At 36.1% G+C, this 72,089-nt stretch overlaps 2 protein-coding genes across 2 annotated transcripts; one reads left to right on the forward strand and one right to left on the reverse strand.

Moving 5' to 3' along the window:
* The first annotated feature begins 12,916 nt into the window (after positions 1 to 12,916).
* Positions 12,917 to 28,071, forward strand: LOC117982919 (uncharacterized). The gene is made up of 10 exons (XM_034969364.2): positions 12,917 to 13,050; positions 14,624 to 14,835; positions 16,358 to 16,549; positions 17,572 to 17,639; positions 18,529 to 18,706; positions 19,905 to 20,082; positions 20,338 to 20,533; positions 24,409 to 24,544; positions 25,333 to 25,513; positions 26,603 to 28,071. The coding sequence occupies exons 1-10, from the start codon at positions 12,917 to 12,919 to the stop codon at positions 26,706 to 26,708; spliced, it is 1,581 nt and encodes a 526-aa protein (XP_034825255.1). The 3' UTR covers positions 26,709 to 28,071.
* Positions 28,072 to 28,266: 195 nt separating this feature from the next.
* Positions 28,267 to 41,609, reverse strand: Cyp4g15 (Cytochrome P450 4g15). The gene is made up of 9 exons (XM_034969354.2): positions 41,470 to 41,609; positions 36,783 to 37,008; positions 35,509 to 35,712; positions 34,966 to 35,145; positions 30,662 to 30,858; positions 30,085 to 30,369; positions 29,764 to 30,001; positions 29,493 to 29,678; positions 28,267 to 29,269 (listed from the first exon to the last, which is right to left on the reverse strand). Exons 2-9 carry the CDS (start codon positions 36,991 to 36,993, stop codon positions 29,091 to 29,093), a joined length of 1,680 nt encoding a protein of 559 aa, XP_034825245.1. The 5' UTR covers positions 36,994 to 37,008; positions 41,470 to 41,609; the 3' UTR covers positions 28,267 to 29,090.
* Between the last annotated feature and the right edge of the window lie 30,480 nt (positions 41,610 to 72,089).

Here is a 72,089-nt window from a genome sequence, read left to right on the forward strand (position 1 = left end):
GATAGCTTAATGTAATTAATCTTAGTTTAGGTTTACGGCAAAGCATGACTACGTAATTCTACCTTATGCGTGTTCTCTGGTGTTTTCACACGCACTTGGTCAGTTATTAGCTCTACGTGGGTTTCAGTAAAACACCAATTACTTTATTAATTACTAGATGATGCCCCCGACTTCGTCCGCGTGAATTTAGGTTTTTAAAAATCCGGTGGGAACTCTTTAATTTTCCGGCATCAAAAGTAGCCTATGTCCTTCTCCGGGATGCAAGCTATCTCTATACCAAATTTCATCAAAATCGGTTAAACGGATGGGCCGTGAAAAGCTAGCAGACAGACAGACTGACAGACGGGCAGACAGACAGCCAGACACACTTTCGCATTTATAATATTATTGTGACGTTGTAAATTTTGAACTACTAACTAGCGTTTCGCTTTTAATAAAAATCAATTTTGTTCAAAGTATGTTGGTGCCACCTAGCATCAAGGTGCAGAACTACGCGTGGGTCGATGTTCAGAGTTCATTCGAGCCACAATAGATGGCGTTTGCTTCGTTGTCAATTGTCGTAAAAATAAAACAAAATAATTAAATAAAACCATAATATCATTTGTTTATTGTTAAGTCATTAACAAAACGGTTCTTATAATATATCCTTAGGTTCCGCAAATATTCAAAAATGAATTGGCTTCATGATCAAACTAAATGAGAGCGGCCACACTCGGGTTGCGTCTGGCAACACCGATTGGTGAGATTTAGAATTTTTCTGGAGTCAACATGTGAAGACGAATTTTTTCGTTCCAGGAAAATCTCACTCTTTTTCGCCCATGGCTTCGCCTGGGAAAATACAATTGTTATAAATTTAGTCATCCTAACGTATTTCAATGTTTCATCAATTATGGTGAGTGAAAAATCAAGTAATGTGGATTCGACAAAATGGCGGTTTGGTTAGAGAAAATCCTAATTTCATGATTTCCCTTTCAGTTCCAGTTATTTTACCTTCCCAAATAAATGAGGATAATGGGTTGTGGGTGGACTCCTGAAAACCATTGGTGGCCAGGAGTTCAATAGGTGAGTTGTGTTTGATCGGGAAAATTCCACGTGTCGAAATTTTCACACAGCACAAATTATAATCTTGTTTTTCTTTGTTACAGGGTTTCCGTTTGCGTTTCCGTTTGCGTTTCCGTTTGCGTTTCCGTTTTTAGTTTTCGGTTTTCCGTTTTTCGCTTTCGTTTTCCGTATTTATTTCTTTTGCACATTCACGTTGGCAACTTAATTCTATGGATAAGACTTGGTGAAAATCTTTGTAATGAAACATTTCGGTTGTGAAGAATCAAGTTAAATCGAGTTTTGGGAGCTTGGCCGATGCCGTCCAGCTACCTTGCAGTCTTCGCACCTACAAGTAAGCAAATGTTTGTATCCTGGAACAGTTTAGTGAACCTTCTTAGTGTATGTGTACAGTAAGAACCCTGTCTTTACTACTGAGCTTTTATTTTGAAACAATTTTATGAATTTTACTGTGTCATTGTCTATTCCATGCCAATGGCATCTTAAATTTAAAACATAGATTTTATGTACTATCTACCTAAGGCATTCTAATGTATCTAAATTAAGTCTTGGCATTAAGCTAGAATAACTAAGCATTATTAGCCATCACTATGTATTAAGCGACCCCGGTAAAAGTTACATTAAAAACAATTTTGCCTAACATCTAGCAAATTTCATTTATAACACCTCATATACATTACAAGGGAGTCGACGGCTAGCTTCTATTCTTTACTAGGTAGATAGATCAAGTAAGTAAAATTATTTTTTTCCTCTAATCTTTGTAAGGTGGTAGATTATTCCGTATCCGGGTATATTTCTATTCCGCCCAATTTACCACCCTTACATTATGGAAATGGAAATGGAAAAGTATGGATTACACATCCACCCATGTTACCTATACCCGTCATGGATTTCATTAAATTAATCTGGTAATCAACTGTCGAATTCTTCCTGTCCCAAACCTGAAATGAAATATTGGAAGAATCATAAATAATAATTATTTAGGTTTGAAAGCAAATAAAAATATACATTAAAAGCATAGCATTGGCGGAAAATAACGTGCGTGCTTTTTAGCTTCACATAACAACGTTTAATCTCACGAACTAATCTTCTAGCACAAAGTATTATTTTATGTCAAAAATTATAGATTATTTTACTCAATATAGTTAACTTACGTCTGCTGTGTGTGCCTTTTATTCAAATGTAGTGCGATAATTTTACCTTTAAGTACCTAAATATTTACATTCGAAGTTTTTTTCAAAGTTAAAAATATTACAATAAAACTAAAAGCTAGCCTTATATAATTACTATACAAATCATAATAAATATAGAATACAAATATCTAAGTTGACAGACAAAATAGGTACCTAATTGCCGTCAGTTTTAGAGGTTCAATTAAATAATAAACGTAGGTATAATTACTATACCTACGTTTTATCGTTTCAGCATGAAATACAAAATTTCTGTTATGCAATATTATAACTAAGTAATATTGGTAGGTACCTATTCTGAGCTTTAATGGTAAAATATTTAATATGGAAGGCCTTGGAAGGCCACTCGATTATTTATCCTATAGGAAAGCCTTTAGTATTATATAATTAATAGATTTTGCGATGTTCAGTACCTATGAAGATAGTATGCCTATCAATGAAGAGTTTGTGTACCTACTATTACGCATAGAGGGCTTTATTTAGTTCCCATTTAGATTACCTTCACCAAGGTATGGTAATCTTTCTCAAAATTTTAACGGATGGGCTGCGAAAAGCTAGCAGACAGACAGACACAATTTCGCAACGCTAATAACATTATCTTGTGTGTTATATAAATCCACGAGAAGATAAAGCCTATGTCGTGGTCTTTATTTCAAATTAATGTTCCTGAAAATACGCTCGTCTTAGCGCTCGTGCTCTTAAAAGGAACTTCGCTGAAATGGTTTAATTAAAATGTGCTATAACAGTTTCTCAAAGAAAATGGACCCGTTCAAAGTTATTTTAATACGTCGCCGTCTGGTGCAACATTAGGTGCAACAGTTTCTTAGTACTTACGAGAAAATGATGCAAGTGTATTTTTATAAAAATATATTGAAGTAGGTAGGTACTAAGTATTACTGTGGTTCGGTGCAGACATGTTTATTTCAGATCTATTCTCTATAACTAAGTAATAGGTAATAATATTATTTATAACGAAATCCTATATAATCATTAATTTGTATTGTGACCATTTTAGGTTCAAACTATGAACTCGTACGTATATTGCAATACCTATCTATACCTAACTATAATGCTTGAAGGTTCATATTAAAAAAGCGGCCAAGTGCGAGTCAGGCTCGCGCAATGAGGGTTCCGTGCTACAGTCGTATTTTTTCGACATTTTGCAGGATAATTCAAAAACAATGATACATAAAAATAAATAAAAATCTGTTTTAGAATGCACAGGTAAAGACCTTTCATATGATACCCCATTTGATATAGTATCTTACTTCGAAAATTGAAAATACTAATTATTAGTTCATGACCACAATTTAATTTTTTTTATGTGATCTAACCCTAAATTTATAGTTTTCAGATTTTTCCCCAAATGTCAGCTATAAGATCTACCTACCTGCCAAATTTCATGATTCTGGGTCAACGGGAAGTAGTACCTGTACCTGTAGGTTTCTTGACAGACAGACAGACAGACAGACAGACAGGGTTCCATTTTTCCTTTTGAGGTACGGAACCCTAAAAATGGCAAAAGATGACCTCAGTTTCATCCATAATATTATGCCTATGACCTGTCGGCTCACGGCTATCACAGCTGCTTAAACGCGACGAATTTATCTAATCTAAATTACATTTTTTTTGTACCAAGCACCTAGATAGATATCAAGAACCTTGCAACGGAATTTCAATTACTGAATTAAATGAATTTTCACACGGTTTCCATAAAAACATTATATTATGAAGTTGGGGTTACAAACATATTATGTTAATAATACTATCTTCAATTCTGATGCTGAAGGAGATGAATCTATCACTTATAGGAAGGAATTGGTATCGTTGGACATGAAACAGTAAAACTAAAAAGAGTTTATCTTAAAAACGTTAGATTCTATCAACCTATGTCTTCTGTGCAAAAGAAAATCGCTTATAATATTGACCGAAATATCCAGGATACTTATTAATTTGTGTTTTCTTCTGTCTATATGGTCAGAGAATACCTAATCTTTATCGGCTGTTTATCCAACGTAATCTACAGAGCACGCACAAGTTTACTTAGTTAGGTCCGTGGTGTGGCGTGCATGCAATATTCTTTTGGATTGTGTTGTACAGACTAGGAAAACACGCTATATTATATATTTTTGTACCAGCTTATGCTCGCGACTTAGCCCACGTGGACTACACAAATTTCAAACCCCTATTTTACCCCCTTAGGGGTTGAATTTTCAAAAACCTTTTCTTAGCGGATGCCCACGGTCCCTGCATGCCAAATTTAGCTGTGCGTTGATATATCAGTCAGTCAGTCAGCTTTTCCTTTTATATACCTATACAGATTAGAGCTTAGAGAATAAAAATCATCTGCCGCCTATTTTGATTTTGTGTAACGACTAAAAATATAAATTATCGAAAAAAATGGTCCAAAACTGACCCCTTCCCTTATTTTTTTACGAAAAAAAATTAATTAAGACTACTTTACTCATTGGGTACCCCACATGCTAGGGTAAGAAAAAATTTTTTTGGGTCAACCTTCTACACCAAATACCACAATTTTCAGGTCTGTAACCCATTTCGTCTACGAGCTAGAGACCTTGTAACTAAACTGACGAGGTCTAAAAAAACTCTACCCTATTTTTCCTTCGAATCTTTCCAAAGGTTACGGTTTAAATTAATTCCCTTAAAGTGGCACGTGTATCGTATAGCAGTAAGACCCCTTGAAATGTTGTGTCCATAATAAACCAAGAACTTTTAGAGTATCGGAAATAATGAGTTCATCAGGCCTAAACGACTTTACGGAGTTCGCGAATTTGAAGACTTCTTGCTCCAAACTGCTAACCCCTTTGGGATAGAAGCTTGGAAGGATGGCATCATTTACTTGGGGAATTAAAAAAGTAAATGATGGTACATAGCCCCTCCGCGCCATGTACGGTGAGCTTCTGCCTTCCCTTAGTATCCTATGACACTAAGTACATAAAATACCAACGAACAGTAGCCCCCCCCCCCACAACGTCATCATTTGATAAACGGCGCAACGTATGCAAGCATACTTTAGAAAGAGGTGCGTGCCTCTCATGATCCCACGATGCAGCCATAGCTGATACAGCATTTTTAGAGTGGTGCTCTCCCACTACAGACCTGTTAATAGGTTTCAAGGAGAGTCAGACTCACTGCGGGAATATCCACAGGCCTTAACCCAACCTTCAATATTTATGTATTGGTATAATAATGTTGCATTTATATTGTGCGTGTATTCAGTAAACACCACAAGGTGGTTAAGCATTCCAACGAATGTCAGAGTACAAATAATACAGCAGCATTACCTGCCCACTGTGATTGGTAGCTATTAAAGCATGCTAGAATCAACTCAGCAAAGGATTCACAAAGCCCGAGATACTAGGTTCTTCTTCATATAAGAATCACAAAGCATCAAAGGCACTGGGTCTCCTTCGCATAAGCGTCTTCCAAAGCGCTCCAACGCATACCAGCAAATAATTCAAAAGTAAACACAGGATACCAGAACAAGACAAAACCAGAAATAGCCGTATGATCTGCCATCGCTAGCCAATCCTATTCTAGTTTCCAATGTAATTAAATCCTAAAGACGAGCCAGGCTCACTGCAGATTTAGTACATGGGCCTACAACTCAATTTAACATCCACTATACTTGAATGCAACCCCATTAACATACGTTCGCACTATGTGTGAACGCACGCCGATGTAATCACAAATTCAAACATAGCAAACTATTGTCAAGAATGAACAAGGCTCACCATGGCATCTACAGGCCTAATCCCTATCTAACATCTAACTGATAGTCAGACGCCAAACAGAGCCAGGCGCACTGCGATACAAACGCCGAAGCGAGGGAGACTATATCCACAGGCCTAATCCCATCTTCAGCATTTATGTACCTTGTAAGTATTTGCAATCACCACGGAATGATAGAAGTCTTCAGAAGAATGTCAGATAGTTCACTAATAACACTGAAAGCCATCTCAAGCAAAGATTCACCAAACACATCCCGAGGGACGCGCGGTTTTCTCCGCCTAAGCAGCCAAATTGTCAGTTCAACCATAAATCGCTCTCAGACTTTAGAAAGTATCGCCTTATAATATAAGAAATGTATCCTTGTACTCAAAGTGGTCCCATTCTCAAATTAGTATTCTTTATTGTAAACCTCATGTGTCGCCCCAGCACATAAGTTACAATATGTAAATTATATTTTGTATCTCCACATCGCCGTTTGAATAGAGCACGCTATGAGCGCCACTACGCAACGACGAGCGCGCACACTCACCGTCTCGACCGACGCGCGCGATGCCGCACGCAACGCTAGTTCAGCAATGAACGCTCCGAGCGCTATTACGCTTTAACCAGCGCGGCGCGCACACAACGCCTCGACGCGGCCCCGCGCATCGCTGTCTGTCTTCGCTCCCGATAACCCGTGCGGCGTATATCCTCGATTCCCAATGTTTGCCAACGTTATGCGTTAGGAGTTAAAATTGAAACTCTTAAAAGTGAACCTTTATATTCTTATGTGGAATACTTTACTGCTGATATGTACTAACCTAATTTCGATAAATTTATAGCAAAAATTTTGTACTATTTTGCATATTAAAATTTTATAATATTTTAGTATGCCAGTTGAGTATCGTTACAACCTGTGATATACGGGCAGACGGACAGACAGACAGCAGAGTGACATTAATAGGCCCCCGTTTTTACTCTTCGGGTATGGAACCTTCTTTCTGGAAATTAAATAGATATTATGGAAATATACCTAAGCATATGTGTGCAGTGCTCAGACAAGCCGCCAAGCGCTTACGAGCACGAAGAAACCAATATTGTACCTAAGTGTTTTTTCTGTTTGTGTGGAAATAAATAAATAAAAAAAAAAATTGTAGAAACTGTCTAGACAGCCAGAAGTGCAGTCGTTCAAGTTTTAATGGAAGTGTACAGTTAAGTTTTAATGGAAATAGTACTTACTTATATTTTCAGTTGCCAGCATACCTCATTAACTAAATAGCCCGACCCAAAATCCGATCTCGCCGATTCCACGCAGCCTTGTTAGTCCTTTTTGTAATGAAGCCACAAGTCCATTCAGCACCACCTATCCCAATTCCCACCTTCGTTTTGCTACGAATGTCACCGACACGTATCCCTCACCACCTTCCCCGGGTTCCCCCCTACACTCATGACTCAGCTCGTTTTGCCTTTGGCGTAGTCTATTTAAAAATAGTCACTTATTAAGTTATTAGTTCATAATATCAGGGGGCACGGTAGTGCCCCCGCCAAGACGAGCCTAATACCTCTCTACCTCTAGCGGTATAAAAGACTTAGGCCGAGGACTGATGTAGCATTGGGTAAGTCTCATTTTTGAGTGAAGAAGCTGCCTCGCGCGCAAAATACGTATAGTTCTAGCGGCCCCGGCGAACTTCGTACCGCCTAACAGTCGATTCTTTTTCAGGATTTTTTTTAAATTTTTCTCTTCGTAAGAACCATCCCCGTACTTCAAGTAATATTATGAAAAAAAAAAATAGCGAAATCGGTTCAGCTGTTCTTGAGATTTGCGATGAGTAACACAATTAGTGATTCATTTTTGTCAACATGTAATCTGAAAATCACTAAAACGTAGTTCTGTAGTGCAGTTCGGCTAATATAAACGTGCCTTGCCTTGAGGCAAGCAATTCTACGTAAGTAAGTAAATAACAACCCGAAATCAAGTAATTTGAAGACCACTATGTAACTGTAGAGACAGTAACTATTTGCTGTTTATTTAATAATAATAAATAATAATAAAAGACGTGCATCCTAAATTGTGTAGGTACTTTTATATATTATACCTTATTATAATTAAATTTCTATACAAGAAAGTATTTTATTTCGAAGCTATCCCCTACCTACTATGAACGGGCATGTCTTACAACGGCGATCCCGTGCTCGAGGACTATTAATCTTTTTCACTGAAGCCCGTGGTTGATTAACGTGTGTAGCGACCAGCAGACTGTGTAACCTATTTTACTTCAAAGATGAAATGTCATTGTGTTACTGCACTGAGCACTGACATTACTTTTAAGGTTGCTCTATAAAAGCAATTTATCCTCGTTACTGTTGCTTGCTTCCTTGCTTCATTGTCAGACATCACCATTATTCTATTGAGAACATTCCAATGAGTCCATACACGAAACCTTTGATATAAGTTAGCGAGGAGTTCTTACAGACGCTGCAGCTTCAGGTCATGGTTACCATATTCTTGCAATACCATTGACGTAACAGTAAACCAATTTCGAATCAATAAGACCTGCAGTTGCTCTCATCGCTCCATCAACTAGAAAAGAGCTGATGATCTTCAAACGGCTGAAAAGATTTTCTTGGATCATAATTCATAGCTCAATCAAGTCAACTTAGAAACAAAAACAACAAAATCAAAATCGGTTCATCCGTTGAGGAGGATGCCACAGACAGACACGTCAAACTTATAATATAACACCCCTAATTTTGGGTATTGGAACAACTCACTCCCGCCGATTTTTCGTACTTCATTCCTTTTACTCAAGCTTTTACTTTACTCTTCTTACGCAGTTTTTACTTCTCTTCAATCTCATTGGAATCAACGACAATGCGGTGCAACCATCAACAATAGAACAATGCCATTATGTACCTATTACATTTGTCTACATGATTGATCTACAAGAAGCAAGCACTTGGTTGGCAGATAAATTGGCAGGAGCACAGAGTACATTGGTGATATGAGAAGGAGTATTATAGGCTTTTATCATGTATCAGAGATAATATATATTATCTCTGCTTTTATGTTGGCAGGCAACAGTAGTCAAATAATAGCAAAAATTATTATGATTGCATTATTTTAGTTATAATCTGGGTAGGTACCTATCTATAAGACAATTCAAAAATGTGGTAAACAAATACGATTGCATATTAAAATGCCACTTTCAGCGAATTTTCGTCGTGGTAAGTCAAATAAGAATATTACTGTAAATTATTGTACCTAAATCTAATAAGTTAAAAGAATTTTGTATGAGAATAAGAAACTAAAAACTCCTCTCCTCCTCCCCTAAAAGAATATTATATTTTAATAACAATTTAATTGCAGAAATGCTGGCAGTATTAAAAACTGCAAAAAAGAACAAAGAGAAACAAAACTCACCAGATGATGAAGAAGAAACCAACGATGACTGTTCTAATTCAGTTGTTACGATTGTAGAGAAACGAGAACCAGACAAAAGCAAACTTGAAAGAAAATGAACTTTATAAAACTTAAACTTTTTATGTAAAAAAAATTGCCTACTTGTACTTAGTATTGGTAGGTACTTTATAAAAAGGGAATGAGTTTAAAAATGTTTAAATGATTATTTATTTATTTATGGAATCAGTTACTGAAACTTAAGGAACTGCCACACACCTACCTTTCAATAAAAAAATCCCACATTAGAGCTGATTGTGAGTTATGCTTTACGCTTATAGACTACTGTACTAGACATTGGGCAATGCTGAAGTCGCGGTTTTTCTATTTCTCTGAAGACACATTAAAGTTTTTATAAATATTATGTTTTTAGGGTTTCGTACCTACCTCAAAAAGAAAAAAGGAACTCTTATAAAATCACTTTGTTGTGGCTGTCTGTCTGTCCGCCCGTCCGTCCGTCCGTCCGTCCGTCTGTCCATCGTGTCTGTTAAGAAAACCTGTAGGGTACTTCCCGTTGACATAGAATCCTGAAACGTAGGTAGGTAGGTCTTTTAGCACAAGTAAAGGAATAAATCCGAAAACCGTGAATTCGTGGTTACATCACAAAAAATATAAAAATGTGTTCATGAACAAATAATTAGTAGGTATTTTCGATTTTCAGAATAAGATAACTAGGTATACTTACTAAGTGGGGTACCATATGAAAGGGCATTTATCTGTGCATTCAAAAACAGTTTATTTTTTATTTTCATGCATTATAGTTTTGATATATCGTGCAAAATGACGAAAAAATACGACTGTAGTGCGGAACCCTTGGTGCGTGAGTCTGACTCGCACTTGGCCGGTTTCTTACTTCCTATTCAGTTACCCTTCCACGACGCATTGCGGCAAATACCGCAAATAATAAACGTGTAAAATGAGACCATTTAGTAGGTAGGTACCTACCTACTTTAGTATTATTTTATGACCATTTAAACCTACTTATTTATTGTTTCCCGAGTTAAATTACGTTTGCGTTCTTTGTAACGGTAACGATCAAGTTTGTGAGAGGATTTTTTTATCAACTGTAAATGGTTTTTATAGCCACGCTAATATTTGTTGTTTTAATTTTGTATTCTTAAGAATGTTTTTCCTAGTGGAATAAATTAAACTTTATTTCACAGTCAATTGTAGACTTGCCTCTGGCATAAGTGTAAAAAATATTTCGACTTTACCCTTAGGGTGGTAAGTAAATGGTAACGGTAAAGCCGAAAGATTTAACCAGACAAAATTTACCACATCACAAACAAAATTTATCTATCATATTTCACTCGAAAGTCAAAACTGATCTGGTTTATATAAACAAACACAAATATTTCCTCTCTATAATTATTATAGGTAGTAGGCATTGATTAATAATTATTGGTCTCGCTCCGGGTATCTCAAAGTATAATAGGTAGGTACCTATCTCATAAAATATGCAATCGGACAGAAAATTCCGATGTTATACCTAATAAATTACGAGTGGGTATATAGCAACAATATTGCAATGTAACAATGCAATAAGCAACTTCGACTTCCACGAATCGTTGAGGTGGGCATCTAAGACAAATATTTCTTAGAATTTGCTTCGGTTTTAAACACCTATTTAGTTACATACTGTAAAAAAAAATATTCTGGACGTCTGCCACTCACAGCTCACTGACCGAGCCGGCAGCCCGCCAAGCTTTTAATAATAGTCAGCTAAAGCCTAAAAAGAATCTCTCTAGAATTTATCTGAAAATAATTTTTATCTCAGTAGTGTTTCCCTGCAAGAATTTAATAGCAATTCATTTCAAAATTTTTATCAATGTAATTAATTGTAAAGGAGTACTTACATTACGCAGCCGAAAGTAATGTACATCGGCCTTTAGAATGACATTTCGGCTTTGTAGAGCGTTGTCTCTGTCACTCGTACCTATATGACGTTTTGTCGGTCTCAACGACAGGGACAACGCTCTACAAATTTACTGTCTCCTTCTTAAGGTCAATGCATATTACTTTACTGTACTGTAGGTAGCTTTAGCGCCAATGACCTATATAATACTAAAAGTACGCTGGGCTTGCGATTGCCAACCTGTGTTTGAAGCAACTTAATTACCGCCATTTTGGCACTGATTGCACCAGAGAGCGTCCTGTGAGCGTACCTACTCGTAAGTGGATGTTATTAATGACTGATGAGCATCGACTGATGAGTGATGAGTTTGATGACTGATGACTGTTGAGACATTTATCAACATAGTGTCAACACGGGAGTATTATTATTATTAATTATACTTACTCCATCTTACTCTCGGTAGGCGCTTTGAATCAGCACATAAATAGCTACATTCCCGAACGCTGCCCAGCCGAGATGGATTGCCCATACCTGCTTGGTGCTGCAAATGTTTCATGGGCGGCGGTAATATTACCCACATCATTGACCCACCTGCTCGTCTGCTTGTCTGCTCGCTATTTCTATTTAAAAAAAACCTAGCATAGACTTGTAATAAGATATAATTTTGCGAAATTACACATAAGTTAAGCTATCCGGGTTAGCTAGTCTTGTACATAAGTGACCAGGGTGACCAGTTAATCAAAATGTGATACGTAGCTTACCTTAGGCAGTGGTCCGACCGCCGACGATGGACGAGAAACGAGTAGAACTAGAAACTATAAACGAGTTGGCGATCAGTGGGAAGTGAGTGTGTAGTTTCGATAGTTTTGTCGCCAGGCTATAAGCGAGTGTGCAGGTGCGACGAGCGATTACTCGCGCCATTCGCCCGCGGTCGCTCAGTCCTGTGCAAACCTGCGCACGCGTTACACGTGTTCAAGTGAGCGAGCATCGCTGAACGAATATCGCTGAGCGAGTTTATTTTCGAATGCTTGTCGCTCAGCGACAAAACTAGTAAAGCGAGTCGTAGCCGGCAGTGTGAACTGTTAGAGAGCAACTTTTGATATAATATGCATCTTTTTCGTTTACACGGAATGTAGGGTACATATTTTATTGTGCGTTTCTTGAGAGAGAAAATCGCCGGTAGTTTTCTCGCGGCGGTCGGACCACTGCCTTATTTAGCAGTTTATTAAACCTTTAAAAAATTCGGTTCCTTAATCTATGGTCCATTCATCTCTGACTCTTAACACTTGGATGAATCTCTATGCTATAACATGACTGTCATAATTACAAATGTCACAAACAAATCACAAACGCGTAAAATGTGCGTAAAATTTAACTCCTCACGCGCCATTTTAACTTTATGTGTCAAATTTCATGTCAAAAGTACAATTTTGGTCCTTATTTCAAAGGTGGGTGAACCCGTACTGTTGACATGACAGTTGACCCATCGAGTTAAAATGGCGCGTGAGGAATAATTTTGTACGGACTATTATTTCTTGGATATAACGTAATAATATAATACCATGGTATTATTACTTTTAAAATTAATTTAATGCTGTATTTTATCTAAAACAAATAACAATAATGTCGTCAAGAGCTTTTCCAAAACGACGGCAACTACCGAAGCTTATGGCTTGCATGACTAAGAACAGCTTAGAGAATCTTAGAAATATAGCTTTGTTTGGTCTCAATACATTAGACGCTAAAGGAATCAGAAGGTAAAAAAATAACAAAAATCATCATTCAAATCAATGAAATCATAACATTATTATACTTAGGTACTTCATTACTATAACTATAACATTATAAATGAGTAAAGTGGGTTTGTCCTTCAATCACGCCGCAACGAAGCAACGGATCAACGTGTTTCTTTGCATGAATATAGGTAGGTACAGTGGTTTTTTTAACAGGGACAGTATGGGGAAATCCAAGCCCATAGAAGATACGGGGAAACTGTTTTAGGAACCTTTAGGTCTTTTTTGTGAGAACAATATGGCAAATTGAGATGTCATATTGAACATTGTTTGAACCAATAATTTTAGTTACTTACAAATTGTATGAAAAATCATTTAAGTAGGTAGGTACCTACTTAAATTTCTGCTGTTCCGATTTTATTCATTCAGTACAATGAAATGATCCTTACATGATATTGAGTCGATCAGCATTAAAAAAATCAGTCAATTACATTGATATTTATAGACAACTCACGCTTGACCAAAAATTAACTATGCCAAAACTGTTTCCACAAAAAAAAACTTAAAGGTTCCTAAGACAGTGTCTCTATATTATTATCTTTTATGGTTTTGGATTTCCCCATACTGTCCCAGTTAAAAAAAAACAGTGAGTGACATAGGCTACTTTTTATCTCGAGATATCAAACAGATCCCACGGGATTTATAAAAAACTAAATCCTCGAAGGTCGCAGGTGGCAGTTTCCTACGTAGTTTGCAATTTACTACGTAGCAATGTTACGTAAGCACTTAGTAAATTGATTACACGTTTGTTTTCCGATTTTTAATTTCTTGAATCATGTAAGAACGGCTATACACGGGTAAAGTTTCAAGCAGTTATGACTCAAAACTGCTTAACCGCCCTCCTTTGAAGATTTGTGTGGCGTTATGTGATGGCTTTGTTTTTCCGCTTCTTTAGTAGTGCGAGGGCGGGGCGGGCGGTGTATAATATCCTGCATGGTATATGCATGGTGCACTATTCCTTAATGCCTTTAAGGCTTAATGTAAGTTTTCGAGTTAGCAAAAAACTTTTCCGTCCCTTTTTCGTCCAGACTAAGTGACATTTTTACGCATAGTAAATACATTAAGGAGCTGGCGAATAAAATACATCAAATAAATACAGTAGAGCAACAAAAAACTGAATCAAAGCTTATGATTTGTCGTAATTATACCGTTTTGTTCGAAATTATAAACTTTGGGAGTAAGTAGTTTTTCTTGACTTATATGTGTATACGTCATTGGTAGTTTTAGAGCATTTTGCTTGACAATTAGTTCACGTGCCTTTGTATTCAGTGGGTCAAAAGTGTCAGTACATGAAAAAAGATTTGGTCAGAAGCGTACCAAACTACACCGTTTTGTTAGCGAGCTAGGACCTCCGAGCAGTTGCTACCGCTCCGAGCAGTCCTATATTACCAAAGATATTTTGAGTATTATCGTGCAGTTGTCTGACAACCACTACTCGAGCGGTCCATTGATTAACTGCTCAAACTCTCCGTGTATGGCCGCTTTAACGGGTAGTATGGAATAAATTAATTGGCGAGGTCATTTGGTTTGTTTCCAGACGGAAACTTCCACTATACGAATGCCTCATATTGGAACTGACAGAATCCGGTTATTCGGAGTCTTCGAATTATCTGCAAGACCTTATCTATGACAATTTACAACTTTTGGCCGAAGATGACATAGGAATTGTTGTTGATTTGAGAAAAAAGGAAGATTATTTGGAAGACATTAGCGCAGGATTAATTAGAGCTGAAAAACAACGTGATAAAGGCAAGCTTTTTAGGGTTCCGCATCTAATTAATATTATTATTATTTAACTGTTAAAATAATTATTTTGAAATATGTTAGGTATTTCATTATTATCTTTCTAACTATTAAGTATTATCATTGCCCAAGTACATTCTTGACACTGGATTTGAAAAGCACGAGTTGGGTAGACATGCGCTTATCTAGCAGACAACTTGCTATTTTACTTTAGCAATAAATGTTGTAAAATCCTGAAGAGCTTTAGATATAAAGTGGATTTTGCGGTACAGAGATATTGGATAAGGAAATAGGTACCCAACTTAAAAATTTGATTAGGTCAAAAATAGATTTATTTACTACAACGAAAGATAACATTAAAGTTATACATACGTACATAAATATCTGACCAAGATTTTTTGTTTAAAATAATTTCTGCTATAGTTCGTTTATCGTTCTTTGGATCTACGAATATAAGTAGATATATGGTAGTACCTAAGTACTATAATCACCAAAAAAAATATTTTATTCATTCAAACTAGATAAGTACCTATAAAATGTAAGTTTATAATTATGATAATTTTAGGTGAATGCAAAAACTGACGATGGAAATGTTTACGTTATATTTATAACGACCTTATTGAGATCAATTTGAATGAAAAAATAAAACTCAGTATAAGTCATTATTCTTTTCGCACATAACAGAACTTCCTTATTGATAGGAAATAATTTTCGGCATAATTGAATTAATAAAATGATAATAGGTAGCTGTTTGTTCAAAAGAATGTTATGTCTCATTATATTTTATCAGAAAATAATAAAAGAAATACAGTTTTTGAAAACCTACTCTTCTACTTTGCATCGACGGCGGTTCCTCTGGTGCTGCAAATGTTCATGGGCGGCGGTAATCACTTATCATCAGGTGACCCGCCTGCTCGTTTGCTCGCTATCTCTATTAAAAAAAAACCGGCAAAGCGCGAGTCAGGCTCGCGCAACGAGGGTTCCGTACTACAGTTGTATTTTTTGACATTTTGCACGATTAATCAAAAACTATCATATTATAGTATAAAAATTAAAAAAAAATCTGTTTTAGAATGCACAAGTGAAGACCTTTCGTATGAAACCCCACTTAATATAGTTATCTTACTTCGGAAATTGAAAATACTAATTATTAGTTCATGACCACAATTTAATTTTTTTTGTGTGATGTAACCACAAATTCACGGTTTTCAGATTTTGTCCCGAATATCAGCTATAAAGCCTAACCTACCTAATACCTGCCAAATTTCATGATTCTAGGTCAACAGGAAGTACCCTGTAGGTTTCTTGACAGACAGACAGACAACAAAGTGATCCTATAAGGGTTCCGTTTTTCCTTTTGAGGTACGGAACCCTAAAAAAGATAAAAACTATTTCCTATCAAATTTTTAGGGATTAAGCTGGACCAACATAATATTTAGGTTGAAATTGATGAGACGAAGACAAATACCCGTGCGGTTTTAGTGGTAAAGATTCAATAATTATAAAATTCATTTAATTATGTTTTTAGGAAATACAAAAAAGGAGAGTTTAGAGCTATTAGGTTTGGCATTATCTTATGCTGAGAAAGGAAAAGGCCTTTTGTGGCTGGCCGAGAAATTCTTTCTGGCAGCGTTAGCCGTATCGAGCCAATATTTGATTGATGGAGGGCGACAGAAAGGATGTTGTAAATATTACTACGCAAGGTTCTTGCTCGATAAATGTGAGTTAATCCGTCTCGGAACATTAGTACCTAGTATTTAATAGTTAAGGACTTTTGATTGAGGGTTAAATCGGGCAAAATTTTCGCATTTGGTTTAATCATAATTTTCTAAGCTTTTATTTAATTATTATTTTTATTTTGGTTTATGTTTTTTATTTTATTAGACAATTAGATAGTCATACTCTGTTCTTTGGCGAGATAAAGGACCACCATTCAATACGTTTAAAAAATTTAAACTGCTAGTTAATGCCCGCGACTTCGTTCGCGTGAATTTAGGTTTTTAAAAAATCACGTGGCAACTTTTGATTTTCAGGAATAAAAAGTATCCTAAGTAGGATACTTAGGATACTTTTTATTCCTGAAAATTCCAGATCTCTTATACCAAATAGATGATGCCCTCGACTTCGCGTACGTGGATTTAGGTTTTCAGTAATTCCTTTCTTTGATTTTCCTAGACAAAAAATTGTCGAGGCAAAAATAATAATATTTATAGCAATAGCATCCCTGTACCAAATTTCGTCAAAATCGGTAAAACGGATGGGCCGTGAAAAGCTTCACACAGACAGACACTTTCGCATTAATTGTAATATAACTAACTTATAATTATTAATCTTCTTACTTTATGTTATCATAGTGTTTAAAATATATGATTGATAATAAAATAATTAGTATACATATAATATTATTTAATAAGAATATTGAATAATTGATGTCTGAATCTTTTTATTATTCCATGGGACATTATGACTGTAGCTTTATTTTTCGGTGCTCATCTATTTATTTTTGATTACCTGCCAACTAGCTTTTAGCGCATGACTTACCTACTTCAACATTTTAAAACTTCTGGAAGCTGATAAAAATGAAAAGATTGGGAAGAGAGCTATTTATAAATTACTTAATCGGCATGTAGTGTGACATACGCATGAGGCCCGCAGTGCACAGTGTTAAAATATTTCATACAAAATCTATCCTCGACACTGGGTACTGGGACCTGGTGTATTAAATGCTGTGGTATAAATTAGTTCCAGACGCAGATCCTGAAGAGCCGTTTGTTATTCTAACTGAAGTCAGGGACAGCGCTATTGGAAAGGTTGGAAATATATTTTTATCAATGTCTAAATCTTGCAGCAGGAGATTGTGTAATTGTGTAATTTACTGACTCGACGAAATTTTTGAAGCTACAAATTGTTTGTATGTAGGTAGGATTTCATTTTCTTACTAGCTTTTGCCAACGACATCTTCCGCGTGATATAATTCATAGCTTTCTATCCTTGAATCAGAATTGGATCATTAGTTTCGGAGATTAGGGTTCCGTACCTCAAAATAAAAACCGAACCTTTATAGGATTACTTTGTTGTCTGTGTGTCTGTCCGTCTGACCGTCTTGTCTGTCAAGAAAATCTATCTAAGGGTACTTCCCGTTGACCTAGAATCATGACATTAGGCAGGTAAGTAGTACCTACTAATTGCACAGATAAGGGGGGAAATCTGAAAATCGTGAATTTGTGGTTACATCACAAAAAAAAAATTAAAATATGTTCGTGAACAAATAATTAGTATTTTCAACTTTAGTAAGGTCAATAAAGTAAAATTAATATACCAAATGGGGTATCATATGAAAGGGCTTTACCTGTTGAGTCTAAAACAGATTTTTACTTATTTTTAGGCATCATCATTTTTGATTTATCGTGCAAAACAAAATGTCGAAAAATACGACTGTAGTAGGTACGGAACCCTTGATGCGCAAGTCTGACTCACACTTTTTTAAATAACTAGCTTATGCTCGCGACTTCGTCCGCGTGGACTACACAAATTTCAAACCAATATTTCACCCCCTTAGGGGTTGAATTCAAAATGGGCATGTCAAATTTCAGCCCGATTCGTCCAGTAGTTTGAGCCGTGCGTTGATAGGTCAGTCAGTCAGTCAGTCAATCCTTTTATATATTTAGAAGATTTAAGATTTAAGATTTATGATTGCAGAATTGGCCGCTCTACGAACCTGAGAACGAGTACGACGAGGTACCACCTGACACGGTGTTCTCTGCGACCGCCATTCAACTCCACCGGGTGCTACTCAGTAAGGCTCGATTGGCTAGGAACGAAGATCCTGCAAAATCAGAGAGACTCTCCAGATTAGCAGAGCGGAGAGCTAAAGACGGTAAGATCACAGTTCAAACCCCCGACATTTTCTACAAGCGAACATTAGGTCGATTTCGTAAAACCTGCATCATTCATTATTACAATCTCAACTGTTGTGACTGGCTCATTGCGCTATTCTTGTTGCAATAATGCATTGTAGCCAATAGTGAACGAGCGTCACCTAATCAAAGGTGATTGCGATCGTAACATTGTAGCTGCCATTCTACCGCGATCGTGACACTGACAATTACTATTTTATTCGACTTAGTTTAGGTAGCTAGCTATATTTTTACCTATCCTAATTAATAACGAAATAATTCCCACACAATCTCCATCCCATTTTTTAATATCTATTTTAATAATTTTTTTTTTTTAATTCTTCTTCGTCAATGATATACCTACTTCAATTTCAGACCTAAAATAAACTGTTTGGATGTTTGAAATTGGCTTGAAAATTTCCTATCTTTAGAGGTATTCTATCCGTTGGTCGGTTAAGAAATTAAGTATATTTTAGGTAGATAATTATATTAGCGACTAATATATCTAATACAAAACCGTATTGAAAACTTCCTTACTGCAATAATGTTTCCATTGCTATTAATTGATAGGTAGTTAAAGGTACCTATGTTTACCATTGACCTCTTCGTGATCAAATCGCACGTCGCGGTCATTCAGTTTTCCTTTTTCCTAGAATGTGTTCTAGTAGGTTAATTGTTATGATTCCTACTAGTAGTTGGTATTGAAATGTCATTATTTACATGTACCTAACAATAAATATGCGTATTTAAAGTACTTGCGTGTTAATCTGTTGATCAAGGTGAAAATGAATTGTAACATTACTGCGAGTCGTCCAGCGTCATTTGCGGAGATGATCATCATCATCATCGGCTAACCCATCGCCAGCTCACTACTGACGCGAGTACATGGTAGCTTCTCAGATTGAGAAGCTACCATGCTGGCAAAGTGCGGATTGGCAGATTTCACACACCTTTGAGAACATTTTGAAGAACTCTCAGACATGCCGGTTTCCTCACAATGTTTTCCTTCATCGTTAAAGCAAGTGATAGTTAATTGCTTAAAACGCACATACCTAATTTCGAAAAGTTAGGACTGCGTGCTCGGGATCGAACCCCGGACCTCCCGACTAGGAGGCCGATACCTTAACCAGCTGGCTATCACCGCTTTGCAGAGGTCATAAGGTTCTTGTTATTTTACAGCCAGTGATATACCTAAAACGGCTGAAGCGATCCTAGAAATCGGTATCAGTCAATTGCTAATGAACAATTTGAATAACGCCCATAAAACGTTTCTTCGAGCGTTCAAAATTTACGAAGCTGACAATAATATAGTGGGCTTATGCGATTCAAGAATGCATCTAGCTGCAGTGATGCAGAGGTAAGTGTTCATATTTGATGTGATAATATAATATTATTTATATGGCAAAAAGATATAAATTAAACTAGATGATGTCCGCGACTTAGTGCGCGTGAATTTGTAGGTATACCTCTATTTTAGACATTAATTTGCCAGGATAAAAAGTATAGACTATATTAATTGTGTCCGGGATGCAAGTTGTCTCTGTAACATTATATATAACAGGTTGAATATACGCGTACAGAATCACATGAGTTATCTTTACATGGTTTTTAGGTTGGGTGACCACGAAACTGCAGCAAAACTGCTTACTGAAATGGGAGCTTTGGCAATGGAGCACGGGCTTCGAAGACAACTCGGTCGAGCGCTACATCTCCTGGGCGAACTTCATTTGCGCAGAGAACGGCCGGACTTGGGCACGCAGCATCTTATCGAGGCGTTTCAATGCTTTATGGGCTTAAATGTGCAATATGTGCGTCGGCGTACTTTATAACTTCATCATCATCAACTGATAGACGTCCACTGCTGGAGATAGGTCTCTGCAGGGACTTCCACACGCGACGGTATTGCGCCACCTGAATCTAGCGGCTCCCTGCGACTCGTCTGTCCACCTAGTGATGGGGTCTTACAACACTGCAGCTTCCGGTGCGAGGTCACCACTCGAGCACCTTTAGACCCCGACGTCTAGGTATCGGTTTTCCAATGGCAATGGGCAGGACACATAGTTTTTGTACTGCCCATTGCCACTTCACCTTCGCAACCCGTTGAGATATGTCGGTTACTCTAGTTCTCCTACGGATCTCCCCATTTTTAATTTGATCACGTAGAGAAACTCCGAGCAATAGCTCTCTCCATCGCCCGCTGAGTGACTCTAAGCTATTTCTATATGAGGCCCGTAGTTAGCGACCATATATGTATATAACTTTTAGCGATTTTATAACTTAGAGTTATTAATATATAATTTTACCACAACCTGGCCTTCAAGCATCAAAATGTTTGTGTCTACGGATACTCCTGCTAGCCATGGTGAGTGCAGATTTGAATCTGCACTCACCATGGCTAGCAGGAGCTTCTTTTTGATTGCTGTACCTAAGCTATAGCAACCGGTAGTGATTATAAGAAATCTGTTTCTGTCCTATAAGACCATACCATCTAAGGCGAGTTTTTAAAATGTCTGATAAATAATAATTAACACTTCTCGCATAATAATTATAAGACACGAGCCAATTATGAGAATGAAAATGATGGATCGTGCGCATAAAAATACCCTAATATACACCGTCAATAATACCTACTTAATTTTTGAAATGGAGGAAGTAATGACCAAAAATCCATGTACGAGTTTTTGGTTCCGAACTCTTAATTTATATAACTCTGACTCTTATAAATACTATTATAAATACTATCTGTCCCGGCTTAAACTTTAACTTAGTTAAACTTAGTAAGTTAGTTAGGCTTAGTTTAAACGCTAAAACTCTGACTCTTAATATTCTCGACTCTAGTATCATAAGGTCGGATGTGGATTTTTGCTACTTTTCAGGAGAGCCAAAACAAAAATGCTAGGGAAATCGGGTCATAATTTCTTAACTACTAGAGATACAATTTCGGTTGTTTTTGTAATATTTAACACTTAACTGTACCTATCATTAATTAACCATTACTAGAAATACTTTATCATTAATAAATAAAATATAAACTCACAATTTCTTCAAAATGGACGATATGCGACTTTATGCTGGTAATATTCGTAACTGTGCTAAAAAATTGTGTGCATAAGTTGTAAACCGACTTTATGGCTGCAATTTTTACTATTACAAATTTGAAATAAAAGTCGGATCTATTACTTAATATTTCATAATACGTCTTAACTGATTATACATAAGTAATATTCGGACAAAAGATCACAGTAGTTATCTCACAAAAATCATTTAGGAGTTTTGTGAGATAGCAACAATGTACCTATCTGATTTTTCTGAAACTGATTAGTTAGATCTGAAACATAATAATTGCATTCGCCCGATAGTCTGACCATTGCATCCGTGTAAACCTTGTGACTTCTGAATGAATGAAAATAACATTTACAAATTTACAAATAAAGCCCATTCATTAAAAACAACGGCCAAAATTTGGAAAAAAAATTAAAAAGTAATTAGAAACCTACAGTGGGCCAAACATTTTTTGTGGAATTGCATACATGACGGTTACATCAATATAGAAATCTAAAACATGCCAACATAGCCTGATTTTCCTTATAATGATTAGGTACGTAAAGTAAGAATGGAGGTCAGCAGGTACCTACTGCAAAAGGTGGTTGTATTTTACAATGGATAATGGTTTCTCATTATGTCGTATATTAGGCGAAAGCGGGGAAGAATTTTAAGTTTTTATGTACCTATAACATAGTAATGAAATACAAAAAAGTCTTCTTTAAAGTAGTTTTTATAAAATAATAACACCCAGCATTCTTGCTTTAGTTGTAGCCAGGTAATATATTCCGAAATCTGAAAATCCCCGCCGTTCTTATTTTATTTTTTTGATAATATAACAAACGGTCTATCCCCTTTGTAAAGGGATGTGGTCTTTAAAAATATGTTGTAGTGCCAAATCAAATTTATCAAAAAGTTTTGTTTCCTTCGCATGTTCTTGTAAACTGTGACCAATCTCTTAGTTTAGTAATCTGCATTGTTTTCAGCTGTTCCCTTTTTTTCTATTTGTGCATGGATTACATCTTACTCCACGTAGGTACATTTTGCATTTTAGCATAATGCTTGTGATTTATCATCTTTTAGTGTGGTAATCCTTATAATAATCATAAGTAAGCCATAACGATTATCATGCTCCGATTATGACCGACACAATTATCAGACCACAAAGTCAATTCTTCAACAATTTCGAGAATACTTTGTTTCTTCTCTAGTAGATTAATGAAATAAGACAAGATACTGTTTTATTCCTTCCGCTGCAGCTGATGTTTTCAGACCACATTAAAGTAGCAACACTGCTGGTAGCATCATGAATCGTTTTTAAGGTGCAGAAACTACGCAGGTATAAGGATTTACTGTTAGTCAAATCCGGCATTGCCACTTTTGTAATAAAAAAAATACTTTCTGCTTTCTTGAAAATTCCATTGCTTCTGTTTCGACTGTTCTTTTTAACAGATACTTATTTAAACTGTTTCTTTCGTGTTTTAGTTAAGTTTTTTTTATTTTTTTTCACTTTTATTAGTTGTTTAATTAATAAATTAATTTATACTACATTTATATTTAAATTAACATAATCTAAAGCTTTCTATAATTAGGTATGTTTCGTTAGAATCACTATCATCACATATTGTAGGTGCCTTATAATTTCTGCTCTCGATTAATATCAAATTCGGTCGATTATAAGACGGGTAAAGAAGAAAAAAATTGATTAGGTACTCTAATTTTTTAAGGCTACCTTAAAAACTAGGGCAATAAATTTTTGAACTGATGATTTGAACTGTGATTCATAAAAAACACCATAAATGCACGGTTTTTTGCTTAGTGGGGTTTTATTATAACATATGTTTAGATTTCCATGGTGTGATTTTCGTGGTCCTAAAAGATTTTCTAGTCTACATTTTCAAAATGTCTTCAGCTTTATTCTGGCTCTTTACTTTTTTCCCGCAGTTTAGTCCAAAATTTTGGTGAAATAGGATGGATCTCTTACCTATTAATCACATCAACTTTAACGTAGTCACAAACAAAAAGCTTTATTTCAACTTACTTCGATGAATTTTATTGCAAAATTATTTATATTACAAGGCAAAAAGTCTTAAATGATTCACAGTCCAAATATTAATACAAAAAATTCGAAGCATAACATCTGTTGTGATTTTACCTAACAAAATTATTACATATTTTAGAAGCAGAAGTGCGTAACTGCAGTACCAGCTAGTATTACAAATAAACTTATTTCGTAGCATAATGGTCGAACTCAAAATACATCTATAATTTTTCTCCATTGCTTTGGTGCATACATACGCAAGTCAAAAAATATAATTATGGTTCTCCAAATTTTTAGAATGTGTTCAGATACGACATTATGCATGTATTTATCTTTGCAACGAAAAGAGATAGAAATACTGGTGTCAGCTTGGCAGAAAGAGCCCGAAATGCTCATTACCTTTATGTAAAAAAGTGAGTTTGGTCGGAAGTACACATCCGACCTTATGATACTAGAGTCGAGTATTATTGTTATCATAAATTCTTTTCATGCATTTTGGTTGTGGCAGGGTAGGAACATTTAAAAAAGTTTTAAACAAGTAGTTACAGTTACCCTATCTAACTCTATAGAGCCTAAATTGTGTTTGATAATATTTTTAAGCAGACTGACGATACTGTTGTAAAAAAGGAAGAGAAGGGCACAGCAAGTGCTTTGGATGTAATTTTTAACACCGATAAGATAGAAGTTTACGAAGAAGAAGCGGAACAATCTAGATTGATGCATGCGATATCGGCTGGTAATTTGAAATCATATAATAACATAGTCAGAACTAATTTCGTGGAGCTAGTTGAGCATGCAGATTTAGTGGAATGTCTATAAATGAATCGTTTGTCTATAGGTTGACATGACAATTAAAATGACGACAAATCTCAAAAAGTGTTGAACAGTGATGTGTTGTACAGTGGTGTCACTCATAGTAGAAACTATAAACACAGATTTAATACAGATATATGTACAAGAAAAATCACGATATAAATAATTGGGTTTCGCAAATAAAATTGGTCAATCATTTTTATAATTTGATTTTATATGCATGAAATGAATTCATTTCATGCATACTAAATTGAATTCAATATCGAATATTAATTCATTTCATGCATGCATATTAAATCAATTTAATATTCGATATTGAATTTCATTTCATACATACTAAATCAAATTCAGAAAGAAGGTACTAAGTACTTGATACTTATCCACCAATCATTTTTATAATTTGATTGAATATGCATGAAATGAATTAATTTCATGCATACTAAATCGAATTCAGAAAGAAGATACTACTTGATACTTATGATACCTATATATACTTATCTAGTAGTAGAGAACCTACCTGTTTTCCTTATTCTTTGTGCCTGCTTTTAATATGCTTGCTGGCAAATAAAATGCGTTGAAAATCTGATCAGCATAGCTATTCCTAAGAAGTTATTTTAGTTTTAAGTTTTGTTTAGCTCTACTTTAACACCTATGGTTTTGTTTCCTACCTCCTTTAAAATCATGTTAAGTATACTAATTACTTGTTTGTAGGGCAAGAAATAATACCGTCATACTTCAATTTGTTAAGAGAGTCTGGTACATGTTCCGTTGCAAAAGTTAAAACTATCGAATGGAAATTGAGTCTGTGTAAATGGTGGGTGCAGGAAGTGCACCACGATTTGATACCCTGTCTTTGCCCACTACATAATCGTACACCTTTGGATGTCTTAAGGTATTTTTGCAATAATAAAACACTTAGGAGGTTGTTCGGGTTTTCCTTTATGAGCTTGTTTTGGTGTATACACTTTCTATACCTATTCATTATGTCTTAATAGCTGTAAGTTTTCCTGTTAAATAAAATGAAATAAAATAAATAAAATATTCAATTATACAAAAATTACAAAGAGACTCAATGGGATCATAGGAGGGAATATCTTCAAGTTTTAGGTATACAGAAGTCTGCAGGGATATGAGAAGAGGATACGATAGAGATAACCCTTCATCTAATCTAAACCGCTTTCGCATTAAAAGTGATCCCTTATTCTTAATTTAGCCAAATTTACCTGATTGCAAGCATGTCCAATAAGTAATCGGGTGATGTATGAAGCAATCCAGCCAATTATATTCTGTTCTGTCATCAAGGAACTTCAGGTTGCACAAAAGCAAATTATTTAGGTACCTTTAATCGGTTCTGATGTAATCCACAAAGTATACCAAGAATTTGTGAGATCAGTTTCTGTAAGAACACGCAGATTCTGAGAGTGGTTCTTAAAATTGGTATAGTTAGGTTTCGCCGGTGTGCCTTGCGGCTAAGAAATCTGTCAGTTTTATTGATTGTTGTATATTATGGGATATGGGATCAAAAGGATAGCTTCTAAAATAGCCATAGACTCTCCTGTGAATAGCGATGTTTTGAGGGCATTGTATTGAAGGGTTATTTTATATTTTGGAATGACTATTTTTATCTTATACCTAAGGGCACTTTCAAATTTGCCACGAAGTGCCGAGCGGAGGCAGCGCGCCTGCAGCGCTGCGGCCGCCCTGCTTTGTAAATCATCAGTTCATCGATCGAAATTATATGGATTTACAAAACAGCGTGGCCGCAGCGATGCAGCCGTGCTGCCTCCGCGCGGCAGTTTGTGGCTTTGAAGGCGCCCTAAGAATCAATTTTATCGATATAAAGTTTGTATTTTAACTTTAGTAGGTATCAATTATTATTTCCTACCGTGATTATGCATTGATACAAACTCATAAACCGGTATTTATAATCTGCAAGTATAAAATAAGAAGAATATTGACTAAAGTATAAATGATGTTTTAGGATGCAATTGGAGGCCGCCGCCATTGGAAATGAGCCGTCTGAAGACGAAAATGCGTTGCTGGGTAGGACTGGTACAGTTGAAGATATTTATGATAAAAATACGTAGTAGTCTTAACTAAGAACTGACTCTAAACTTGAGGACGTTCGCGACGGAGACTCGACGCAAGCTTTCACACCGAGTCACAAACTTCTCCTCCGGGGTACGGGCAGTATAGATTTTCATATTTTTTATACTATGAGAATATCGTAAGTGGTGATCCCAAAAAAAGTTAGTCCAATCTGTAGTTGTAACATTGTGATATGTACAATGTACATATACCTAAGCCCAACTAAGATTTGTTTTTGGAAAATGCGCAGTCATTTTACACCTTGTGTTCAGATTGGCCTATACCAATTTGATTTGCGCGGACTATACCTATAATACTGCTGTATATTTTCATGTTTCGTTTTTGTGAGTGTGTGACCATTGAGCTCATGACTAAGATCCCGGGTGGATTCAAAACCAACCGAACATGTTATATTGAATTATCTTCAAGTTATATTATTTACTAGCTGCCCCGGCGAACTTCGTACCGCCCAACAGTCGACTCAAAATTTTTAAATTTTTCTCTCCGTTAGAACCATCCTCGTACTTCAAGAAATATTATAAAAAAGAATTAGCGAAATCCGTTTAGCTGTTCTCGAGATTTGCGATCAGCAACACATTTAGCGATTCATTTTTATATACAGGAAGATTTTTTTGGTTTTGCACATTTTATTTTATGTTGTATAGAAACGAAATTTAATTAACACGTATTTTTTATTTTTTTTATTTTACTTAAGAATACCAAAGTTATCGTTTACCAAAGATATCCACTTTTGAACAGATGATTAGGGTCACCCTACAAACGTTATCTTCAGCTGTTGGTTAAAATACGTACGCACTCACACCCGATGACACGCGCGGCGGCCGTTGACCTCTGCGCGCTTTAATATCGTCTAAGATGCGAACTTGGTACTTTTTTTAAAAAGGAAAACGTCAGAGTCAGCTAACGTGCTTATAGCGTGCTTTGTTTACGAATAGTATGACCATGATTTGCTTATTTTAAGGTAAAGAAATATTTTCAAAAAAGGTACAAAATTATGAATGGAAATGTGTTCTATTAACGATACAGAACCACCAAAAAAAATTAGTGCAAAACTAAAAAAATCTTCCTGTATAGAGATTTTACTCTTTTCTTTGAGTTATATTGAATCAGGCTTACTTAATTTGAATAGATATATTACTTTACTACATAATCTGTCTATCAGGTTCATCTAAGTTAATATTATATTTCCAACGACATAATTTTAAGCCACTGGGCTGTAAAATGTTCTGAGGGTACGATGGCATTCTATCGTCGTACGTGGCCGTTAAGTTATTGACATTCCTTAGATGTTCATGAATGATGGAACATTTTTAACCCACATCTAAGTATTTTCTTGCATCTGAAAGCGTAATTTTATTGTCATCAATTCGACATCGAGTTTACATCAATTGCCATACACTTGATTGTCATCTTATGTAATTCACGTAACAGGTCTTGGGACAAAGACATGCTAACAGAAGTATCATAGTTTTGTGGTATTACTTACCTATTTTTTAACGCTTAAAAATAATGCTATTTTTGGAATAAAAACCTCAATAATTTAAAATGTTTATTTATTAATACCCTTCATATTTGCAATAACAAATGCAAGTTACTATTTACAGCAATTAATTAATTTACCTAATAATAATAAACAATAATCAAAGTTTAATAACTTAAACCTTGTTCCCTCCCATAAGTTTTATCACCCTAGAATCTAGATAAAACAACTTCCTTCGAAATATAACTAAGTATATTAATTTAGTCAGTACTGGTATCACAAAATGAAATTAATACTAAAACAGTATATATTACATCATGGGTATAAAGATAAAACTTATCAATGACTTTTACCTTTACACCCACGATTATATTGTGGTCCGTTAAGTAGGTAGTAAATAGGTACATTGTTTTGAACTATCACCAATTATTTATCAAAAAGATACTAATTTGAGGAAGTGAAAATATTATATTCATAGTTCATTTTATGTTAATCTGGCCGTATTCCTTGTTTAAATTATAAAGGGAACATCTGTGCAAAATTTAAGCTTTCTAGGTCCAAGGTTTTGTGGGGCGTTGATGTGTCATTCAGTGAGTGAGTCAGGACTTTTCTTTTTACATATTACTACAGGAAATCATAAGCAGTTTGTTTATTTTAACGTTATTATACTGAGTTTATGCCTGAAATTAAATTTCAAGTAACTTATTGTCAAAATACTTTAGCGCTTTGATAAACCTGTAGAATATAGAGTATACCTTACGTTCAAGGTACACAAAAAGCTGCTTCTAGTCCTTTTATAAAAGCAAAATAACACCATTCACTCTTTTTTTACGAAAATAAAAATATGTAAAAGTTTTACTACATTAATTACATATATTCATTAGTAGGATTTTGCAGTACTTTTTCGTGGTTCTAGGCGTACTTTAAATCCCTCAGCTCGTTTTAGGATAATGTCAGCTTGAAGTTGGAAATCTGATTCCTTCAGGTCAGAATAAACACGGAAATTTCTCAGGATTGTAGATAGAAGAATCTTTAGTTTTAGCATTGCGTATTTGCGACCTGTTGAAAAAGAATATGACAATTTATATAACAATAATATGTATTTGTAACTAGTCTTTGACGAACTAGTACAAAATCTATTGTGATCCTCATCGTTTATCGACTGTATTTATTTTAATTTAGTGAAAAATGGTAAGCCTTAGTTATTCCGGTTTTGAATAATTCCCCTTCTTTTATTTTATAAAATGTTTTGTTCAAATATTTACAATGACTGTTTACTTACCAACACAGGACCTAGGACCAGCGGAGAACGGTACGAAGGCATAGTAGTGACGGTTCGCAGAACGCTCTGGTAAGAAATTGTCAGGGTCAAACTTGTCAGGATTCGGATAGACATCTTTACTTCGATGCAATTTGAAGGTTCCAATTACCATGGTTGTACCAGCTGGCACTTTTATGCCGTTGGAAGCTGTAAAAAAGTAACATGTTAGAATTTTGAATTTTGAACTATCTATATAAAGACGCAGGATACTTCTGAAATACTAGGTACTTACGCAGAGTAATTTCCTGCTTCAAGTGCCGAGCAATAATTGGCACAGGTGGAAACATTCGAAGAGTTTCCATGAGGCACCTTTCCAAATACTTCATCTCTAAAGTATCTTGAAAAGTGGCAGGGCGGTCGGAGTCACCGAATATTTGGTCCAATTCTTCAACAACTCTGTCTTGAATATCTTGATGGATTCCCATTAAAGACAAGAAGAAACTGCTACCAGCTGCGGTTGTGTCATGCCCCTACAATATATATATATATTTTTAAACTAAATTCAAGCACTTTGTCATGGTTGTAAGTTAGAATTATACAGGTAGGTACGTACCTCAAACATAATGGTATCTACTTGTTCCTTAATTTCTTCATCGGAAATAACAACTCCACCCTGTGCACTTTCAAGGAGAAGTTCTAAGAAAGCAAGTCGTTTTTTTTGTCCAACGTCTTCATCAACATCCAGATCATCCTTAAGTCCTGCTGACTGTCCAAACGACAGACCCTCGACGGATGTAACCTTTGTAGGCATAGCATCTTTGTTTACACCATTCTCCTCTGTATTAGCAACGACCGACTTTTTCCCGTTCTTATACTCTTCCTTCTTCCTTTTAATGACCTTGTAAATAAAATTAGAAGTAAGTAATGCGAAACAAACAATTAAACAACTAAACAATAATCTATACCAAAATTATAAAGAGGTATTGGTAAATTTGTGAGTTTGTATGTAAAGTAATCTCCGTAACTAATGATCCGATTCTGAAAATTCTTTTACTGATAGATACATGATTCCTTAGGCTATAAATTACATCACGCGGACGAAGTTACGAGCAAAAGCTAGTATGACTAGTAAAGTTATTTTTTAATTTATTTACGTCATATTATAATTGAAATAAAGCGCTATTATCTACCTTTTTCGTTAATCCGTGAATAACACTGAGAAGATTATTTTGTATTTTAGCGTATTGAGTAAAGTTAAACAATAGATCAGGTCTGAGCCAGATCTTAGTATGTCTCAAATGTAAGATATCGCACATTTTCATGACGGCCATTGCATATTCAAATCCACTTTGGTCTTGGGTGCTTTTGCTCACACCCATAGCGGTTTCTGTAAAAAAAACCAAATGTTAATAAGTACATCCTCATTTAGACTTAATCTTCTTCTTCTTTTTGTCCTTTATCCCACACTATATGGGGTCGGTCGGCACAACATGTCTTTTCTTCCAAACATGTTGAAGGTGATTTCCCATGATGTTTTATAACCAGCCGCCTGTCTGACGTCAACCCTCCTTGGGAATGCTTTTGTTGGTGAATCAATATATCAGAACCTCCACCATGCGGCTTATCTTTTAATCGCCTTTTACGACATCCACGGGAAGATATGAAGCGGTCACATTCTTAAACCGGGACCGCACGGTAATGTAGAGACAATTAATAATAATAATTGAAGGAATTTTTTTCTCGGACAAAGTTTTCATGATCTACCAATTTATTACCTAAGGTGTACGTCTTCTAGAGACACTATTATAGAGAGTACCTAGACAATGATCAAAAAATATCAATACGATTTTCCTGTTCATGTTATGTAGTACGCTCTAGTACTTGAATTTCCTCAACATTTGATTATCCTGGCTACCTCCAAACGATCGACGCTTATTATAAGTAATGTTTCCTATTCCTAAAACAGCATGTTTAATCTATAGTACACATCAATTGTTTTTCGGGTGAAAGATTCATACTAATAACCTCGGTTCAATTCAAGACCTTACGCAACAATTCTCGCAATGGATGATCGTACTCCACACCCGTTGATGGTGATTATCGCCCATTAGTATTACGTGTGCTTATGGGGGGTCGCTAAACTTGACACTTAATGCGTAGTATAACACTTTTCCTTATGTTATCGTGAATCATTTAAACGTGCTGCTACTGGACGCAAATTATAGGACCGCTGATGTCGTAATTTGTTTGTAGAATAAACTAATTGCTTACTTTACAGTCTACTCGAACGTGATGCTTAGTTTTATATTATGCCACTTGGAGGGTGCTACACTATTAATACCGAATGGTGATCTTGGATCGCAGGATTTCAAGAACATCCGGATACATTGCGATACAATATCATCAATATTTCCTTGATACAGGATCGCGATATCGCGTATTTGCATATTAAGCTAATTGGTATTCGTTTAGTCTGTTAAGGCGTGTCACCGATTGGGGCAGCGCGGCTTTGAAGTAAACCGCTTGGCAACGTTCAAATTCTGTGTTTCAAACGTTAAATTTGAATTTAATAAATTATAGAAGTCCTGTTGAAAATCAAAATTTAGCAGGTTCTCTGTAGTACTTAAAGACAAATATTTTCATATAAAATTTATTTGCCAAGTCAGAAAATTTAGTATTAAATAATTCGTTTTAGACTTTTATTTCGGCTTATTTCAAGATTTTATTTGATCGAGTGAAGTACTTCCTATTGTGTGTCAAAGTAGCACAGTCTTTCGATAATGTCTTTAGGTATATTGTATATTTTAGCAAGGCCATTATTTAATAGGAAATACCTAAAACATTTGATCTAGCAAATCAGTTTTTTCCGCTTAGCCTCGGTGACTCGCCTTAAGCTAGGGTTTCTAGGAAAGCAGTACTGCACATTACGGCCGCAATGTAGCGTCGAGTGCTGTCACAAAGCTGTCACTGAAATCTTTCCTATCTTGAACCAATTTATTGCACTGGATAGAACCACAACTATTTTATCGTTCAAAAGAAAACCACCCAGAACCTTCTCCTGTTTGGAAGTCGGTTACAATTGCGATTTTTATTCGGAAATACGATAACCATTAAAAATATGTTACCAGTAGGTATAATAATTCTCATCATAATATGATAAATATTGATAAAAATCACGTTAGTATTTTTCGTCAAGACAAACACCCATTTTGAAGCATTTCCGCGCTCGATCCGTGTTGTCTATAAAATATAGGTAGATGTCGGTGTCAAACAACGCTCTGTAGTAAGCCACGCCATCTTGTTTCCATAACATAAGCGGAGCGAGACCAATAATTAATCTATGTTCCATAATAATAATTCCAGAATAATTTGATTGATGCTACATTACGGCCGCTTTTCCAGGAAATCATAGCTTTATGTTCAGAAATTACACGCGATATTCGGTGCCGCTGTAGATATTCGATATTACGCTGGTTATTTGTATGAATTACCGCAGCTTTATGAAATGAAACGTTACATGTTCCTTAGGTAGGTACCCACAATGGCAGCGAATATCGGAGTATCTGAAAATGCATAGAAAATAATATCGCAATCGCAAGATCTAAAATATTTAGAATATGGTTTCACTGCTTTCAAAATAATGTGTCAAAAAATACTTATAGTAACAGGCAGCAGTAGCCATAGGTACATGTTTGTACTTAGGCAAGTATATAGTACTTAACCCTATATAGAAATATGGTAGGTACCTATATTTGTGTAAAAGATGCGCAGTTATTCAGGAATGGTAACCTACCTAGCAACACCAGTTTAGTGCTCATAATTGTAATTGATTATACCATAATTGATGTTAAGTTATGCCATAATTACAGGCGACAACAGTATTACTTAGTAATATGGAAAAATAACAGCATTTTCCATATTCATAGAGTCGCGGACGGCGGAAGGTAACAACGAAGAACCTCTAGAAGTTATAAGTTATAACTACAGTAGAGGACATTAAAAGGTCTACATTACAAGGTTCGTCAATAGCAAACTGTTCAGACTAGTAATTATATCTTGTTTGCACAGCATATGCCCAAGTAGGTAAAGCCTCAAGATCACTGTTCCGCCGGGGCAAGGCGGTCAGTGTTGTCCGTAACTCTTGTACGTGACTAGACACATTAATAGTTTTTTATTTGTGAGCCCATTTTCGTAGCTAATCCTTGAGATTAAGATCGATACACTGTGTTACAACATGTGATATAATTAATTTGCTTTTTCTTGGTCTAGTTTTCGTTTTAGAAAATAACAAATTTATAAACTACCTACTCAAACTGTATCTAAAAGATCGTTTTATTGGTCGCTACAAGATGTCTTTGAATATTAATATTGTTTTCAATCTAAAATAGATATACAATTGTTTCACGTTTTATTTGCGACCACAAACTTCCTTGGTTAGTTTCCGCACTCGGTAGATCAAGGCTATAGTGACTTAGAAATATCATACATAGTCATTTAATTTTTACATATAAGGATATTTAGGTCGACCAGTATTAAATAATAATATCCTTGTTTTTTCACGACTATTATGGCAGATAAGATAAGCTTTTTGGATACACGTTTGTCTAAATTTATATGTTGATCGATTTAGCTAAGGTATAAAAAAATAAAATAAAATCAGAGCCTCAATAGCTCAACCGGTATAGGAGTGGACTAAAAACTGAAAGTCGACGGTTCAAACCCCGCCCGTTTCACTATTGTCGTACCTACTCCTAGCACAAGCCTGACGCTTAATTGGAGATGAAAGGGGAATATTAGTCATTTAATTTAAAGTTAATATTCTTTTTATTTCGGCGTTGCGTCGTTTTGATGTCTTCCCTAGCGCGCAGTGTTTGCACGTTGTAGTCTTATATATATAAAAAGGAAAGGTGACTGACTGACTGACTGACTGACTGACTGACTGATCTATCAATGCACAGCTCAAACTACTGGACGGATCGTGCTGAAATTTGGCATGTAGATAGCTTTTATGACGTAGGCGTCCGCTAAGAAAGGATTTTTGAAAACTCAACCCCTAAATGGGTGAAATATGGGTTTGAAATTTGTGTAGTCCACGCGGATGAAGTCGTGAGCATAAGCTAGTCTCTTATAAATGGGAGATCCTGTGTTTGATTCTTGGTAGGGGGCAATTTAGGATTTATTAATTTGTCTTTGGTCTGGTGGAAGGTATTCGCTATGTTTACTAGCAAAGACGCGCTCTCAAGAAATTTAGCATCTCGGTATGATGCCGCGTAGAAACTGATAGGGAAGGTATGGGTTTAATTAACTAATAAAAGTACCTCTTTCAAGTTAGCTTGGAAAGGATATGGTTGGGTTGGGTATATAAAAATAAACAAAAGTTAAAAGAGGCGGAGAGCTTTTCGTATGATGACCGCCAAACTTTGTTTCGAAGAAGGCATGCGATGATGATGATGATAATGATGATGGTAGGTAATAAAAACACAGTTTAACTTACCAAGAAGTATTTCAACGGTGCACTCGCTCATGTAGTCGTGACAATCGAAGGTCCCAGCTTCTTTCTTGAGTTTGTTAACCACGGTCCTGGAGTTGGCGTTGAAGAGCTCGATAAAACTCTTAAGCACGTTCAAGTGGAATGTAGGAGCAATCAGTTTCCTGTGGGAGCGCCACTTTTGACCTTAAATTGAAATAGTTCATATGAAACATAGATAATGCCCGCGACTCAGTCCGGCATTTTAAAAATTCCGTAAGGACTTTTTGATTTTCTGAAGATAAACAGTATTCTATTTCCATCTCCCAACTACTAACTAATCTATAATCTCCCTTAACACGTATCCGAGAAACAACTTGAAACTGGCTAATCTAAAACGGCTGAGCCAATTTTGACGGGATTTTCGTTAGTAAGATGATATTGGCTACTTTTTCCCGAAAAAACTACTACTAGATACTACGATTGATTCTTTTGAGGGAATAAAAACTATACCTATGTGAAATTAAAACTAGTTATTTAAAACTAAGAGAGAGAGATTTAATCACTTACCCGTACTGATAAGCAGACCGTCTCCAAGCCAGGGTTTGAAGAATCTGTATTCTTCTGCCTTGTCAATGTGGACATTGCTGCTCAGGATAAGTTCGACATCTCGTGGTTCATATAAGAACACGAGGAGCCTGGGACCAATCCAAATTTTGACGGCACTCTCATGATCGAACTCTTCGCTCCTCGCCATGATTCGCTTGAAAATATCTTTAAAGAAAAACAAAGAAATCTGTGACAATTGGATAACTAGATGCTTTATTTATTTATTACATATACACTGAATAAACTATATATTTTATGTCTTCTCAAATAGGTTTAGAAGGTATAAAACAAAGTGATATACTGCGTTTGTTTGTGTATAACTTCTGGGTAGATTTCAGTTCGACCATATCTATATCTATACTAATTTTATAAAGAGGTAATATTAAAAGAGGGCCATAACTAAATCACACGTTTTTAAAAACTTTCTATTATGTCTGTCTGTTTGAACGGGAAAATCTTCGGAACGGCTGAGCCCATTTTGACAGGACTGTCACAGACAAATAGAGGATTAACCAAGGTAGGCTATTTTTTAACCGACTTTCAAAAAAGGAGGAATTGTGTTTTCCTACCTATATAGGTACACTGAAATCTCCGAGATTTCTAAACCGATTTGCTTTTTTTTCTAATCGATAGAGAAACTTTACGACATTGCCCCATAATATTTTTTTTGAGGATTTCAACTCCTCAATCCTGATGCTGCAGGGGACCTGACCCCCAAAACTGATGGGATTTAGAAACTTTGGGCTTATAAATGAATATTGCATGTACTACCTACCTACTAAGTAAAATTTTTATTGTTGAACTTGAGGACCCAACTCCTCAACCCTGATGCTGTAAGGAATTGCATTCGTAAATCGTGGTGATCCCACAAAATTTGGTACAGGAATACCTTGCATCCTGGGGACGGGCTACTACGGATAGGCTACTTTTAGTCCTGAATAAAAACTAAATACACGCGTGAGAAGCCGCGGGCATCAGCTAGTTGATTATAAAACTTGCGCGTGTTGCGTGTGCGTCACAAACGAGGGAGAGGATGCAAGAGAGAACATTGCGTACAATACATGCAGTAAGTATAACCTATCAGAATGGGTACCTATATTAAATTGCCATATTTTTTCCAAGACTTGCTTGCACTGGTCACTTAGCATCCGAACATTGGGTAGGTAATATCGTAAATATGGAGGTTACCTACTAAGATGCTAACTTGTCCAATAAAAGTGATGCCGGCAGCTTACCGACTGAGCCTCCAGTGAATTCCAGAGCATTTCCTATGAGCGGGTATCCAGGAGGTCCTGGAATCTTTTCCGCTAGCTCGTACAAGCGTCTCCTAGAGGCCCTCCAATAGGTGTACCAAAGAAGAATAACAGGCACCAGCAGCAGATAGAACAGGTTGGTGGCTGCCCACGTACTGGACACCAGGACGCTCTCCGCAGCCGCGTAGCTCATTTTGAAGGTAGTTTACTGGTTCACACAGAAATTATACTGATTAATCATTGATAAATAAATACACAGTACGTAAACATAATATAAAGATGTTAAAATATTATACTTTAGGTACTAGCTTATGTTCGCGACTTCGTCCACGTGGACTACACAAATTTCAAACCCCTATTTCACCCCCTTAGGGGTTGAATTTTCAAAAAACCTTTATTAGCGGATACTTACGTCATAATAGCTATATCTGCATGCCAAATTGAATGTCCTAGTCCTAGACCTAGGTCTACTTTAATTGTTATTATTTGTTCTTTATCTGTATTATTAATATTTTTCTGTGTTTCCTTATATAATTTATGTCAGCACTCAGCAACTTAAAGGCAATAAAATTTATGATTTGATTTGTTTTAAATTTCAGCCCGCTCCGTCCAGTAGATTGAGCTGAGTGTTGATAGATCAGTCAGTCAGTCACCTTTTCATTTTATATATTTAGATTTATACTCAGGTAGGTATTTATACTCAACTCAAAGTTCATTCGAGTTCAGACTGTATTTTCAGTCATATACCAGCACAGTTGAATTCTCTGTGCATAACAGTTAGTTTACTGATTGGTACGACGTCTTATGCAAAGTATGTTAATTTCTTTGGACAAAGCCCTCGTACCTATACGTACGAGGGCTTATATTACAGAAGTTGGAACTTCACTTACAGGTAAGATTGGCGTCAAGCGATAGACGTCCATTGCGGTTCTCTGCCACTAGCCACATGGCAAGTGGAAGTATAACCATATCTAATTGGCTAGACTTTATACTAGCATAGGATGACCCATGAATTGAAATGGCGGGTGAGGTGTCATTTGGTACGGACTATAAATAGATTCTAAGCTACAAATAAGTACCTACCTAATAAATTATAGAATATTTTACCAAGCATCTCCTATAAAGGTAGCAAATATTATTATTATAAGCGATCGACGTCTTTTCAACCGTCAAAAGCGCAAAATTCAGTAATAAACCTAATATACAAAACCGGATCTCTTCCGAATTGACCGTAATAAATCAACAATATTGCGTAATGTTTGTTTGATTCGCAGCTTTTATAAATAAAATCTCCATAATTACTTTGTTTTTTAAAGAAAACACGTCATTGAAATTTTATTAATATTAATTCACGAATATATTATCATTAATAAAACATAAGTAAATTAAGAAGTTCTAATGTTATTTTGTACTAGCTTATGCCTGCGACTTCGTACACGTGGAGACAAATTTCAAACCCCTATTTCACCCATAGGGGTTCAATTTTCAAAAATCTTTTCTTAGCGGATGTTTAGGGCAATAGCTACCTATCTGCTTTTGCATGCCTTTCAGCCCTATCCATCCAGTAGTTTGAACATATTAGCTTGAGCTGTGCGTTGATACTTGATAGATCAGTCAAACACTCAGTTTTTCCTTTTATATAATTTAGACTACAATGTTTTATGTATTTTTAATAAAATGGGCTAAAAATAATAGAGAGCCAGCGCGTGCCAGACCTTCGTTATTATAAAAGCGTTATTAACAAAGGTCTGGCACGCGCTGGCTCTTAGTCTATAAATACGTAAATACATTGCGACAGGGACGCGTTTTTTTAGATAATCAGCTTATACTTAGTATGAATTTTTGTACCTACTATGGAACTTATTTAATGTGATCGTTATAAACGATTCATTGAATAATATTGGTGCGTAAATATTATTAGCTGGTATTACTGATAAATTACACGGATTATATATTAAAAACCTGTTACAAACCTATTTATGCCTTTATTATTCATGAATTGATCGTATAACTTTATTGGTTTAAAAGCTCAACTTTAAAAAACCCAACCTTTCCATGCTAACATAAAACCAAAAGATGAGGAAATTTGCCATTTGAGCTTCTATACCTAAAATTGCGGATCTGTGATGGTTCGCGAGTAGTTATATAATATATCCAGTGGCGTAGCTACTTACCTAGGGGCTAGGCGCCGTGTCCCGGGGCCCTAAAGCTCAGGGGGCCCTCGAATCCTTACCAGAAAATCTCGATCGAACTAAAGTTTTGAAAATTTCTCCCATTTTCAAAATAAATATGATAATTCGAAAGTTACTAGGGAATTCCCCTAAATTCTTTCTGTGAATGTATCTGTATTTAATATTTTTATTGATAAAACTTAAGCAGTTTAGATAGCAGTGGGGCCCCATTTGATTTGCCCCAGGGCCCTTGGTTACCTAGCTACGCCACTGAATATATCCGTGGGAGTCTACAAGCTTATCTCTGTAGTTAGTATATAAAATGATAAATACATAGATATAAGTAGATAAATCTTACCAAAAAATCTCGTCATCGCGACTGCCGCTAGCACGAATATAATTGATTTGGTTGCAAAAAAGCAGCGCTAATCGTTACATTGAAAATTATTATTTATAATGACGCATAACCACATGAGTAGATATTATGTATACCTACTCGTGCGGCAAGCCTAACAAAAGTACCTACATTTTATTAAAAAGTATTTTTGTGTACATACGTCTATTTATTTTGTAGTAAGTACTAGTAGTACTTGATATAAATGATTCAAATTTTATCAAGACTGCTTTTTATTAAGGGGGCCCATGATAAATTTACTGCACTTTTTTTAGTGGCTCATCATTGGAAAACGTTGGAAAACGCTGGCCTAGATCATAAAGACACTGTAGTAATATTAATACGTTTATGACCTAGACCGACTCCATCTATGCTTCGCGCCATCCTCGCGCTTAGTCAGGGATAAATAAAACTAGGTGAGTTGTAAGATGTTGAGATTAATTTAAATATCTAGTTCAAACAGCAGTTAATTTAGGTACCTATATGTGATTTTTTTTAAGGTCATGAAACCACCAATTGAATCTCCATGAAAGCTAAACTAGACGCTCAAAGTAGTTTTGAGCAGCAAAAGTAATGTTTTCAAATAGCTGTTGCCTGTTGATAAAATAAGTAATCGCATGATTTTTTAAAAATTTATAGACCAGCGCTTGCGCAGCTGCAATCAGACCTGGTGGCAAGTGATGATGCAGCCTAAGATGGAGCACGCTTGCCTAGAAAATGCCTATTCACGCTTGACTTGAAGGTACCCATATTATAATTGAATTTATAGAAAGAGCAAAAAACTGAAAGAGAGCTGTTGAAATTTCGATGTAATTATGCCATTTGATCGAAATCACGAACTTTCGACGCTATTTTAGCAGTTTTTTTCAAACTTAGCATGGTTTTAGGCTGATTTGCTCGAACATAAGTTCGGATTTGTATTCAGTAGGCTGAAAAGGTCCGAAAGATAAAGAAAAATGAGTATTTCGATCAGAAATGTAATTAAACCTATTTTTCTTTGCCAGCTCCTCAATTCTCCTCGATAAAAGATGTCAAACTCAAACAGCGATTATTAATTCTTATGGAGCTTGGCATGCAAACTCCCATAGCAATACAACATTACGTGAATTAACAGGTTCCAACACTTTAGTTATGATGATTCAGGGATAATTAATGACCGATCAACCGCCCCCCCCGCCCGCTCGCTCGTCTAAGCTACAGCATAAACCGTGAGGACTAAGGTTCAGTTATTAATTTCAGGGTTCCGTTCTTGAAGAGTGCTAACCGGATCCTATTACTAAGTTCTGTACTGTTCGTCCGTCTGTTTTGACGTCCGATTGACGTCATTTTTTTGCATGGGTATATAGTTAAAGACGAGAGTGACATAGGCTTCTTTTTATTCTGTGGAACAGGACCAGGAGTGGAGAAGGCGGGTAGAGACTAAGAGAGGCGCGAGGGGGGTGCAACGGATCGAAATGATTATTTTGCGTGGATACAGTTAAAGACCGGAGACTGGAGAGTGGCATAGGCTACTTTTATCTTGAAAAATCAATCCTCGCGGACGAAGTCGTGGGCATCATATCCATACTTATACCTAAAAGTATCAATTCTACCTAAATAAATAAGTAATGTGATCCATCAAAATTGCTATAACTACTTAAGTGATATCGTACTCATTTTTTAAAGGGATTTTCACTTGAGACACCACTTTCTCACAAAAAACATAAAGTTATGTACACAGTTAATAACTCATTCACATGCCATTGCCACGCAGACGAAGTCACGAGCTACTGTTAGCATTATATTTCACTAATCATGTCTCAGTTTTAACATATTTATTTAAAAAAATATATGTAGAATGTAGATAATTCATTATTGTGGGCAAGCAAAATAAAGTTTGAATAAGTTAATTTTCTTGTTACAAGTCACATGCATATTTACGATATACAATATTATTTTATTTTTTGGTCATCCAAACATGAAATAAATAGGGGAATATATTAAAAAACATACTTTATAATTCTTATTCCAATACCGTGAAATAAAATCCATTTTGTTGTTGTTAATTCAATTTTCAATTTTGCACATCTCACGTCTAAAAAAATATTTCTGTAATATTCCCTACCTTTTTTAACGATCAGCTCTCTTAGGCAAACACTATATTATAATACATATATTATATACTAAAATCTGGTTAAGGGATAACCACTAACCGCGTCTCAGTTGTGACTATCTAATAATTTCCTGCGCAATCATCTATATACACGCCCTTGACGTCACGCGCATGACACCGGCGGCGTGTGATTAGAGGCGTCTTTACCTATGGTGCAGGGTGTGCGGCGCACACTGCACCGGGCGGCGCCGCGCCGGGTCTAAGGGGGCGCCGAGCGCTCTCTAATGCGACACCTCCAAAGATGCGTCGATGCCGGCGCTCTCAAAGACCCTGCGCTCGTGTTATGGCCGACGCCGTCATCATTTAAAATTGCACCATTTGCATCCGAATTTCCGTTTGAAAATATAACTGTTAGTATTCCATTTTGACCCTGCTCCTACTAGACTAGAGGGCGCCAGGGTACTGGTTGCACACGGGCGCCACAAGGGCTAGAGACGCCTCTGCGTGTGAGTTTATAAGAAGATGGATAGTAAATAATTCAATATTATATAAGTAAAACGATTAGGTAATATTTGGAGTATACTTAATATTTTTGTTGAAACTGTCGATTGAGTGTAGTTTCGAAGTTCAGTGAACGAATAACGCTCAAACGAAAATTTCAATGAATGAGAGCCATTTATTTAGTCTGCTATTTTTAGGGTTCCATAGTAAACAAGGAACCCTTATAGTTTCGCCATGTCCGTCCGTCTGTCCGTCTGTCCGTCCGTCCGTCCATCCATTCTCGGTTAATCTCAGAGACTACAAATCTGTAATTTGGCATGGGTATAAATATTAATTACGGAAATAAAATTGAGATAATTTTTTTTTACCCTTCGTGTAAAGTGGGGATGATTTTTTTCTCGCCTACCCCATAGTGTGAGGTATCGTTGAATAGGTCTTTTAAAAATACTTAAAGTGCTTATTTATGCTGAGTCAAGTGTGTTTCCCCCCCCCCCCCCCCCCCCCCCCTCTATCAGCCAAATTGTAGTATATAGGAACGTAAAAAATTCACAGCAGTAGTCATCATCAATTTTAAAGGAAAACTATCATGGCTAAGTAGGGTTACAGGTTAAAAGGAGTATGACTAGTTGTGTCCGTGTCCTCCCCCCTAACTCATATAAACTACCTGCATCTATATTATTGTAAAACCCGAAAAGTCTAGAATTTTATCAAATCATAACGAATTAGACAAAATATTACTAACAATAGTTACTATAGACCAAAATAAGTTAACTTGATCCAGTATTCTAGGTTACTTGGGACAAACGTTATGTACCTAATTAGAGAGTGATAGTATAATAATATTATAAAACACAAAATACAAATTAATGTAAGCGGTACCTACTCGTTTTTTGCTTAAAAACTCTAAATCTTAATATAAAAAAGAGTAGGTAGATAATAATATAGACAGTTTTTATTACTTATATTATTATCTTTTTGTATTATATTAAGATAGGTAATATAAAACTACCAACGATTTATTAATAAAATGCCAAGAATTAAATATACATAATAAAATATAAAAATTTTGACTAAGTTTTTATTGTAGATATACCAACCTATTTATAAAACTTCGGTAATTGGTGTGGTGGTTGGTTTAGACTTTAGGATTAAGTAATAATATTGTTATTCGTGTTAAAAAAATGATAAAATACCTACTTACTTATACACGGGTTATGATCTAAAACATAATAAGAAATTTTATGTACATAGATAATACAGGATAATCAAACAGGAGAACAAAGTTAAACTTTTGCTAGACTTTAAAAATTTATCTACACATAAGTTTTACATGGAAACTAAACACAAATATTAAGAGGCAATCAACTTACTAGATGGACTGAACTGAAAGGATGCCCAATACATCAGGTGACGGTTGAAGCAACCGAGCGAACCGTATGTTACCATATATGTATATATAGGTATATACAGGGTGGCCGGGGATGTGACGTCTTTGAATACCTTATATTAAAGGGTATATAAATCAGCCCACTTGGCGATTTTCAGTAGTTTAGGAGATATGAACTTTTTAAGGATTTTTCATAATTTTCATCCGTCAGTGTTTTTTTTTTTTCTCTTTCTGTAGAACGTTCTTGGACAGTTTTTTATATGGTATAGTAACCATGAACTGAACTATCGCCTAAAAAATTACAATTTACTTAGGCATCATGGAACATGACTAAAATTTTATCGATAGTTCAAAATTATTGTTCGAGCGCAGTAGTTACAAAACTTGACTTTGTTTTAAAAAATTAAAAAATGTTGTTTGGAAATTCGACCATTAAGGGGGTAAAATACGGGTTTGGTGTAGTCCACGCGGACAATGTCGCAAGCATAAGCTAGTTAGGTACCCATAAAATGAAATACTATCTTATTTGCATGAAATACTACCATAAATATATTAACTACCTATAGGGCTGAAGTTACTAACAATAATATTTTAGATGCGGAAATAAACGTAGCCTATAGAGTGTAGGTACCTAGTTATCGTGTTCATTTGAATACAAACCCGGTGTATTAATTATTACAATAACTAGTTTTAGGTATGTCATTATGATGACCATAGCGTTACGACTCTCGTATTATCATAAACACTTCACAAACATCTAGGTATTTTAGGTTAGGCAGGTCGTCATATCATCATCATATCATCATCCAATAAACGTCCCCTGCCGAATATGTATGTGTGTGTGTATGTAAGGATTTCCACACTCTACGGTTTCGTACTGCCTGTGTCCAGCGGCATATTCGATGTCAGAAAGTGGTCATAACGGGAAATGATCATACGGGAAATGGACATACCGGGAAATGGCTCCAAACAAATATAGTTTGGCTCTCATTTGAATTTTCACAGAGTGTGCTTTTCTATTGCGGCTATAACAACAAAATATAATAAAAATTGAACCGTAATAACGGTTCAAGAAACACAGAAACGCACAGCTTAGGCTTAGTAATAGACATAATAGTAAGTAGTAATAGTACGGAACCCTTAAAAGAAATTAAGTAAGTAAGTAATTATGTAGCAAATTCAGGATCAAATATTTTTATGGTCTAAGTCAATAGCTATAGGTACCTATTATGTAATAAAAAAATCCACGTTAAAATTGCGACAGTAGTTTTTCGACGAAAATGGTATCAGTGCAGACGTATAAGTCCCGCAAATTGCTATTGCGCTGGGACCATGTCTCAGTAACATCGAAATGACGTCATTTGACGTATATTTAAGTAAAAATAAAAATATACCATTAGCTCGAAACTTCAGTTTAGTGCTGACGTCACTAAAATGGCGGCCACGCTCTTATACTTATAGTCAAACATAGACACACAACCACAGACAAAAAAAGCATTGATGACCCCTTTTGGGTAAAAATGTCGATCGTTGTAAAAATAAACATATCAAATTCTATTTATAGGTGTAGGTAGTCTTATAGCAAAAATACTATGTAAAATAATAAGTTATTTTCCATCCGTTCTATTAAATCAAGGCTAAATAGTGATTCAGAAGTTAGTATACAAAAACATTTCTTTAAAATTAAAATTGCGCAATACCCAGTAAACATGCAGTTTCTACAAATGGCGGTTTTTTACTTCATTAAGTTCCTACGTACAATGATCGACACCCCTTCTTTCTTCTTTTCTTTCTTCATTCTGGGCTGGTTTCCGCACTTAAACGTTTCCGTCTGTTGTGCGTGCATCACCCCTCCCCGCCGAAGTCTTCACTCCAGCCATCCAAGCTCACTCCAGAAGCCAAGTAGACCGCCCAGGTTGCCGAGGGCTTCTTGGAGTGAGGTCGGGGAACCTAAATGGCGTTCGCGTTGCTCTGCCACGCCCGTGCACTCCAGGAGCACGTGCGTCGGTGTTTCATCGACCTCCATGCAGACCCTGCACAGAGGACTGTCGGTGACACCTATAACGAAAAGGTGTTTGTTTAGTGGGCTATGCCCTGTTATGAGTCCCACCACCTTCCTAAGTTTACCTCTGTCCAGGCGGAGTAGTTTGTTAGTTTGACGTTTGTCTATGTTAGGCAAAGCCTCTTTGGCTTGCCTGCAGTCTGTTGTGTTAGCCCATAGTTTAGAATGTTCTTTTAGTGTTAGTTCATGCAACCAGGTTTTATACTCACTGAAGGGTATGGGTACGATTGGTTCTGGCCCTGTCACCTTCAGTGTCGTAGCCTTTCGTGCTAGTGCGTCTGCTGCCTCGTTTCCCTGGTCTCCATCATGTCCTTTGACCCACCTTAGGGTGATGTCGTTTGACATGGCGAGAGTTTGCAGAGCCTTGTGGCAGTCTTGTATAAGTTGGGAGGTCGTCGAGAATCTAGCCAAGGCTTTAAGAGCAGTTTGGCTATCAGAGTTAATGTTAATCTTAAAGTTTGTTACCTGTCGATTGGTCATGGATATAGCCGCGGTCATAATGCCCACACACTCTGCTTGGAAGACAGAGTTTTCCTTACCGAGTGCGTGACTTATCCTCATGTTCAGTTCTTGGCAATAGGCTCCTGCACCTGTGCCAGTCTTGGTTTTGGATCCGTCGGTGTACACTTCTATTGCGTCTCGTGTTGACCTCGGATTCATATTCTTTCCTGTGTTTATCTTGTAGTTTTTGTCTAGTATGTGTTGTTTTTTGGTTCTGTCGCATTTCCACTCCAGACGTGGCTCTTTGTTTATGCTTTGCAAAAGAATTTTAGTATGCATTGTGTTGTGTTCTTTCCAATGACCCGAGGTTTTCAGTCTCAAGGCTGCGAGTGTTGCTTCTTCTTTAATGTGTAGGTATAGGGGCGGAATCCCCAGTATAATTTCGAGTGCTGCTGTTGGTGTAGTACTCATGCAGCCGGTAATGGCGAGGCATGCTTGCCGTTGGAATTTCTGTAGTTCTTGCTGGGCGGTTGTAAGGAGAGTTCTTGGCCACCATACAAGTGCAGCATAGGTTAGTGAACATCTTACAACCGCTAGGTATAACCATTTCATTATCTTTGGTTTTAGTCCCCATTTTTTCCCCAGCATGCGTTTGCATTGATTTAGTATTGTAAGTGATTTTTTAATTTTATCTTCTGTATGCCTTTTCCAGCTGAGCTTGCTGTCCAGCGTCACACCGAGGTACTTTACTTCAGTGGACAGTTCAAGGCTTGTGTTGAACAAGGTTGGTGGTTTTGTTAGCTCAATTTTTCTTTTGTTGGTAAACAGAATCATCTCTGTTTTCTTTGGATTTACTGTAAGTTCATTTCCATCGCACCATCTTTCGATTAAGCGCAAGGCTCGTTGCATAACTTCATATAGTGTGTTTTCTAATTTACCACTGATTAGGATGGTGAGGTCATCCGCGTAACCAATGGTATAGAACCCACTTTTGTTTAGTTTAGTTATCAGGTCGTCAACTACCAGGTTCCACAGGATTGGTGATAAAACACCTCCTTGAGGGCAGCCTCTCGCTACTATACCTTTTGTGACTCCGTTGATGTCTAGTTGTATAATTCTCTGTTCTAGCATTACTCTTATCCAGCTGCGTATAGTTTTTGGCGCCTTGTATCGTGCCAAGGCTTTGTCAATGCTATCAAAAGTTGTTTTGTCAAAGGCTCCCTCAATATCTATGAAAATGCCTAATGTCGATAGTTTGTTTTCTAAGTCATGCTCGATTTTGGACACAACAGAGTGCAATGCGGTTTCTGTTGATTTACCCGTACTGTAAGCATGTTGGTTGGGATGTAGTGGTATATGCTTTAAAGTTCTATCCCTGAGAGACCGGTCGACCAGTCTTTCAAGCGTCTTTAATAGAAATGATGTAAGGCTGATTGGTCTGAAGGACTTTGGCAATGTGTAGTCACTCCTACCAGGTTTTGGTAGGAAGACCACCTTCACTTCTCTCCAGGCCATTGGGATGTATTTGTATGCTATGCAGGCCCTGTATATTATTTCCAGCCAGGGCATCAGTTGAAGTTTTCCCCATTGTAGAAGTGCTGGGAAAATGGTATCGGTCCCTCCTGTTTTGAAAGGGTGAAAGGTGTCTATAGCCCAGCTGATTCTATCTCGCGTGACTATGTTGTTGGCAAGGTCCCAATCCTCTTCTATTGGATGGTGACCAAGGGTGTTCACCCAGTCTGTTGAATCTACTATTCTACAGCCAGGGAAGTGTGTTTCTATGAGCGTTTCGCTTATCTCTTTGTCGTTCTTGGTGTATGTTCCGTCAGCTTTCCTCAGCGAGCCGAGTGTGCGGGTGTTATCGTTTGCTAGAATCTTGCGTATGCGAGCAGCAGTATCGTTTGATTCTATGCTTGTGCAGAACTTTTGCCAGGAGTTTTTTTCCTTTTCCCTGACGCGTTTATTGTATTGGTATTGGGCCTCCTTATAGTTGTCCCAATCTTGTTCTTGTTTGGTGTTTTTGGCTCTGTTGAAAAGATGTCTAAGTTTTTTCCTCATTCTTTCCAAATCAGGACCCCACCAGCTGTTTTTCGATGGTTGTTTTATGTTGTTTTTCTTTAGGGGACAAGCTTGTTCATAGCTTGTTCTAATATATTTTGTTAGTTTATTTACGTTTCCTTCGATGTTATCGATATCATTGATGTTTTTTGGTTTACTTACACCTATTTGTTGTGTCAGCAGGTTTTTGTATTTTAGTATGTTGGTTTTCCTTGGATTTCTTTTTGGTACATGTTGAGTTATCATGAGATCTAGCTCATAGCATATCCGCCTGTGGTCAGAGAGAGAGGGCTCATCACTGACTCGCCAGTTCTTTACGTGGTCTGCGGCTCTGGTTGACGCTAGGGTTAGATCTATTATGGTTTGGTACCTACTCGTCACAAAAGTCGGTTCGGTACCCATATTAATAATTGTTAGGTTAGTGGTTAGTAGGAAATTTATTAAACTCTCACCACGTTTGTTGTTGGCTGTGCATCCCCAAAGGTTGTGATGTGCGTTGCTGTCGACAGAGATGATTAAATCTATGTCGTTATCTTCACAGTGTGTTACAAGCTCCACCAATTCTTTTGTTGGTATTGCGTCCTCAATGGGCATGTATATTGATGCTAGGACCACTGGTTTTGGCAGTCGCCCCATGCCTTGTTGTATTCCATTATTTATTTTAACTGCTGTCAGATCTCTGGAACAGTATTGTGTTAGTAGTAACGCTGTAATACAGCGTGGAATGTAGATGCATGTTCTTGGTGGTTCATCATTGCTGTGTGAAAAGATCTTACCATGACAGCTTCCGAAACCACATATGGTTTTTCCCCTGACCCACGGCTCCTGGATCAGGGCGATGGTCTCGTCTTCAACCTCCAGCTGCCTACGTAACGTGGCCGTGGCGAGGTGTTTGTGCTGGAGGTTGGTTTGAATGATCTTTATTTTTCTGTCGCCCTCTGTGCCGGGGGTTGTTCGGCAGGGGCAGTTTCTTCTGAAGCGTTTTGTGTCGCCTTTCTCTCCCGGGGTTGTATGAGGTTAGTCCGGGAGTCCGCTAGCATTTCCTCGATGTTGCCGAGGACTGTGCTTACGGAATCGACACCCCTTACGATCATTGGATCACACAATAAGATATCTGATACAAGTAGTAATTTAACTGTTTTTATGTGCACATATTGTATAAAAAACCAACCAAGTGCGAGTCAGACTCGTGCACTGAGGGTTCCTTACTACAATCGTATTTTATCGACATTTTGCACGATAAAGCAAAAACTATTATGCCTGAAAATAAATAAAAATCTGTTTTACAATATACACGTAAAGCCCTTTCATGTGATACCCCACTTGGTATAGTAATCTTACTTTGAAAGTTGAAAATAACAAAAAAAGTGTTCATGAACACATTTTAATTTTTTTGTTGTGATGTAGCCACAAATTCACGGTTTTCAGATTTTTCCCCTCATGTCTGCTATAAGACCTACCTTCCTGGCAAATTTCATGATTCTAAGTCAACAGGAAGTACCCAATAGGTTTCTTGACAGACAGACAGACAGACAACAAAGTGATCCTATAAATCTTCCTTCCTTTTTTCCTTTTGAGGTACGGAACCCTAAACATAAATATAAGTAGGTACCTAATTAATGCTAACGTAACAAACGCAAATATTGTAATAAAAGAGTAGCACATAATTAATTGCAAAAAACCGAAATTCCGAAAATTATAAGGGTTTGAAAGGCATAGTCAAAATATAATAATCACCTCAAATTATGTCACTAAATTGTATTGTACATGCCGTATAAATTATGGAAGAGATCTGACCTGGCATTTCGGCTTTTAAGTTTGGAGGTCCATAACCCCCCGCCCTCCCCCAAATCTCTGCATAATCATTCATCTTGTTCTTATAATTACTTACCAACTTTTTTGTATAGGTACATCAAAAATTTCGCGCTCGCTCCACTCGTGCTTTTATTTTGTTTTAATAATTGATGCCCGCAACCTCGGTCGTATGGATTTAGGTTTAAAAACCTTGTAGGAACTCTTTGATTTTCCGGAATAAAAAGCCTATGTCCATTTCCGGGATGCAAGCTGGCTCTGAGTAGTATCACATTATGCTTAAAAGTCTTCGTAAGGGCCTTGAAAAGGTAAGTATCTAATAAATAGATAGAGAGACAGACACACTTTCGCGTTTACAATAGGCATTATTTAGTAAGGATAAGAATTTCATCTCACTCTACTTTTCTCATTTAAAAGGTTCTAAAAAGTTTGTTATGGCCTTATGTTACGCCTTATTAAAAAAATATATATTGTTGTATTCTAACTTACAATCAAATTGAAAAGTAAACTGCACTTATAGAGATTGGTTAAATAATAGAAACAAAACACATAATTAGGGACAATACGCAGAGAAACTTTCAGCTCTTATAAAATAACGAAGGTTTGGCACGCGCTGGCTCAGTCCATAAGTAGAATCAAAGTTTTTGTCTCATGAAAGGATTAAGCTTGTTTGTTGTTCCTTGTATAGATCATGAACTTTGGCAAAGTAGGGAACGCCAGCTGTTTTTATCCAACATTTTTTATTATAACAGTTACTATGGCTTTTTATAGTATTCACGAGAATAAAATAATAATCAATAAATCCACGTCGAAAGATAAAATTATTTTTTCTGAGTAAAAAATAATAATTTATTTAAACATTGTTGAAGGCTTTTAATTTTCCGGGAGCATTGAGATGGAATGAGATGGAATAAATGTCCAGATTCAATGATCTCTAAATACTCGTGGAATTAAGAATTGTTTATTGTAATTTGATCACGCGCATTTAGTATTAATTAAAATAATTTTACATTTTAATTAGTGTCAACTACGCATGCCTTGCCTGCACTGTCTACTTGGTACATATCATAATTATTATTATTTAATACATCCACGTTTCCGTTTAGTCTAATTAGCCTTTTGTTACTTTTGTTCATTTTAATGAAGTTACCTGAACCTCGTTAGTCTTATGATAGAGGACTTGCATGCAGATTAAATTCACATTTCATGGATGTATGTATGTAAGGTATGTAAATATTGCAATTATAGTACACTACAGGTTGAGACGGTAATCGGGGAGTGAATGCCCCGCACACCCGCACAGTCCCCACGCTAACCCGGTGCGTGCGAGCGCGGGTGACGTGCGGGGCGCCTACCCACCTCATAGCCCGATTGCCATCTCAACCTGTCGGACAATACCTACATACCTGTACAAAAAGTGGAATAAAAATGTGACCTGTGTGTGTGTGTGTGTGTGAAAAAATTAATAACGTATCGCATATGAAATATTCCATTTCATTATTTTACTGTGATGTCCGATGTTTAGTACTGAACCTGTTATTGCAGAATGTTCGAGAGCTAAATACCCACAAGATCGAAAAAACACTCAATCAAAATCAAAACAAAAAAAATTGAATTAAGTAGTAGTTAGTATTAATTTTGCACGAACAGTGTTCCGTAAGAAACGGATTAAAACAAAATTGTTTCATTAGCATTTTAGGTACAAACTAGACTCTAGAGTCTAGATTATCTCGGTAGCTTGTAAATAGTAAACTTTCGATAATCTCAATAATTTTTAACTGAATTTTTACTCTAAATTGCGTAGGTATGGGCACACCATCTATTTAGGGGTAACGGGTTTCTATGACTCATTTCAGCTTTATGGTTTTAGATTCTAAATAAAATGGCAAAAGAGTAGTGGCGGACTAACTAACAGTGCGAAAGAGGGGGCGATCCGCCCCTAACTTCCTGAGTGAGGGCTCCTAAACCTCGAGAATTCCTTCACGAGAAACTCCTTTCAGTGAAATTTCAAATAATATGTTCATCAAATAAAAGAAAACTTGGAGTTGGAGTGGAGGCCCCATACAAAATTATCCAAAGACTATTAGGTTTACGATATGATTCTCCCTGTGGTACAATTAAAGGAAAAAAAATCACACTCGCTTCGTTCGCGCTTGTATTCTGTGATTGAATCGTTACCTACATTTTATTAACAATCTAGCTTATTCCCGCGACTTCGTCCGCGTGGACTACACAAATTTCAACCCCCTATTTTACCCCCTTAGGAGTTGAATTTTTAAAACTCGGATGTCTACGTCATAATAGCTATCTCCATACCAAATTTCAGCCCGATCAGTCGAGTAGTTTGAGCTAGGCGTTGATAGCTATATAGTCAGCTTTTCCTTTTACTTATTTAACTTTTTTTTCCTTATTTGTTGTGGCGCTGGCTGAGAAAGACGGACAATCAGCCTACCGAGGTGATTCCATAAGTGTTTCGTTAAATTACTTTTGAGTACGGAATCCTAAAAATATTTTTTCTCAAGTTCATGCCAAATGCTGTTGACCTTTACAGCGTTATATTTTAGCAGTTTAATCTATCGGAACCACCAAATAAGTAATTATGTATACAATATGTATAAATAACTATGTATTGTATCTACCTGAGTGTATGATTTAATGAGTAGCTGTGTCCTTGGGCATGAATGAAAGATTAATGATACTTATACTTAATAAATAAAAATAAGCTCCGAATGATTTAGCTTAAACAGAATCAGAAATATAACAACTACTAAGTAACTAAGTCACTTATAAACATGTAGACAAACGAGGCCACATTAGAGTTGTATCTATAAATAACCAAGTGAAAAAGTATTAACTGTGAATAGGCATATTTGTATTTGTATTTGTAAAATAACTATATAAGGCTAGGGACAAATTCCGCTTTAACAACGCGACAAAGCGGAGCGGAAATTCCTCTTCGATTCTGCAACATTGGTGAACCTACTTAATTGCACGAAGTAAAAGTTGCCGAAGTTCCGCATTTGCCGTTTTGTGGAGATTCTTCCTGTGTCCGCCCAGATAATATCATCATCATCATCATCAACTGATAGACGTCCACAGCTGGACATAGGTCTCTTGTAGGGACTTCCACACGCCGTGGCCTCGCGCCTTTAAATCCAGCGACTCCCTGCAACTCGCGTGATGTCTTCCGTCCACCTAGTGGGAGATCTTCCAGTGCTACGCTTTCCGGAGCGAAGTCGCCATTTCAGCACCGTAGAACGTACTCGTACTCGACGTACTTGGGAGTTACTCTACGTGATTAAATCAGAAATTAGATCCGTAGGAGAGAGCTAGAGTAACCGATATAGATAATGTCACTTCTAGAATTTTCCGCTAAATATTTCCCTGGCCTAAAACGATACCATTTTCTTCTTCTTCTTCTTCTGATACCTCTCTACTATTTATTTAAGGTTGGCCTTCATCTCATAATAATATTATAATGTCCTTCCTATACTTTGTCAAACGGAAAGTTGTGCAGTATAGTAGCCAACGTATCGGCTATTCCGATCAATTTCCGAATGTATCTAAGCCACAAAATCTTTCTTCTACCGACGCTTCTTCTTCCCTCAGTTTTGCCCATCATTATGGTTTGAAGGAAACGGTAGCAGTCATGTTCACAACATGTCCCAGAAAACTGGCCTTTCTGCGTTTGATGCTTAAAATTTGGTCTCTATTTTTACCGGCAAGCGCCGCCGTAGGACTTTATCGTTTCGACTCAACTTAATTATTTGCAACATTCTTTGGCAGTACAACATTTCGAAGGCCTCTAGTTTTCACAAGCAACCCCCTGCCAGACACCCTTAAAGTAAGTTTAAGGGTCGCAATACGTGACGTGTTTTCTGATACTATTCCATAGAAAAAATAAAAAAATAGACTTTATACTTTGATTTGACGTAATTTTTTACACCTTTATTACCTGCTATGTCCCAAAGCCACCATGATCCAAACTTTATAGTCGCTGATCGTTCCTCCTTGTGTTGGGGACAATACGCAGAGAAACGTTCAGCTTTTATAAAATAACGAGGGTCTGGCACGCGCTGGCTCTTAACCCATTAATATTTCTAGTGTTTGAATTTTTTTTTATTATTTTACATATACCGGAACCGGAATGTATAAAATTATGAATTATTCCTAATACGCAATTCACGATCAGGTGCTGTTATGCAAATAAAATATACCTACCATAAAACATAATACATAATTTTGTGGTAGGATTCCACTCTCTGTGTTGCCTGTGTGTTCTCTGCCATTGGCAGTCAATGTTCTTGTTAGGTAGGTTTTACGTAGGTAGTATTTTTTTGAAGTATTATTTCCAGAGGCGATTATTAAGAATAATGGTCAATTTAAGTTGTAGGTATTAACCGCAGGATCCATAATCGCAAACCGATCGTATCGTTACCCTATTACTAAGCCTCCGCTGGGAGCCCGTGTATCCATCCGTCTGTCTGTCAGCGGGCTGTACTATATCTCATGAACCGCACAGAGAGTTGAAATTTTCAGAATACAGAGTGCCAAATTTCAATTGCCACTATAACAACAAATATAATTTTAAAAAACCAAAATGGCCGCCAAAATATTAAAAATTAAGTTTTTATATTATGTTGAAAAAAAAAAAACAAAACTGAATATTGAATTATAAATTCAATTTAATTATTTTTCAGGGGGGCTCCTATACATGAAAATCATTTTTTCTTACTCTAATAATGTAGATAATGGGTATACTCTTACCACGATTAATTGGCTGATTTTGATTTGTCGATATTTCGCATTCGACTCAGTTTGCTGTTAGTGACACTGACGTGTGACACGTATATGCGTGGCGTTACAGACTACATAGGTAGATACTGACTCTGTGTTTAGGACTCGAGGGTGTCGACGACACCTTCGAGCATGCTTCAAAACATGCCGGCCAGTTACCTTGGTTGGATAGAACATACGAGTGAAAACCTAACGCAAAGAACGCATACCTACAGACAGAATTTGCGTGAAACTGCTTCTCACTGTTAAAATCGGTCATCAGCTAAAATCCGGTGTCAAGGAAAAGCAGTCGTCTCCGTTTATCCTTAAGCTTGATAATAACATAACCAGAAGCTATTTTTTTTTTGCTACTAACCCATTTTATACCTTGGGTTTTTCTCATAATTTATATTTATACCTACCACCGTCAATATTCCGATACAAATATTTTTATTTATTGTAGGTATATATTTCACCACAGGTCAGTCAACTTTATGCCTCCTTAATTATTATTATTATTTTTATGATTTTGTTGTTGTAGGTACAATATAATACAGGCAGTAAGTATACCTATTCGGTACTTAAAAGTTCTTTTTACGACCTGTTTACAATGTAATCACTTAATTTCGAGAAAAAACTCATAATCTAGGCAGAGTTCAGATAAAGTTATATTCATAATGAGATAAGGACCTCTTTCACGATCTTCATCTAAAGTCTCGAGTAGGCAACTGCCGATTAAAGTAACAAGACCACCGCATTCGACGCACTTCTAATTATTTGAATGCAGCCTTATTGTATTTGATCAGTATAATATTATAACTATAAATAATTATTTTAAAACATTTTCAAAAGCACAAAAGCTTTACTTATCCGATAGACAGCAGAATACGTCTTTGGCCTTACAACTTAGTATGATTTATGCATTTGAAAAACCCATTTCGCTGATTTATCCTTAAATTCTTGAAGTGATTTCTTTAGTGATTTGAAACTCGATGAAACGAAAAAGCAAAAACAGCGTTTTTGTCGTACAGTCTACTTCTAGCACAAGCTTTACGCTTCGTTGGAGGGGAAAGGGGAATATAAGTCATGGACTATGTCATCAGGACTTTGGCTAATTTTACATTAATTAATAAAAAACAACTTCTTAATCTAAGAAATAAACTTTACATTATTATCTATACATCGATGCCTACTCCTGATACAAGATCTCAAGAAGTTCAGTTCATCTTTATAACCTTACAGACCATACAAAATGACTCCTCACGAGCCATTTAAACTCTATGAATCAACTATTGTGTCAAAAGTACGGTTCACCTTTATCAAGTACTTACCGTGGTACTTACTAATAGTAATAGTATAAAGTAATAATCTATGGTAATGGTAATAATAAACTAAAATTGACATAAAATTTGACATGATAAGTTAAAATTACGCGTGAGGAGTTAAATTTTACGCGTTATACTTATTTTGACAGTTGACGTCAAGTTTGCCTAGATAGCTAAAATTTTCAGTGTACCTACTCTTTAAAATAAATCAATGTTAACAATGGATCCAAAGCAACAAAGAAACCCGGTTAATAAAAAAGGACGTCCAATTGCCGTTGAAAATAATAATATAGAACCAAGGGTCATAGGCCAACCACCAATAACAGAGATTGTTGAACCAAGCGACTCCAAGAGTATTCCTCAAGAAGAAACAAAGGTAGAAGATGTTCAAGAGCAATACGAAACCACTGACGCTTTCAAATCCGAAGTAGAGAGATTCATAGAAATATCGAAATATTTTTCGAGCCCTTTGAGAAAAACAGCGTCTTACGTCTGCGAAAATAGTCTAGTATCTTATCCTAATCCATATCGTATAGAATATAAGCGGGGGAGCGTAACAACAGAGCACATAAGGTTCAGTAATTTAACTCTTGAACCGGTATACATAAAGCTGTATAAGCTCGTACCAGATTTAGAACAGCTTAAATATATCAATCTTTCACTCTCGAGATGTAAAAGAATACCTCCAGGACTATCCTTCAACTTGGGTTTTATGTACGATGACTTGAACGAAAAACCTCCTTGCAATGCAAAAATGGTTTTTGTAGCTTCACGAAAAACAACTACACCCTGTTATCAGATATGTGAAATTGATTTACAAATAAGCGCCCAGAAGGTTCGGCTTGTAACTGTTTAACTTATTATTTTGACAACATAATTATTTAAATGTTATTTAAAAAAAACATGTTTTATTTCTTCCATTAGTGAATTATTCTTTTCTTGAAGTGTCGTCTCCTATCGAAGGTTGGCAACCTTGGAATACTCTTCCCCACTCTTCCCGTACTACTGGCGTAAATTCTTTAGCCACGATGTTTTTCTTCAGCCAAGTGGTCTTCTGCCGGTTATTTTCCCCTGAATTTTGACCTGAAGGATTTGCTATTTCTCATTGGCCGACGTACTTCAACGTCCGCACTTTACGGTTTTCAGGATTTCAAATCTTTGTAGTACAGTTGTATTTTTGACACGCTGCATCCATTTTGATGAAATTTGGTACAGAGATAGCTTGCATCTCGGGAAAAAGACATGGGCTACTTTTTGTTCCGGAAAATCAAAGAGTTTCCGCGGGATTTAAAAATCCCTAAACACACACCGAAGAAGTCGCAAATATCATCTATTTAGTATAGAGATAGCTTGCTATTCGGTAATGGATAGGTTTATAATATTATTCCGAAAAATCAAGGAGCTTCCACGGGATTTTAAAATACTGAAACTTACGCAAAATGGTCACGGGCATCTAAAGTTAATAGGCATATTCTAAGACCAGTATCTTTTGTCCGGTGGATCTACTTTGTAGGGAAACCATAATAATCAGCTCGTGTACCTTGCCTGAAGGCAAAGAGTTCATGATTGCAAGGAAAACTAGTTGGTATATACATAGTTGAATGCGTCTAATTCACAACATCATAGGACCTACCTACCGGTGGAACCTTACTTGGAAAATCACAAGTTTCTTCTGTGAAGCTGGTAACTATAAAATTTATTTCATACTTATGTATGTACGTTTAAGTATCTTTTTTGGCTAATAATGTTGGAATTTTTCATGTTGTTTCCAAAAGACTCTTTATTTACCTACTCAGCTTTTTATGTAAATTAATTCGCATTTTAATTTTTAATAGATCGTTTTTTAGGGTTCAGTTCCTCAAAAGGACAAAAGAAGAAAGAAAGAAAAGACGTTTATTTACAAAACTGTGCCAGACATCACACCTTAAAACTAAGAGCACATCTTATAAGTTATAACTATGAGCTGGTTATTCCGGCGCTTCTTCCACCTGAGCGTAAGCCCAACGCGCTTCAAGCAAAAGAAGCGCCGGAACAGCTGTCATGTGTGGCACAACCCAAAAAAGGGTTCCAGCTCAGCATTATGTTGTATGCTTTGTTGCACAAGAACATACAGCGCTGATTTTCAGCTGGTACCCTGAACCGGGTGACGCCACGGAATCATAAACTAACAATAACTCTACAATACTCTTCATAAACTAACAATAACTAATAACAATAATTCTACAATACTAATCATACTATGTTAATATTTTAAAACTATATTTACATATTTTGTCGTTGTTATCCCAGTTATTTAGCAGCATACATATAAAAGGAACCCGTATATGATCACTTCGCTGTCTGTCTGACTGTTGTGTAGGTATGTCAAGAGTGCTAGACTGGTCCAGGGAATCAAAACCCATGGCAAATTTGGCAGATACTAGGTAGCAACGTCTTATAGCCAGTTATAGCACGAGTAAAGGGAACAATCCGAAAACATTGAAGTTGGGGTTACAAGTTACAATACAAAGAAAAGTGCATTTCTTGTACAATGATACGGAACCCTTCGTGTGTAAGTCCGACTCGAATTTGACCGGTTTTTATTAATTAATGTTAAAAATATTGGTAAGTACCTACCTACAATATAGTCAATTAGGTACATTACGATAATAAAAAACCAATTTAATTAAAAACAAAATTAAGTATTCTACTTAAACATATTTTGACTTTAATTTACAATAACATACCTACCTGTACACGACAGGTCGAGATGGCAATAGGGTATGAGGCAGGGGGACGCGTCACCCGTGCTATCCCGCACCGAGTTAGCGTGGGGGCTGGTGGGTTAGTGCGGGTGTGTGAAAGTTCGATTGCCATCTCGACCTGTTGTGAATACCTGCCTACACAATATTTTTCAGTCTGCTTTTACACGGTGAAATTTTAGTGGTTGTCTTCGCGCGGCAGAACGATATGCCCTCAGTAGTTCTATCGAAATTTTGAGTTAGACTTAAAAAATAAAAATGTTTTTGTTTTGAAATAATTAAAAAAAAAAATCGACAACTCGAAAGTGTGTGAAAGAATTGTAACGCCCTAGAAGTAACGTGAATAGCAGGTAGACCGAACCGCGCTGCCAATAAAGTGAGAAAGTTTAGAGCAAAATAAGCTCTCGCACGTAGTGATACGACATGAACTAGCCTGCACGCACGCGGTATCACTATTGGTTCGAGGTCTCATTCGATTTTTGTTTTTCTCGATTGTAAATTTGACATTTTTGACTCTAATATTTTTTTATATTTATAACTCGATTGTAATATAACGACAAAATCATTTCGCTTCGGGAAAACAACCATCAAAATTTCAGCGTGTATAAGATCAAGTTGAGATTTATTTTATAGTGAGCGACGAAACATTTAAGTAGGTACTCGAATTTCTTTAAGATGATGTTGTCATGACGTAAGTTGCATAAAAGCAAAAATAATTAATATTTATATTGATTACAAAGTTACCACAAGAATACTCCTAAGTCTTGAATATATGATATATATAATAGAAGCAACACGTGCAATATTCAATGAAGAACCACCTATTAAGTTATGGAATTTTAATGTTAATAGTCTATGCTAAGCATTAGCTGTGCGTACATTTAATAAACGCATTAAACTGTCAGAATAATATACAGTCGACATCGTTGCAGGTAATTATAATATTGTGATATAGACAGACACACGAGGATCACTCGTGTGTCTGTCTGTCTGTGTCGTCCATCCTAACCACGAACGTGTGTCGATTAATTTGAAATAAGGAAACTAATTAGAAAATAGATTTACTACTGTACCATGTGACAATTAATTAATAATATCAACTTTATAAATTAAAAGTTGTGAGGGTCTCAATAGGTATATATTTTAAAATTTAAAAACAAATAGTTTTAAAGTTATCTAAGAAAATAGATTAAAATTGACTTTTCCCCTCATTATCTCCAAAACTACTGACCTTAAAATTAAAAAAAAAATACATAAAATAGTTTCTTTTTTTATAAATTACAGGAAAACCTATAAGAAGCCTTAAAATAACATCTCTCCATATTGTGTCTATATTGTCCAATTTTTTTTGATATATAAACAAAGAAATGGGGGGGGGGGGGTTGTAGTTACAGCCATGGTATAAGGAGTAATCTTCGGAACTAATATTCTCCGGAACTAATTTTATTCCGGAAAATTAAAGAGTTTTCTCGTTTTCAGACGTGTCTGCTAAACAAACACTGTACTAATTCCTATTTGCCTCTCTGTCTCTACAGTATGTTCTAAGAACTCCATAATAAGCATCATCTTTAAGCACAACTAGATCTGTTTAGAACATTAATATAATAGCGTTCGAGAATATTATTTTAACGTACATTACACGGCAAGAAACAAAGGTTTTTTTGTTGATGACGTTCTACATTACAAAAAGCTAATTCAGATATTAGTATCCACATATAATTATCTATCTATAGTTACACTTCAATACAAATCTATTATTAGTTAAAATTGTGGGTCCAACTTCTCTGATATATAGGAGTTCTAGGGCTTCGTCACCAGTGTTGTTTTCTCATCGCTTTTCAATAATAACCAAAGCACCTATCTATCTACAGGCGTAAAAACAGCTCTCGATAAAAAATCTTGTTTAGTTGTTGATCAGGTTATGATCAGTGAACGATAAACCATAAAATGCGTCATTTCTAACTAGTTCACTCTGACATAACTCATAATATAAGTTATCATGAGTCTATATATATAAATAACTCACATCCGTCTAATCCATTAATATACGAGGAATCTAATCTCTACGGTCTAATTCATAGATTTATATGACTAGCAGCCCCCACCAAGTCCATCGACCTTAATCATCAACCCTTCACCGACTCACTATTGAGCACTCAGAATGAGAAGGGTTTTGGGTAGGTATGTTTGTTTGGCTTAATATAAGGGGGGGGGGGGGGGGGGGGTTCTGCGATTACAGATCGACCCAACCCTGTCTTGCCGGCAGGATGATTGCACAGATGTAATTCAGTACGATCGTAAGTTCTGATTTTTGTCGCCCCTGCCCTGCACAGAGATAATTTTTTTATCTCTGCCCTGGATTAAAAACTATTCTCTATGATCCAAGTTTTTAGGATAATTATCTGATATTCTGTACGAAAATCAATAGTCCATGATCATTGATCATGTACCATTAGGGTACCATCACGAGTAGGTAGGAAACAGTAGTTAAACGGCGAAATAGAATTATGGTTATTGGCAACCTTGGCAAATTTTCAACTAGTTTAGGTAACTAAGTAGTAGTTTATGGCACGAAGGCTTCGTATAAAACTTTAACAGTCTTACCACAAAAAAATTAAAACAAAATAAAAGAGCAATTTTAATAGCCCCATAATGATTTTTTGCTCTGTTTCTGTTCCATAGGTAGGTATAGCAGAAGTTAAGCCTCAAAATGTTTTTGACAATAAAAAAATTATCACTGTATTACAAAAAGAAATCAATGTGTTTCATATAGGTACTAGCTGATACCCGCGACTTCATCCGCGTGGATTTAGATTTTGTATAGAAGCAGGCGTTACTTTGCGGAAGTCCATGATATACAATGAACCAAAAGCTTAATTTGCTGTAATCCGCTGAAAAAAGTCGACTCTGTATGGTGCAACATGCAGCATGCGAAATGCACCGCCCGCCCTCCCACTGCTAAACATGTAGGAAGAAGCAGCCACCAGGCAAGCAATACGCACCATCACCATGCAGCACCACACAAATCTAAAACACAATCGACGCACGTTTCGCCCCGACACCGGAGCATCCTCAGGAGATGTAGACCTTACAATGCACAATTGCAAATGTGCATCGATTGTGTTTGGGATTTGTGTGGTGCTGCGTGGTGGTGGTGCGTATTGCTTGCCTGGTGGCTGCTTCTTCCTGCATGTTTAGCAGTGGGAGGGCGGGCGGTGCATTTCGCATGCTGCATGTTGCACCATACAGATTCGACTTGTTTCAGCGGATTACAGCAAATTAAGCTTTTGGTTCATTGTATAGATTTAGATTTTTAAAAATCCCGTGGGAACTCTATGCTTTTCCGGGATAAAAAGTAGCCTATGGCACTCTCCAGGTCTTTAACTACTTATATCCCTACAAAAATCATGTCAATCGGTTGCTCCATTGCGACGTGATTGAAGGACAAACCAACAAACAAACACACTTTCGCATTTATAATACTGGTAGTGATAGGTAAGTAAGTACTTATGTAAATAAAAACGCATCCTAACATCCCTAGAATAATAAATACTATAGAACGCTGATGAAGTTACTTTTGTATGAAAACCGCGCGAGCCACCTCGCACACTATCTTAAAGAATAGCGTATTCAGCAACACAGCCATCGCGACTCTACTATTGGTCAAAAAATTACAAGCAAAAATCGTCTGTATCTTCTTAACGGTAGGGTTGATTTTCAAGTACCATTCAAGTATTGTATTGCCAGCTATGATAAAAATTTGCACAATAAATATTTTCAGTTCCTAATATCATGTTCCAAGCGTTGATAATTATTGTGCTTATTGTGCAAACATCTGAAAAACATGTTTCACTATATAAAGTACATGTCGCTCGAAGTAATCACTTTAAAAATAATTAATTAAATTATTGTGAAAATTTTTGTACTTCACTGGCAATACACAAGCCACTGACAAATAGTGATGTGTAACAATTGGAAGTCGATATCGATAATAATTATCAATACGTCATAATTATTGGCTATCTTAAAGGGCAGTTAAAGATGGTATGGCATTGTTTAAATTTATTTACATACATGACGATTTCTAACAGACTTTCGAAAAAAAGGTTCTCAACTCGACTTATATGTATGTTAAATATCAGTATGTACCTACCTAAGTTACCAATCTTCTCACTTCAGCCGAGATCCTGTTCTTACGATTTCAAAATCAATAATGGTACCGGAAATGTCTATAGTTAATTCAGTCATTCTTTAGAATACCTAGTCAATCCATGATATACCCGTCTTGTTTTGGCAAAGTATAAAATATGCAATCTATTGTTGTCCATCATCATCATGATCAATCCATCGCCGGCTCACTGCAGAGCACGGGTCTCTTCTCAGAGTGAGAAGGGTTTGGTCGTAGTCTACCACGCTGGCCATGTGCGGAATGATAGAATTTATATAAGTATATTGATAGACTAGATAGTAAATAGATCAGTCTGTCAGTCAGGCCGGAGGAAGTCTTATTATATAAATAGATCTACTATTGTTGTATTACTACCTACTATAAATTATGCTATAGTACTTAAACTTTTTTATAACAATAGGTACCACAAGAAGATTAACAAAAATACACTATCGATAAAATTATCGACACACGCAAGCCCAAAATTAAGAGCGTTGACGCGTGGGACCACTTCGCAAGTTCTTTGTTTGTTTGAAAATGAAGAAAATTTTTGTATGAATTTGTTTTGTTTGCTGGCCATCTTTTTTCCCCGACCGCAGCGATAATCCTTGAAGATACTTAGTGTATATCCCCTTATAGCAATAGCTTCTAATCTGCCTACAAGAATAGGAACAGAGACGGTATTAAAAGCCTTGGTGAGATCAATAATCACGCCTACTACTTTGTTCTTAGCTTCTATACGATTAACAATTTGATCAGTCAGAAGGTTGATGGCATCTTCTGTATACTTTCCCTTCCGTAAACCAAACTGATTCTCAGATAATAATATGTTATGTCTATTCAAGAAGCTGGCTGGCTGGTTGTTCAGAATTTTCTAGATGACATTTGAAAGCATTGTTAGCACTGAGATAGGTCTATAATTTGTAATTAAGGTACTCCAATAAATTTTGTACAATTGTGACTTTAAGGATTTTTTTTCTGAAAGAAAACCTTCAAGCTCTGTGCACATGTGCTTTCGGTGGCTTTAGTGCCCACAAGACAGTTCTTATATTCTTCTAAGTGACACTGTCAGACTATTCGTATGGACGTATTCGTATGGATAGCTTGGCCTTATGTTTCTTAGCATTGCTATGTATATCTTCTCTTATTGTAGGCATTACGAGATACTCGTGTGTTTTCGATGTTTTAGTAAACCACTAAAACAAACGGGGCTTTGAGTATTGACTGTGTGAAAGACTGAGTTTTGATATCACTGTAGTTTTTGTATGTTACAAATAAATGTCTTTGTTAGAAATAACCAGAGAATGTTTTGTTTTTTAAAAGAATAAGGATTTGATAGGAATATTATTTTTCAATAAAATTAATAATTCATTAGCAATAGATCTTTAAAAAACGCTTGTTCTTAAATATTTCAACCTTTTTATTCGTTATTACTCCTAATATCTGTAGCACTTCACACATGAATAATTCCAAAAAAATCGGTAATTGTGTATGAACGCTCTTAACATTGTCAACCGATATAATTTTTCGAGATTATGCCTCGATCTACAAATATTTTAGTAGATTTTTATCTTATGGACGAAAGAAATTCCTTTATTAACCCGGACTCACATTTTTATTTCGCATACGACTTATAATTACAGTAAAACTCGGCATCTTTTCGAGTTTTGTACGGCAGCTCTAATCACGGTGACAATTGGGCAAAAATGGCCCATAGTAATGTGCTCAAAAGACTTTGATATGAGCGTTTGCTCATATCCGCGGCTCGCCTGCCCCGCCCACATGCTTCATCAAGTAGAGGGGGATTCCAACATCAATGCTAACATCATCTCAACAATATTATCAAGATGATGCTTCCGGTTTATTTTATTGACGTAGGGGTTAATTTAAATGGATAAGTTTTTGGCTTATTTTTACGGAGTTTTTCGACGATTATCCTTTATTATAATGTAAGTGCAGGGGGAAATGTTAGTTGTCATTTTATCGACCTCGATAAGTACGTCCATCATCAAATCAAATCATCTACTTTTGGCAACTAGATTTGTTATTGGAGTTATCTGAGTCCTAACAGCATTCAGGGGGTGAATTTAGGGAGTTGAGTATATAAATAAACCCATCAATATCTCGTGAACGTCAGGATGGCCGGTGAGGTCCTGGAAAACTGATGAAATATCTTCCAAATAATTGTACCTAAATTGTACTATTTAGTACCTTTATTAAGATAATTAGTACCTTGATCAATTAAATAATAATTAAAGAATCTCATACACCGGCCATTCTGACGTCAGGTTCGCCGTTGTGTTTTTGTACCTGGCTTATAGCTACGATTATCATTCTAAAAGTTACGTAGATAAATTGTACCTAAATAATACCTACCGAATCATTCAATGCATAATGAAAATCTCACCAAAATTGCACACAAAATAATATTTGTTTCCGCGATATGATATTATCCTTAGGGGAGCCATTTGTATGGCACATTTCGTCACATTTCGTCATTCATTTCATTGAAGTAGCAATAAATAAAAATGGGCTAAGTATAGCCTAGAATAATAACCCGGACAAGCTCTACTAGTCGAATTTTCTTACAACTGCTACGTGTTTTGGAAATTCATCATAAAAGCAAGCTAACGCCATCTTATCACGCATATAGGAACTAATTCACAGATACCGTGTAACTAGTTAGCACAGCTACCGCGGACTTGCTATTTCACAATTCGATGTTAGAAGAAGTTACCAGATGGCGTTTATTTAATAAAAATTACCAATGGAGCTTTTTCAAGCTTTTTCTATGCAAAAAATCCTCATCTGTAGATGATCCTTTTATTTAATTACAACTCAAGGTTTTATTTAACTTGTCAATGTGGTCAAAATGCCGATTTTTCATGAGATTCTGGTCTACCTATAGCTGCGTATGTATTTTAGCTAAGCGTAAGATAGAAGTTTTACCACAGGCTTTACTTTCGTATTAGGACTCGATAGTACCGTTAGCATTGAGTAGGACACTACGTGCGGTTAAGCAGGATTCAAGACATTAGCTGCATTGCATTTCCTAGGAGGAAAAACAAGTTTGTTGTAATGATTTTAAGGGGTTTATCTACACTAATATTATAAAGAGGAAAACTTTGTTTGTTTGTTTGTTTGTTTGTTTGTTTGTTTGTTTGTTTGTTTGTTTGTACTGAATAGGCTCAAAAACTACTGGACCGATTTTAAAAATTCTTTCACCATTCGAAAGCTACATTATCCACGAGTAACATAGGCTATATTTTATTTTGGAAAAAAATAGGGTTCCGTAAGATATTTGGGTTTTTCGGACACAAGGTGTAAAAAATCAACCAGAAAAGTTACTTATTTTGCGTACGCTGCCTAAACTATAAAAGATAGAACCATAAAATGTTCTAATTAATTGTAGATCTTATAAATATCTACAAAAAAGTCCGCGACACACTATACCCATCTATGTCGAGTGAGGCACAGCAACCATTTTTTTATTTAAAAATCTTGAATTTTTTTTGGACTACATTTAAACGCGTTTATTTTACTCATGCTATTAATCCTTATCAAAATAAATGATTTCATCACTAAGAACAGTTTATGGAGATAATATTTGGTCTTTGAATGATTAAAATTGGACGTTTGGTTTTGAAGTTATGGCGAAATTAAAATATTACGATTTCTGCTGCACGGCCCGTTGTATTTCTACACTAATATTATAAAGAGGAAAACTTTGTTTGTTTGTTTGTTTGTTTGTTTGTTTGTTTGTACTGAATAGGCTCAAAAACTACTGGACCGATTTTAAAAATTCTTTCACCATTCGAAAGCTACATTATCCACGAGTAACATAGGCTATATTTTATTTTGGAAAAAAATAGGGTTCCGTAAGATATTTGGGTTTTTCGGACACAAGGTGTAAAAAATCAACCAGAAAAGTTACTTATTTTGCGTACGCTGCCTAAACTATAAAAGATAGAACCATAAAATGTTCTAATTAATTGTAGATCTTATAAATATCTACAAAAAAGTCCGCGACACACTATACCCATCTATGTCGAGTGAGGCACAGCAACCATTTTTTTATTTAAAAATCTTGATTTTTTTTTGGACTACATTTAAACGCGTTTATTTTACTCATGCTATTAATCCTTATCAAATAAATGATTTCATCACTAAGAACAGTTTATGGAGATAATATTTGGTCTTTGAATGATTAAAATTGGACATTTGGTTTTGAAGTTATGGCGAAATTAAAATATTACGATTTCTGCTGCACGGCCCGTTGTATTATATAAAGAGGTAATGTCGTTAAGTTTGTTTGTAGGGGGTAATCTTTAGAACTACTGAACCGATTTTAAAAATTCTTTCACCAGTAGAAAGCTACATTATTCCTGAGTGACATAGGCTATACGGGATCTTTAAAAACCTAAATCTACGCGGGCGAAGCCGCGGGGATCAGCTAGTTTTCTTATAAACCGGCGCATAGCGGCGCAAGACCGTGGCGTGCGGAAGTCCCTACAAGAGACCTATGTCCAGCAGTGGACGTCTATTGGTTTGTGATGATGATGATGATTTTCTTATAATATTTTATACGAATACGAAGACTTAGAAATCAAGTAAGTATCATCGTCAACCGGAACCGATAGACGTCCACTGCTGGATATAGGATATAAGTAGGGATTTTACACGATACGGTCTGGCGCTGCGGCCACCTGAATCTAGGGGCTTCTTTCTTCTTCTTTCTAGTTACTCTCTCGTTTTGTTACTCGTTTGTTTCTTTCTAGTTAATCGTTTGAAATCGTCTGTCCAATTAGTGGGGGGATCAGCCAACGCTGCGCTTTCCGGTGCGAGGTCGCTATTGTAGCACCTTGGAACGCTAACGTCTATCGGTTTTTCGAACTATGTGCTCTGCTCATTTCCACTTCAGCTGCGCAACCCATTGAGCTTTGTCGTTACTCTGGTTCTCCTACGGATCTCCTAATTACTAATTTGATCACGTAGAGAAACTCCAAGAAGGACTCTCTCCATTGCCCTATGAGTGACTGAGCACTCTTATGAGGCCCATCCATAGGACTACATTTGAACACTACAGGGATACATAATGCAGATCATTACAGTCTTTAATAGTAACCGATAAATAAATCTTTTGCTTGAAGCGCGTTGCGATTATGCTCAGGTGGAAGAAGCGCGGGAGTAACCAGCTCATAGTTATAACTTATAAGATGTGATGTGTGGCACAGTTTGGAAAATAAACGCATTTTCTTTCTTTCTTTCTATAAAAAAGTTTATTAAAATATCCGCACAACTTAACAAAACCTTCAATTAGAGCAATCTTATTATTCCTGGCTATTGGTTAGAAGGTAATAAAATAACGCATAAATAAAGAGCTGGCTATTTATTTGCTCATAAAAGAGGCTTTCTTAGAACGTGAGAAAGCGAATGCATTGCACGGACGTTTACAACAACGAGCCAGGAACAGGGGGCGTCACGCGGAGTCTATTCGTGAGTCATTGTTGCATGTCCGGAGCATATGACGCCTTTTAACGGGAGCTTTCCATCTCAACAGTCCGGCAGGATAACGGGATCGCTCCCTTCAATTTCAGTTTCGAACTCCTTTCGATTTCGAGTCTTCTGTCGCCGTTAGCCGACCTCCAGCCCGCCTTGCGTCACCTCTGTGTAATCGAGTTTTAGAAAATGAAATTCAGCGCGCTCGTGTCCTTCTTTATATGGTAAAGTTTATGCTCTTTTGGATCTTCGCTCGTGGTTACCGTTGTGTTGTGTCACGCCGCAGAGCAGAGCGTCCTTTGTCGTCACGTTCGCTTTTAGTTGCGTAAGCGTTGGCGCTTCGATGCAAGCGTCTCGGGTGACCATTACATGTTCACATAAACCTACACTGCAGGTGTAATGGTTTTCAGAATTTTATTTTATCCAAATTGAGGAAAAATTTCGAATCGTTACCTACTTACTTTCAGTCATTAAGCGAAAAATATTATAATTAAGTTTTATATCGTTCCAATTACATTTTGTTATTCGATATAATAATTTGTACGTGTTCCACTTGTAGTAGCGGAAATCTCAACATTTTATTACAATTTTTATCCATTTGTGAACTGCTTGTCGTTGTCACTACGAGATCAATAACCCTTTTAAATAATAAATATATTATGGTCCGATTATAATATATATCTAATATACAAATTTCAACCGTCTAATTAATATTCATGACATGATAATAATATAAATATTATGTCCGGCTTGATAATAAATAATATCGTGTCGTAGGAAGGTCTACCTTCCTATATCAATTAACATTATGAAACACAATAAATTATTAATTATTTTTGGGAGTACCTAACACAACTATATTAATTATTTTGTGAATTATTGTTAATACCTCATATTGCTAATTTACATGAGTATACCTATACAATAGTCTTATTTTAATTACTTACAAGAAATTTTGCTGCTTGGCGATAATATACACCTTGCTGGCGACTATAACATGCCGACAATAAATTGGATTCGACACGGCGCGCATATGGAACCGCATTTAACTAATAGTAATTGTTTAACTAGTCAATATCTTTGTCAATTCATGACTACATTGAATCTATCACAATATAATTGTTTTGAAAATTATAATAATCATATTTTAGATCTATTTCTATCCAGTAACAATGATTGTAATGTATCAAAAGCACTTACTGCCTTGGTGCCACCTGATGGTCATCATCCACCTTTCTATGCACTATTGCCCTTTGCTAATAGACCACATATTCCTTTAAATACACATACATACTTCTGTTTTAAACAAGCTGAGTACTCAATTATTAATGAAGAGATACTTAACACCAACTGGGAAATACATTTTAAAAACAAATCTGCTGATCAAGCCGTCAGTTTATTCTATGAAATAATCTATGGATTCATACGTAAGTATATCCCATCTAAAACTATAAAGGCAAAGAGCTTCCCAGTATGGTTTAATTCATCCTTAATACATATATTTAAAGATAAAAAAAGGGCTTGGATTAAATGGAAAAATATCTTCTATCTAACTATCTTGCCTGTACTTTCAAAGCTCTTTGAGCGGCTTGTACACGATTCCATTTATCCATTGCTACATAATATTATAATTCCACAACAACATGGATTCGTGCAGAAACGCTCAACAGTAACCAATCTTCTTGTTTTTGCTTCACAGTTATTTGAAAATTTAGATAACAATAGGCAAACAGACTGCATTTATACAGACTTTCAAAAAGCTTTTGATAGAGTAGATCATAAACGCTTATTAGAAAAATTAGCTTATAACGGTATACGTGGTGATCTTTGGCGATGGTTTAAATCGTACATATCAAATCGTACTCAAAGAGTTATTATCAGTGGCCATCAATCAAAATTGGTTATGATTACTTCTGGAGTTCCACAAGGGTCAATTCTTGGACCTCTTTTATTTATTATATTCATAAACGATATTCATAAATGCTTTAAGCATAGTAATTTTCTACTATATGCAGATGATCTTAAAATATTTAAAACAATTGAATTACGAGATAATCATGACCATCTTCAGGCTGATTTAAATAGATTTACTAAATATTGTACAGAAAATAAACTTAATCTTAGCCTAAATAAATGTAAGCATATTACTTTTACTAAAAAGAGATCCGCTAGCGACTACACATATTCGCTCTGTGGAGAAAGTCTAGAGAAGGTTAGTAATATTAAAGATCTAGGAATAATATTGGATAGTAAGTTACACTTAGACACGCATATACAAACCATTGTAAATAAAGCTTTTAAAATGTATGGATTTATAATGCGGACCGGTACTAATTTCAGGAGAGTTGATACATATCTACATTTGTATAAATCACTGGTTCGCTCACAACTTGAATATGCTGTTTGTATCTGGAATCCCTATTATAATAAATATGTTAAGAGATTAGAAAATGTACAGAGAAAATTTCTACGGAGGATGCATTATAAATGTACGAGAAGCTACCTTCCTTATGACCAGCTTCTTGAAAAATACAATATACTTGACTTGCAGTCGAGGCGCAAACAACTTGAAGCTATGCTATTGTATGATCTGTGTCATAATAAATATGATTGTATTCCTTTGACTCGTAAACTTTGTTATAGAATTCCTGCCAGAAGTCATGTACGCAGCACTCTAACACACAAACTTTTTGCTACTTCAAGATGCCGTACAAATTCTGGTGAGAGATCACCACTATACAGAATGACACAGTCATACAATGCATACTTCGGAAATATTGACATTTTTTCCTCTCGAGTGGGCTCTTTCAAGAAGCTGGTCATGAATTATCTTAGGAATAATATTGCTATATTACACTAAGCCTGTAGGATAATTAGAATTTAGATAGATGGTATGGTACTAATATATTCTTTATTTATATTTTATACTACATTTATATATTTTTACACATGTAAGTATATTAATTAATAATAATAATTATGTGGTTGACGTAGTGGGTAGCACGTATATTATTACTAAGTTATTTTATTACTGTTTTTTATCCAAGCACTGCGTGCTACTGTTTGTTGATCCGAATAAAAAAAAAAAAAAAAATAGATACATAGATCGGTATAAGAATTATTACTTCCTACTTCCATGCCTAGATCCTAGATATAATAAAATGTGTAATTTCTACATCTAATTTTTTACAAACGATATTATTATGAGACAAACTTATTTGTAAAGCGAAAAAGGACAAACACAGAGTACATTATATATTGGTGACTGTAGTGAAACACGCATACACAACACACACGCTACACTATCGCAACAAACACGCTACACTATCCCACCGCTGTCACCATGTAGTGAAACACACATAGCTGATTCAATACTGATTCATTTAATACCCACATATAGGTACAATAATTATTTATTTTCAATCTACCTACATACACCACAGGGACAAAACTCAAAAGTGTTATTTTTGCAAGGACCGGAAAATAATGGTAAACTTCAGAAGAAATCAATGGAAAAGACAAAAATTCAATTAGCACCTACCTACCTACTGAAAGTCTTTTCTAATGACGCCAAGTCTCCTGAGGTGCCGTTAACCATTGAGTTGGTGTCTAATAAGAATGTAAGCTACATTACCTTTGCTCCGTATTTAATCCATATCTTAATGAAAATTTCCTGAATTATAATATCCGGCAGCTACTAAAAAATTTTGAAAATTGCTGCTTTATTGCCCCTTCCGATTGCAATGCTTCTTCAACAATACAACATATTAAGAGTGACTTCCTATCATGGTTATGTTTTAAAATAAATGTTGAAGTTGACTATTTGCATTACAAAAAAAAATTTATTGATCGACCATTACAA

The sequence above is a fragment of the Maniola hyperantus genome, chromosome 6 (assembly GCF_902806685.2).
Source record: "Maniola hyperantus chromosome 6, iAphHyp1.2, whole genome shotgun sequence".
Classification (NCBI taxonomy): domain Eukaryota; kingdom Metazoa; phylum Arthropoda; class Insecta; order Lepidoptera; family Nymphalidae; genus Maniola; species Maniola hyperantus.

Coding starts and splice junctions, on each gene's coding strand:
- LOC117982919 (XM_034969364.2), top strand. CDS start 12,917: ATGTCGTCAAGAGCTTTTCCAAAACGACGGCAACTACCGAAGCTTATG. Junction 14,836..16,357: donor TGAAAAACAACGTGATAAAG/GCAAGCTTTTTA, acceptor TTATGTTTTTAG/GAAATACAAAAAAGGAGAGT. Junction 16,550..17,571: donor AAGGTTCTTGCTCGATAAAT/GTGAGTTAATCC, acceptor GGTATAAATTAG/TTCCAGACGCAGATCCTGAA.
- Cyp4g15 (XM_034969354.2), bottom strand. CDS start 36,993: ATGAGCTACGCGGCTGCGGAGAGCGTCCTGGTGTCCAGTACGTGGGCA. Junction 30,859..34,965: donor CACCGTTGAAATACTTCTTG/GTAAGTTAAACT, acceptor TTTTTTTTACAG/AAACCGCTATGGGTGTGAGC. Junction 30,002..30,084: donor TAGATACCATTATGTTTGAG/GTACGTACCTAC, acceptor TATATATTGTAG/GGGCATGACACAACCGCAGC.